The following is a 72,089-nucleotide window of genomic DNA, read 5'->3' on the forward strand; positions in this document are numbered from 1 at the left end:
TCTGTTACGGGACCTCTCTCCTCTGTCTGGGTGCCAGGGCCTAAATGTGTGACAGTGGCCTGTTCCAGTGGTGGGTGACGTGAAGCCTGATTCTCTGCTATGACATGAAGACTGATTCTGGCTGACATGAAGGCAGATTCTCTGTTACGGGACCTCTCTCCTCTGTCTGGGTGCCATGGCCTAAATATGTGACAGTGGCCTGTTCCAGTGGTGGGTGACGTGAAGCCTGATTCTCTGCTATGACATGAAGACTGATTCTGTGCTGACATGAAGCCAGATTCTCTGTTACGGGACCTCTCTCCTCTGTCTGGGTGCCAGGGCCTAAATGTGTGACAGTGGCCTCTTCCAGTGGAGGGTGACGTAAAGCCTGATTCTCTGCTATGACATGAAGACTGATTCTGTGCTGACATGAAGCCAGATTCTCTGTTACGGGACCTCTCTCCTCTGTCTGGTCGCCAGGGCCTAAATGTGTGACAGTGGCGTCTTCCAGTGGTGGGTGACGTGAAGCCTGATTCTCTGCTATGACATGAAGACTGATTCTGTGCTGACATGAAGCCAGATTCTCTGTTACGGGACCTCTCTCCTCTGTCTGGGTGCCAGGGCCTAAATGTGTGACAGTGGCCTCTTCCAGTGGTGGGTGACGTGAAGCCTGATTCTCTGCTATAACATGAAGTCTGATTCTGTGCTGACATAAAGCCAGATTCTCTGTTACGGGACCTCTCTCTTCTGCCTGGGTGCCTGGGCCTAAATATGTGACAGTGGCCTGTTCCAGTGGTGGGTGACGTGAAGCCTGATTCTCTGCTATGACATGAAGACTGATTCTCTGCTGACATGAAGCCAGATTCTCTGCTATGGCATGAAGAGACTGATTCTCTGCTATGGGACCTCTGTCCAATTGATATTGGTTAATTTTTATTTTTATTTTAATTCATTTCCCTATCCACATTTGTTTGCAGGGGATTTACCTACATGTTGCTGCCTTTTGCAGCCCTCTAGCCCTTTCCTGGGCTGTTTTACAGCCTTTTTAGTGCCGAAAAATTCAATGGGGTTCGGGACGAAGTTCGGGTCGGGTTCGGATCCCGAACCCGAACATTTCCGGGAAGTTCGACCGAACTTCTCGAACCCGAACATCCAGGTGTTCGCTCAACTCTACTAGGGATATTTTCTCAATTCCCCAGAATCGTAGGACGGAACTCTTATTGTCATGGAAATATTTTATATGCTTGGCAATTGGTGTATCTTTACCTGTTTCGATGGTACTCAGGTGCCCTGAGATGCGGCGTTGTAATTCTTGTATGGTTTTACCCACATATAGTTTGGGGCATGGGCAGGAGGCCAGGTATATCACCCCCTGTGTCATCCTAGCAGAACCTATTCTGAAATACAGGCTAAATTAGAGCAGTGTAACAGAGAACAGAACTTCCACAATTAATTTTCCTGTTAGATCACCACTGAACTAGATGCTGTGCCAAGAAGTCATCTGCAATGTTGTACAACGGTTCCTTTGAGCTACCTGACAAAATGAGTTTAAGACCTCCTGTAGGATAAATCAGGTTAACTTGATTTAAAAAAAATAAACTTTAGCGATAAATTATTAGCTCGAAAGTTAGCTTCATATGGATTTGTCTTCTGCTGGACCTTTGGGACCTATCGTTGTGCCAGACCTGGGGCCACCAAAGGATTCTCTGGTCAGTGTGACACTGGTTGTCCTCATCTTTAAGGACACTGTGTCACCAAACATGGGAAACTAATACATCAGACTCTGGAATAATTTATTCACCAGACACTACAGTCTAGCACCCTGAACCCCTAAGTACTACAACAAGGTTACATGCTTCCACACAATACGCTGCATCACTAAAATACTGAAACATGATTGATAAAAAAATGGCTGCACAACATTTCACATACATTTTTGAGGGTAGCGTCTCTTTTAGACTAAGCAACGCCCATCTGCCTGTGGCTTCTGAGCAGAGCATAATTGTAGCTGTTTCCTACACTGCCCTGAAAATTGTAGGCTTAGGTAAGTCCAAGAGAGACGGAATATTAGTGTTAGGTACCAATCTGTGGAAGCCACCTAGACGCCTGGTAGATGGGCCCGACACACCTTTAATCAAAAATGTGCACAAAGAGCTTCTATTTTTCCATTTATAGTAGGCATAATACCACTTTAAATTTAGAATGATCCCCATTTCTCATTTCTATTGTTTGTATGTGAAATGTTGTGCAGCCATTTTTTTTATCAACCATGTTTGCTTGACGGATATCACCTGCGACTATGAATATGAATGTGCTAGTCTAAATTTCTTGTAGTATATATTGAGGGTAGCGCCTGTTTTATACTGAGAAACGCCCATCTACCTGGGGCTTGTGAGCAGAGTATAAATGTAGCTGGTTCCCACTGCCCTGAAATTTGTAGGCTTACGTTAGTCCAAGAGAGGCAGCATATTAGTGTTAGATACCCATCTGCGGAAGCCACCTTGACGCCTGGTAGATGGGCCCGACACACGTTTGATCAAAAATGTGCGCAAATAGCTTCTATTTTTCCATTTGTAGTAGGTATAATGCCACTTTTAATTTAGAATGATCCCCATTTCTCAGCTCTATTGTTTGTATGTGAAATATTGTGCAGCCATTTTTTTTATCAACCATGTTTGCTTGATGGTTATGCACCTGTGACTATGAATATGAATGTGGTAGTCTAAATTTTCTTGTAGTGAAATACTGAAACACCAGTAACTGGAGATCCACTGCTTGATCATTTAGAATAAATCAAATGCATTTCTGAAAATATATTTGAATACGCAGCCCATGCCATCCATTGAATAGACTAGATTTATTTCACTTTTTGGTACCTCAGCATATAATTATCCTTTCTATTGCTCTAGAGAACAATTTGAACAAATTAGAAAGATCAAAACTGCCAGTTGCCTACATTTACTCCCGTGGGGGCATTTAGTAACATGTTGCAAAAGGTCAATTGTTCAGTCACAACTAGAAATCAAGTAGATTTTTTTCTAATTAGGTTCACTGGCACTGCTTGGGTGGTGTAAATGAATATGCCATATATATATATATATATATATATATATATATAACCACTTTCTTTAAGAAAATGATAAAATATATGATGACATATTATAAAATACAAATCTGAAAATAATTTGTATGAAAAGTTATATTATAAGCTATAATATTATTGTATTATAGTGTATATTAGTGTTGGGCTCAAATATTCGAATAACGAATATTATTCGCGAATATCAGCACTTCAAGAAATCGCAAATATTTACAATATAGTGATATATATTCGTAATTTTGAATATTCTACTTTTTTTTTTCATCAGTAACCTCCCTTCTTGCTTATGGGACAATGAGAAGGCTGCAACATCTTTGTCACAGCTTAGCAACATCCCTAGCAGCCAATAGGAACGTTGCCTACCCCTTACTATATAAGAACTACCCAGCAGCCATTTTCTGTAGTTTTATAGAGTTCTGAGGGAGACAGCAATGTCATTGCTGTGCTCTGTGCTTTTCTGTGTAATTACATTAGATAGTTAGTTAATATATATATATATATATATATATAATACAGATAGTTAGTGGGAGATAGTCAGTGTAGGTTAGATAGTGATATAGTGTAGCTGGTAGGTTCTGCTGTCCTTACATACATGCTACATACATAGTGCTGTGATGTCACAAGTTCACAACAATACTTAGTGCACCAATCACTGTTAAAATGTGAAGTTGCATGTATTGTGCCAAAATATTTGTATCATTGGTGCCGCTTTCGCAATCGCGAATATACTGGAGCACTCTATCTGCATATAAAGCTATTGTGATGTTCTTCCATGCCAACCATTTTCTCCAGTCTCAGGAAACTTCAAGCAGCTTGAAAAATGTAGCTATAGTGACCCACTCCTGTATTTCGAGCGCATTACACGATTATTATATTGCCGATTTTTCGCAATCAAGAAAATTATCTCGAATATATATGCCGAATATTCTACCAAATATTCACAAAATATCGCAAATTCCAATATTGCACATGCCGCTCATCACTACACTGCGTGCAGAATTAATAGGCAAATGAGTATTTTCACCACATCATCCTCTTTATGCATGTTGTCTTACTCCAAGCTGTATAGGCTCGAAAGCCTACTACCAATTAAGCATATTAGGTGATGTGCATCTCTGTAATGAGAAGGGGTGTGGTCTAATGACATCAACACCCTATATTAGGTGTGCATAATTATTAGGCAACTTCCTTTCCTTTGGCAAAATGGGTCAAAATAAGGACTTGACAGTAGAAAAGTAAAAAATAGTGAGATATCTTGCAGAGGGATGCAGCACTCTTAAAATTGCAAAGCTTCTGAAGCGTGATCATCGAACAATCAAGCGTTTCATTCAAAATAGTCAACAGGGTCGCAAGAAGCGTGTGGAAAAACCAAGGCGCAAAATAACTGCCCATGAACTGAGAAAAGTCAAGCGTGCAGCTGCCAAGATGCCACTTGCCACCAGTTTGGCCATATTTCAGAGCTGCAACATCACTGGAGTGCCCAAAAGCACAAGGTGTGCAATACTCAGAGACATGGCCAAGGTAAGAAAGGCTGAAAGACGACCACCACTGAACAAGACACACAAGCTGAAACGTCAAGACTGGGCCAATAAATATCTTAAGACTGATTTTTCTAAGGTTTTATGGACTGATGAAATGAGAGTGAGTCTTGATGGGCCAGATGGATGGGCCCGTGGCTGGATTGGTAAAGGGAAGAGAGCTCCAGTCCGACTCAGACGCCAGCAAGGTGGAGGTGGAGTACTGGTTTGGGCTGGTATCATCAAAGATGAGCTTGTGGGGCCTTTTCGGGTTGAGGATGGAGTCAAGCTCAACTCCCAGTCCTACTGCCAGTTTCTGGAAGACACCTTCTTCAAGCAGTGGTACAGGAAGAAGTCTGCATCCTTTAAGAAAAACATGATTTTCATGCAGGACAATGCTCCATCACAAGCGTCCAAGTACTCCACAGCGTGGCTGGCAAGAAAGGGTATAAAAGAAGAAAATCTAATGACATGGCCTCCTTGTTCACCTGATCTGAACCCCATTGAGAACCTGTGGTCCATCATCAAATGTGAGATTTACAAGGAGGGAAAACAGTACACCTCTCTGAACAGTGTCTGGGAGGCTGTGGTTGCTGCTGCACGCAATGTTGATGGTGAACAGATCAAAACACTGACAGAATCCATGGATGGCAGGCTTTTGAGTGTCCTTGCAAAGAAAGGTGGCTATATTGGTCACTGATTTGTTTTTGTTTTGTTTTTGAATGTCAGAAATGTATATTTGTGAATGTTGAGATGTTATATTGGTTTCACTGGTAAAAATAAATAATTGAAATGGGTATATATTCGTTTTTTGTTAAGTTGCCTAATAATTATGCACAGTAATAGTCACCTGCACACACAGATATCCCCCTAAAATAGCTAAAACTAAAAACAAACTAAAAACTACTTCCAAAAATATTCAGCTTTGATATTAATGAGTTTTTTGGGTTCATTGAGAACATGGTTGTTGTTCAATAATAAAATTAATCCTCAAAAATACAACTTGCCTAATAATTCTGCACTCCCTGTAGTGTATATCCTAATAAATACAAAACTATATATTTGAAAGAATGTTTTCTTAGATTAGTGAGACGCATGAGATCAGATGTGGTGAAAAAAATATTTAAAGGCTGTGGATACGTTTGCCATGATTTTTTTTGTACTGTTCATTTGCTTCCTAAATGCAAAATTAAGCAACTTTCTAGATTGTTTTTATTTGAAATATTTCCCATCTTTTGACATCTGCAGAGTGTTTGAAAGTCCTTCACCTAACTGCTGATGCTGCTGAATCTAACATGAACCTGGTAAAGAACTGCTCCTGTTCTGACACCCTGCTGCTGAATCTAACATGAACCTGGTAAAGAACTGCTCCTGTTCTGACACCCTCCCTTTTCTCCACCTCCCTTCTCTTAGGGATAGAGATAACAGCAGAAGGTTGCATACAGTGGTGGTGGAGGTGGGGAGAATGAATCCGAGGAGGGCAGCTAACACAAGCTGTAGATAGGAAGGATAACATAAACAAGGCAGTTTGCATGTGAAAGAGAGCAGTATTCTGAACACACAGATCAAGCATGTATTACAAGCAGTGGTGTAACTACCGGGGAAGCAGGGGATGCTCTGCTTCGGGGCCCGGGCTGACAAGGGCCCGGCACCCGGCAGCGTGTCAGTCAAGTTTTCAGTGCAGCGCCATCAATATTGGGGGCCCGGCCTGTCCATCATCCTTCTCAGCCCCTGCCATCAAGTGCATCTTACAGCCAGAGCCAGACAGTGCAGGAATCAAGCTGGTACAAGCCAGAAGTGCGCTGTTTAAATTAGGACCGCCCACCGAGTTCCCCCGGTCAGTGTGAGGCTCTGAAGCAGAGCTCGGGCCGGGAGGCCTCCCCGAGACCCTCCGTCACCCAGCGGCCCAGACCCTGCCAGGCCGGACAGGTATATCCTCCCTGCAATCCTCCTCCCCCTGCCCCCAGTAAAGAGGCTTTGCAACATCCTCTCCTGAATGCAGTGGCGCTGCAGTCAGGTGTGATGCTCTGCAGCCTGTGGGGACCTGGGGTGATTCATCCTTTCTCCATGCAGAGGCGGCTGCTGTGCAGCAATGATGAGGATGCGGCCCGGGCTCAGTCTGTCCTGCCTGCAGAGCATCAGAAGGGATGGATCCTTTCTACCTCTGCAGAGCATCTCTTTTCTATGTAGTTTTGCTGCACTGCAGAGCATGTGCGGTGACTGCACCTTACTGCATATACACCTGCAGAGCAGAACACCTGGAGCCATGCCCTGTGCTCCCAGCAGAGCCTGTTGGTCTCACTGCAGAACATGTGGAGTGTTGGCCACTGTTTCCAGCCATGCTGAGGGTCCCAAATTACTGATCACAAGGTGTTACTGTCTGCAGGTGGATCTCAGTAGGGGGCACCAAGGAAACTCCCCTGATGCCACTGCTGGGGGAGGCCAGTTTACCCTGATGTTTCTGCTGGGGGGGGGGGGGGGGGTTGTTTAAGTTATTTCTGTGTTTATGTATTTCTTTTGGTTACCTCTGTTACAATGTATAATTAAGGTCTGGTCATTTCATTGTATAACCCTCAGGTCACCCTCACAGGAGTCCAGGAGGCTGAGCTATGGGGAGATGTTTGATGGGGCCCTCATACAGTGCAGCTGCTTTACCCAGTGACATGGGTGGGGGGGGCACTGTGGTCAAGAAGTATAAATTTACAAGGAATAGGGACAGAGAAAGTCTATAGACCGACTAGTGGAGGCCATTGGTGATGGAGCTGGGACAGATCTGTGCTGATCTATGTGATGTTTTATGATGTTGCTCCTGTGGTTTGGAGCGGTTGGGGGGGGGGGGGGCCCATACAAAAATTTGCTGTTGGGCCCAGTCACTTCTAGTTACGCCCCTGATTACAAGAGAGGTTATGTCCTCATGATAATAGTATGATACTAGGGGCAGGTTGTATACTGTATATCATTGGTTCTGAAAATGAAAAAAATGGAAGCAATATTCCCGCCTGAAACTTGACTTAACTCAAGGTAACTATCAAGGCTAGTTTCACATTTTCAGCAGAGCTCTCCGTTAGCCTGCCAGAGTTCTCTGGATCCGGCATTGTCAGACGTGACAGGAATGCCTACTGGCCTCAGGTTAACTATAAGGGGGTCCAGCACAGACCAGGCTGCTGCCCAGAAAATATACCAGGATTCGGCTGGGAAAAAATGCTGCACGCGACAGTGTTTGGCTGATTCCCAGCATTCTATGCTGGAACAGCCTGCCAGCGGGCTGTTCTGCAAATGTGAAAGAAGCCTAACATATGTAAAAATCTTTTTTATATATCAATGGTCGCGAAGACTTTTAACATTTCAACCATTTGGAAGTATAGTAAAGTGTTTGAGTATTTCCATTTCCCTTATTATACTTACTTAGAAAGATTTGTCACCCATGACAATGGGATTTGGTTTAATCCTTCAAAGATATACAACACATTATAGTTTTTGTGCACATAAAAAGTAGTTCCCATTGTATAACCTTTGGAAGATTGGATATGATTGTATATGACAGTAAAATTCAACTGTCTAGGTAGTCTTTGCATGTTAATAGGCTTTAAAATGGTGTAGACTAGAGATGGCCTTGTGGTTCGCACGGTGGTCGTTTTGCGGTGAACTTTGCTCGTTCGCGATTCGCCTAACAGGCGAACATATGTCGATGTCCGCCGGCGCCATATTCTTTTGCATTGTGCATAACTTTGACCCATGACACATACATCAGGTGGGACAGGACAGCCAACTGAGACGTTTCAGCACATGGACACACCCCTACCCTATAAATAAACCCGATCTGGCTGCCATTTTACATTCAGCCTTTTGCCAGTGTAGGGAGAGGTTGCTGTGTGGAGCAGGGACAGACTGTTTGGGACACCAAATGCAAGCTAATAGGGCCACAAAAGTCCTTTTAAGGACTGGTATAGGTGTGCTATCAATAGGTGTGACATACAGAGGGGTGTGATATACACTGCGTGCAGAATTATTAGGCAAATGAGTATTTTGACCACATCATCCTCTTTATGCATGTTGTCTTACTCCAAGCTGTATAGGCTCGAAAGCCTACTACCAATTAAGCATATTAGGTGATGTGCATCTCTGTAATGAGAAGGGGTGTGGTCTAATGACATCAACACCCTATATTAGGTGTGCATAATTATTAGGCAACTTCCTTTCCTTTGGCAAAATGGGTCAAAAGAAGGACTTGACAGGCTCAGAAAAGTCAAAAATAGTGAGATATCTTGCAGAGGGATGCAGCACTCTTAAAATTGCAAAGCTTCTGAAGCGTGATCATCGAACAATCAAGCGTTTCATTCAAAATAGTCAACAGGGTCGCAAGAAGCGTGTGGAAAAACCAAGGCGCAAAATAACTGCCCATGAACTGAGAAAAGTCAAGCGTGCAGCTGCCAAGATGCCACTTGCCACCAGTTTGGCCATATTTCAGAGCTGCAACATCACTGGAGTGCCCAAAAGCACAAGGTGTGCAATACTCAGAGACATGGCCAAGGTAAGAAAGGCTGAAAGACGACCACCACTGAACAAGACACACAAGCTGAAACGTCAAGACTGGGCCAAGAAATATCTCAAGACTGATTTTTCTAAGGTTTTATGGACTGATGAAATGAGAGTGAGTCTTGATGGGCCAGATGGATGGGCCCGTGGCTGGATTGGTAAAGGGCAGAGAGCTCCAGTCCGACTCAGACGCCAGCAAGGTGGAGGTGGAGTACTGGTTTGGGCTGGTATCATCAAAGATGAGCTTGTGGGGCCTTTTCGGGTTGAGGATAGAGTCAAGCTCAACTCCCAGTCCTACTGCCAGTTTCTGGAAGACACCTTCTTCAAGCAGTGGTACAGGAAGAAGTCTGCATCCTTCAAGAAAAACATGATTTTCATGCAGGACAATGCTCCATCACACGCGTCCAAGTACTCCACAGCGTGGCTGGCAAGAAAGGGTATAAAAAAAGAAAATCTAATGACATGGCCTCCTTGTTCACCTGATCTGAACCCCATTGAGAACCTGTGGTCCATCATCAAATGTGAGATTTACAAGGAGGGAAAACAGTACACCTCTCTGAACAGTGTCTGGGAGGCTGTGGTTGCTGCTGCACGCAATGTTGATGGTGAACAGATCAAAACACTGACAGAATCCATGGATGGCAGGCTTTTGAGTGTCCTTGCAAAGAAAGGTGGCTATATTGGTCACTGATTTGTTTTTGTTTTGTTTTTGAATGTCAGAAATGTTTATTTGTGAATGTTGAGATGTTATATTGGTTTCACTGGTAAAAATAAATAATTGAAATGGGTATATATTTGTTTTTTGTTAAGTTGCCTAATAATTATGCACAGTAATAGTCACCTGCACACACAGATATCCCCCTAAAATAGCTAAAACTAAAAACAAACTAAAAACTACTTCCAATAATATTCAGCTTTGATATTAATGAGTTTTTTGGGTTCATTGAGAACATGGTTGTTGTTCAATAATAAAATTAATCCTCAAAAATACAACTTGCCTAATAATTCTGCACTCCCTGTACTTATAATATACTTTCTAACATAGAAAGTATATTATAATGCATTTGTATTGTGCAGCAGTTGTGTGCGGTTCTGCTGCGATACTGCAGCTATACAGAGGGACAAACGCTATTGGAATAACTAATTGCAACTGGTGTGATATACCTGTTGCCCCCCAAAAAAGCTGATTGAGGCAGGGGTGTGATATACCTATAATATACTTTCTATATAATGCATTTGTATTGTGTAGCAGTTGTGTGCGGTTCTGCTGAGATACCGCAGCTATACAGAGGGACAAATGCTATTGGAACAACTAATTGCAACTGGTGTGATATACCAGTTGCACCCCAAAAAATCTGATTGAGGCAGAGGTGTGATATATCTATAATATAATTTCTATACAGTGTATTTGTATTGTGCAGCAGTTGTGTGTGGTTCTGCTGAGATACCACAGCTATAAAGATGGACAAACGCTATTGGAACAACTAATTGCAACTAGTGTGATATACCAGTTGCCCCCCAAAAAAACTAATTGCGGCAGGGGTGTGATATACCTATAATATAATTTCTATATAGTGCATTTGTATTGTGCAGCAGTTGTGTGCAGTTCTGCTGAGTTACCGCAGCTATACAGGGGGACAAACGCTATTGGAACAACTAATTGCGGCAGGGGTGTGATATACCTATAATATAATTTCTATATAGTGCATTTGTATTGTGCAGCAGTTGTGTGCAGTTCTGCTGAGTTACCGCAGCTATACAGGGGGACAAACGCTATTGGAACAACTAATTGCAACTGGTGTGATATAAAATTGATATCCAATGACCGTCTAATATACCTCCAGCCACATAATCACTTGATGTTTTCTGTCCGGCGAATGCCTAATGTTTGGGGCCTGTACTCCACTGGCCTGCAGTAAAATTGATATGCAAAGACCGTCTAATATACCTCCAGCCACATAATGACTTGATCTTTTCTGTACGTTGAATGCATAATTTTTGGGGCCTTTAATGTAACTGGCCAACAGTACAATTGTTATACGATGACCGCCTAATGTACCTCCAGCCACATTATCAGTTGTTCTTTTCTGTCCGGTGAATGCCTAATGTTTGGGGCCTGTACTCCACTGGCCTGCAGTAAAATTGATATCCAATGACCGTCTAATATACATCCAGCCACATAATCACTTGATCTTTTCTGTACGGTGAATGCATAATTTTTGGAGCCTGTTATCTAACTGGCCAACACTAAAATTGTTATACTGTGACCGCCTAATTTACCTCCAGCCATATAATCACTTGATCTTTTCTGTACGGTGAATGCCTAATTGTTTGGGCCTCGGAGGAATTCAACACCTGTGACGACCAAGTGTTATCGAATTTCACCTATTATTATTTGGGGTTATTGAAAAGCGGGGATTTTGTTAGCCATGTTTTTGATCCAATATTTTTTTTTCAGTTCTTTTAAACATATGTATTTGACATGTATTTGTAATGGCCTGCAGTAAAATTGATATCCAATGACCTTCTAATATACCTCCAGCCAAATAATAACTTGATCTTTTTTGTACGTTGAATGCATACTTTTTGGGGCCTTTAATGTAACTGGCCAACAATCAAATTGTTATACAATGACCGCCTAATATACCTCCAGCCAAATTATTAATTGTTCTTTTCTGTCCGGTGAATGCCTAATGTTTGGGGCCTGTACTCCACTGGCCTGCAATAAAATAGATTTTTAATGACCGTCTAATATACATCCAGCCACATAATCATATGATCTTTTTTGTACGGTGAATGTATAATTTTTGGAGCCTGTAATCTAACTGGCCAACAGTAAAATTGTTATACGGTGACCGCCTCATGTACCTCCAGCCACATTATCAATTATTCTTTTCTGTACGGTGAATGAATAATTTTTAGGGCCTGTAGTCCACTGGCCTGCAATAAAATTGATATCCAATAACCGTCTAATATACCTTCAGCCACATAATCACTTGATGTTTTCTGTCCGGTGAATGCCTAATGTTTGGGGCCTGTACTCCCGTGGCCTAAAATAAAAAATTTCTAGGCTCCAGCAGGGCACATTTTTGAGAGTTTCCCTTTAAGACGCATAAAAATGGCCCCTGATTATAATACATATTTTTTGTGGGAATTTTTGCCATTGATCCCCCTCTGGTATGTCACTGTCTATGTTGTGGGATGATTTGTGCACTTGTACTAAGTTGTGGCAGGAGAGATAAAAACATAAAAGAAGGGGCGGCACTCACCACTGCTGAATAAAAACAGTCCTTTATTCTTCACAATGAAAGCAATCCTGATGGATTTGCTTTCATAGTGAAGAATAATGGACTGTTTTTATTCAGTAGTGGTGAATGCCACCCCTTCTTTTATGTTTTCATCTCTCTTGCCACAATTTATTGAGACTTTTTGTTTTTGGGCTGAGCAACACGATCACTGGCTGTCACATTGACAGGGTGTTCCAGTACCTGGTGCATTTCCACGAGATACGCAGCAGTGCCACCCTACTCTTTTCACTTCTATGCTACACTTCTAGTAAGTATTTGGTGGCTGCAAATATGACCTGAAGGTTTTTCAGGTTCACCTGCCATTAAAGTGAATAGGGCCTGCCGCGAACTTGTGGTTTGTGAACATTTGATCGCATTCGCGCTATCGTGTTCGCGAATCATCCCGGCCGATGTTCGTCCATCACTATTATAGACATTCTAAAGGTTTAATTTAATCATTTTATCTAACAGTTCAGATCAGGGGCTCTTTTTTAATAAACTGGCTATAATATATATATATATATATATATATATATATCATATACACAATATATATTGTATATGTAAAATAAATATATTGTATATGGAGCGATCTCAGTAAATGCCCATTTTAAAAAAGATGTAAAAAAAAGTTAAATGTGATTTTGGAAAGACAATGATAAATAACTAAAGATTTGCATGACTATTTTACATTATATGAAATTATTCCATATAGAAGATACATTAAGAAAGTTTGGTTGCCAAACCAAGTAGTTAAAAAAAGTTGAACCCTCCCAAAAAAAATAATAACATGTGATTGGTTCCAGTGTACATTAAGTTTAACTTGCAGCTAATGTGTGAAGCTTTTTCCATGGAATAACAAGTGATCACTGCCAGGGAGCAAATTGCTACATATCACCTTCCGAATTAAATCTCCAATTATTTACTTTCCGGTCCGTACAGATGTCCTGAGTTTACCTAACACTGAATAAGTATCACAGACTATGTTTCTAATGCCTCATTTATACCGTATTTATACCTTATACTTTATTACTATTTGTGGTGTGTGTGATTAGTTTGTTTTTTTGTTATTTCTTGACATTCTAGACAAGCTCTGATCTTAATGAGACCCAATTAGTAACAGTTTCCAGTCTACTATGCTTATTAAATACAGTAAAACTCATTTAAGAAGCTACTACAATGTGTGCTTTGGGAGCAAAAGCAATTTTAGTGGAATCAAAGACTCTTGTTTCTTCAGCATGAAATCACCCCAATTCTGGTTTGTGTATTTAATGACGAACAAATAATCCAGCAGTGTATGCAAGTAGAAGTAGAGTCTAAGCAACTCCTCTTATGATCTTACCCATGACGGAAAAGAACTCTGTGTATGTATACCTAAAGCAGCATATAAAGCAGAAAATACCTTAATGTTCTTTCACAGCGTACCCCTAGAATATAGGATCATTACCTTAAGATAGTATATATTTAATGACTAATTCCACAGAGCCCATAGTGGTCTATGCCAAAGTAATGTGGCATAAAATCAGCTTCAGACTTCCTTCTTGTCCCTTAGACCTCCTTCCTACAATGCTCTCTGGCATTTTAAAACACATAAGAAAAACATCTAAGTTTTTATGTAATATGTTTTTTTTTCTGTTATTTTTAAATTCTAAAAGAGATGCCAACTGTAATGGGAAAAATTCCACAAAAAACTCCATATCCAGGGAATAAAAAAAAATTCCACAAACCCGAAGAATTTCATGAACCAAAACTTTTTTGTATGTAATACAGTTAATATTTCCTATAAGCATTAAAGGGGTCCTATGGGCTACAGATTTTGATGAGGTATTTTCTAGAGAGGTCATCAATATCAGATTGGTGAGGGTCCGACACCCAGCTGTTTTGGGCTGCTACAGCAGCAGAATCGAGCATTGTATGGAGCGCAAGCAGAAGGCTGTGTACACTATGTCATTTCCGTTGCTGGCACACTGCAGCTCAGCTTCCTGAATGGGAGAGGAGTCACAGAACAGTGTATGGAGCTGTCTGCCCCCTCCTCAGTACACTTTATAGATTCCAGCACCATGCAGCCTAAAAGAGCTGATGAGTGGGGATGCTGCACCAATCTAATTTGATGACCTATCTGGAGGATACCTGTCACATCTGTGACAGGTCTCAGAAGGTCTGAAAGATTATCTGCACATTAGTGATCTGACAGCCTCTTTTGGCTTCACTTTGTGTGTTGCTGGTATGTCCACACCTCCTGTTCAGGTGTGGATCACGTGACCTTTACCTCGCCCTATTTTAGTCTGACTTTTCCCATCACTCCTTGCTTGGGATAGCTTCATTTGGTCTTGGAAGAGCTGGAGTGTGGTTCGTGTTGAAGTCCTGTTCATCCTTCATCCTCTGAAGTTCCGCTTTTCGTGTTTTGTATCCCCCCCATGGTTGTTTACTAGGCCTCAGTGAGACGCTAGTTCCTTCACCAGGGAAGGAACAGGTGGTATCTGCCCTGTCATTATCTTTAGGGCATCTGAGGGTCACCAGGGTTTTCTAGGTTCCCGTGTATGGGTATCTCTACCATCGAGAGGTGCCCATACGGATAGGAGTTAGGGCCAGCAGCAGGGTTTTACAGGTGGTGACCCTTTTCCTTCTCTAGCGGTGAGGCCTAGTGTCTTTCCCCTTCCTTCTTGATTGTCTTTTGGTGTTCTCCCCTATTACATCCGTGACAATACCTGGAGCCCAAAGAATTCCTTTGAGATATCAACTGGTTGCATCATTTTTGACCAATAAAATAAAAATTTTCAGTAAAACTCTATGTCTGAAACCAACCTTAACTTTGCATGTTTTACCATGAATATAGTATATATGTCAAATGGAGGTGTTGTCAGCCACTGTTAAAATTACAGAAGCTATGGAAGATGTGGGTTTAAAGAGGACCTGTCACCTCTCATGACATGCCTGTTTTAATAGCTTCATGTATTCCCCATGTAATAACAGTTCTGGAACATCTATTCTTATGACTATGTTGTGCCATTCCTTTATTATTTCTACTAGAAGTTATGAATGAATTGCTAGCAGTCTGCAGTAAGGGTACAGAGGGGTGGTAACCAGTTGGAGGGGGGTGTACCTGCACAGTCTGAAAATGGCAGCACTGATTGGATAAAGCAAGTCTGTGCATGTACACACCCCCAGCTGGTTACCTCCCCTCTGTACCCTTACTGCAGACTGCTAGCAATTTATTCATAACTTCTAGTAAAAATAATAAAGGAAAGGTACAACATAGAGCCATAAGAATAGATGCTCCTTAACTGGTATTACATGAGGAATGCATGAAGCTATTAAAAAATGCATGTCAAGAGTGGTGAAAGGTCCTCTTTAAGCATCATACAGCTTCATTATGTAAGCTTATTTTCAGTAGAAATTTACACAATGCTTTCAAAATGTGTTGAAAAACAAAGTAACACAAGAAGTAAATGTAAATACCTAGAACTTATATGAGTCACATCAAAAACCTATTGGAAAAAAAAGACTAATAAAAGCATTTAAAACCAGTTACAAGCTAATACGTAAGATGCTTTCACTGCACTGCTAGCCCATGATAAGGCATAGCAATGAGGGACAATATAAGGAAAAAGTATATACTGTAAATACCCCAGTAGATAATGAAAATAAACCAGGGTATAGATAATCAAGGATGCTGTACATGATAAGGCCTCTTTCACACGGCCGTTTTTTTTTTTCCGTTTTGCGGGCCGTTTTTTGCGGTCCGTATACGGTCCGTATACGGTCCGTATACGGAACCATTGATTTCAATGGTTCCGCCAAAAAAACGGAATGTACTCCGTTTGCATTCCGTTTCCGTATTTCCGTTTTTCCGTTCCGTTTTAACATAGAACATGTCCTATATTTGGCCGCAAATCACGTTCCGTGGCTCCATTAAAGTCTATGGGTCCGCAAAAAAACGGAATGCATACGGAAGTGCATCCGTATGTCTTCCGTATCCGTTCCGTTTTTTGCGGATCCATCTATTGAAAATGTTATGCCCAGCCCAATTTTTTCTATGAAATTACTGTATACTGTATTTGCCATACGGAAAAACGGAACGGAAAAACGGAACGGAAACGGAAACACAACGGAAACAAAAAACGGAACAACGGATCCGTTTAAAATGGACCGCAAAACACTGAAAAAGCCATACTGTCGTCTTAAAGAGGCCTAACATTGATATGTATGGGGATTTATGCTGTAGTACTTCTCTAAGGCCTCATGCACACAACCATTGTTGTCGTCCGCATCCGAGCCGCATTTTTTGCGGCTCGGGTGTGGACCCATTCACTTCAATGGGGCCGCAAAAGATGCGGACAGCACTCCGTGTGCTGTCCGCATCCGTTGCTCCGTTGCATGGCCCCACAAAAAAAATATAGCATGTCCTATTCTTGTCCATTTTGCGGACAAGAATAGGCATTACTACAATGGGCTGCCCGTTCCGCAAATTGCGGAAGGCACACAGGCGGCTTCCATTTTTTGCAGATCCGCAGTTTGCGGACCGCAAAAAACGGAACGGTCGTGTGCACGCAAAGGTTTTTTATCTGCTTACGTTCCGTTTTTTGCGTTTCGTATACGGTCTGTATACGGACCCATTCATTTCAATGGATCCGCAAAAAAATACGTTTCCGTATTTCCGTTCAAAGATAGAACATGTCCTATTATTGTCCGCATAACGGACAAGGATAGTAATGTTCTATCAAGGCCAGTCTGTATTTTTTGAGGATTAATTTTTTGTGGACCGTAAAATACTGGAAAAGCCATACTGTCGTGTGCAAAAGGCCATACTGGACGGACATACTGATACGGACAGTACACTGTGTGCTGTCCGCATTCCGCATTTTTTGCGGACCCAGTTAAATAAATGGGCCAGCATCCTATCCGCAAAAAAAATGGAACGGACACGGAAACAAACAACGTTCGTGTGCATGTAGCCTAAGTTTGTTGTTTTTATAGCATTTTTTGCAATTATCTACACTGACAATCTGCTAGGGTATGTATGTACTTTCTATAAATTTATACTTTTGTGGGTTTGTACCATAGTATAGGGGAAAAATAGACTTTCTTCACTTTAGTGGAAAAGCATATATAACAAGCCTACAGGGTTTAAAGCAGTATACAATGGTGGATATTGATGGTCAGCTGTCTGTCCAGCAACTCAAGGCATAGCTTCTGTTAATCATTTCCCATAATAATATTTGTAGTGTTCGGAAACCAGAACTTCACTTTAGAAAACATTGTTCAGCTCTGTTCACACTAGCATCATTCAACTTTTGTGGAGGCCTTGCTGTACCTACATATGGTTTAATATGGAGTTATATGGAGGATTAATTGGATTCCATATGCATTTGGCAGGACAAAAGTGCCATATTGCCTCCGATGCTTTGTTGCAGAGATATTCTTCCTTACAAGCATTACTTCTATGGAAGATTAACCCCATAATATGGCACAGCCCAATATGTACATTGCTTTGTAGAATGAGGTCGCTGTAGAGCCTCTCTCATAGAACGCCTGATGATGAGGAGGAATCCAGTCATCCCTCCATATCTTGATGGCTTTGATTTTGAAATGACCTGTCATAGGGCTGCAACTAAGCACATCAAAAATAATGATGGCAGGATATACCATGCACATAAAGGTAATTAAGCTTAATTCATTTTAATGGGTGTTGTCCCTTTTTAAACCTTTGCGCTAAGCTGATCTTGTTTTCAGTAATTGTATTTGACTCAATAGTTTTTTTCCACAGATGCAATGACTGGTGAGGAACTCAGAAGCTGGTCCTTCAGAGCGCTATCCATACAATGCTCCTGGATGAAGCTACTCCTGTTCCAAAGTGTAATGGTCGTCCACTGTGTCACTTTTTCTTTTCTTGGGCAGACAGCAGAGGTAACCAGAAAGAAGGCAATCTGTGTGTTGGAAAACATGAAATGGTGTTAGGCTCTTAGCCTGCCAAGTGTGTACTTAGCAATTATGGGATTACTGCCTTCATTAGTCAGCAAAACTGGAGCATCTTTACAAAGAAAAAATAAAATGCAAACATTTTTATGGAATCAAAACCATTGTGGAGCTTTCCTGCACAAAAATCTACAGTGACAAATCCAACACATTTCAATGGTGTGTAGACATAGTCTAAATCCTAGATGTGCATCGAAAAGGGGCACAGCAGCAGATGGCTATGATTTCCTTCTGATAAATTTATGGTAAATATCAGGGGTGTAGCTACTGTAGAAGCAGGGGATGCGGCTGATACGGGGCCTGAACTTATGAAGGGGCTCAAGAGGAGGACAAATAGATTTATTTTCAGGACCAAGGGAGTGGTAAGTATGGTGATCCTAGTCTTAGCACTGGTATTACTCACCACACCTTGTTCTATTTCTCAGGGCGCCTGCACTGCGCTAAGTCCTGACAGCGCACAGTTTTAAGAGGGGATGTAGTATGTGTAGCAGTGCACTATTACCCGACGCTGTGCGACATCAGGTCACAGCATATTGCGTGCCTAGACACAGTGCTGCATGAAGAGAAGAGAGGTATATATGTTTTTTTGAGGGTCCAGTCTGAGATCTGCATTAAGGGGACAGAGGTAGGGGATCCATTCAAAAACTTGCTGTCGGGCCCAGTCAGTTCTAGTTACGCCACTAGTACATACGGGTATGTTCAGCCCAGAATTTAACTGACTGAAACACACTTGTGATGTCGCAGTAACTTTCCTGATTGAAACACAGTCATGATGATGTCATAGCAAAATACTTGACAGAAACACACTTGTGATGTCACAATAGTTTACTTGACTAAAATTTTTTTAGGGGAAAGCAGGTAACATCACTGCAACTCACCTAAAACAATTGTGATGTCACAGCTGCTTACCTGACAGAGATTTGTGATGTCACAGCTGTTTACATAACTGAAACATGTTTATATAACAATAGTTTACCTAATCAAAACTAGTTGTGATGTTATATTAGCTTACCCACTTTGACACACCTGTAATGTCACAGAAGCTAATAGCTGTTTTCCCGATTGAAGCCCACTTATGATGTCATAGCACTTACCTAAAGGAAAACACACTTGTCAAATCGTAGCATCTTTCTCAAAGAAAATATATTTGTGATGTCACAGCAGCTGTTGATGAAAATACATTTGTGATGTCATATCTGTCTTCCAGCTGCTTATTTGATGACAGCAGGCTGCTACCCATAGACCCACCCCATGGCACCCTACAAAATCAATATATCAATTCACCAATTATTGTGAGACATAGATGAGGAGCAGCATAGCCCTTAATATGTAATCTGTAAGATAGCAAGGATCATTATACAGTTTCTCACAAAAGTGAGTACACCCCTCACATTTTTGTAAATATTTTATTATATAATTTCATGGGACAACACAGAAAATATGACACTTTGATACAATGTAAAATAGTCAGTGTACAGCTTGTATAAAAGTGTAAATTTGGTGTGCCCTCAAAATAACTCAACACATAGCCATTAATGTCTAAACCACTGGCAACAAAAGTGAGTACACCCCATAAGCGAAAATGGCCAAATTGTGCCCGAAGTGTCAATATTTTGTGTGGCCACATTTTTTTTTCCAGCACTGCCTTAACTCTTTGGGCATGGAGTTGCCTAGAGCTTCACAGATTGCCACTGAAATCCTCTTCCACTACCTCCATGTAATGACCGGCGTCACGCAAAGGGAGGGAAATGGGAAGGCCCTGTCCAAGGGAGAGGGAAAGATGGTGACCCATGACTCACCTTGCGGCTGGCACCTGACTGCCCTGACGTCCCTAGACGGGTTCCTTACCCGTACGCCGATCACGTGCCTAAACCCTGTCTTTCCCTAAGATGAGCCCTATGTAGTGAACGGGGCGGTGGGATCACTAGTTCGCACCACTGACACTAAGAGGAAAACACCAAGGAGAAGACAGACAATACAGACAAACATATAATCCCAGGTGGGCGACCACAGCAGACCACCAAGGCCCAACAGGGATCCGGAGGGTAACGTTCTGGAACAACAACCAGGGAACACAGCTCCAGTGGGTCAGTATAGAAGTCCAGGAAGGAAGCTCTATATCTGGCAACCAGAGAAGTGAGAGATAGGAATATAAGGAGGTTGGGATTGCTGGACAAGAGACAGCTGAGGAGGAGAAGCTACGGATCCCTGAGTGAGCCAAAAAGGATTGCAAGGCAAACCCAGAAAGCTACCATTAATAAACAGCACTGTCTTTAGACATAGAGCACGCAGCCACCCGCTGCGACTTCCTGACCCCGGGTATAACAGAGTCAGGCGTGGCTCTTGACACCCTCGTGACAGTACCCCCCTCTCTACGAGGGGCCTCCGGACACTCAGGACTAGGTCTCTCAGGATGAGAGGCATGAAAAGCCCGAACTAACCTGTCGGCGTTTACCTCAGACGCTGGAACCCACATTCTTTCCTCGGGACCGTAACCCCTCCAATGCACCAGATATTGAAGAGAGCGGCGGACCCGACGAGAATCAACAATTTTGGATATTTGAAACTCTAGATTACCATCCACAACAACAGGAGGAGGTGGTAGCGGTGATGGTTCTAGAGGTGGAACATACTTCTTGAGTAACGACTTATGGAAGACATTATGGATTTTAAAAGTCTGAGGTAGCTCCAGGCGAAAAGCCACGGGGTTAATGATGGCCACTATTTTGTAAGGGCCAATAAACCTAGGACCCAGTTTCCAAGAGGGAACCTTTAATTTAATATTCCTAGTAGACAACCACACATAGTCATTCACTCCTAGGTCCGGACCTGGCGACCGTCTCTTATCAGCCATGCATTTATATTTACCTCCCATATTTTTCAAATTAGCTTGCACTTTCTGCCATACAGAAGAAAGAGATGACGAAAACCGTTCCTCTTCGGGAACCCCAGAAGACCCCCCCTCTTTGAAAGTACAGAATTGGGGATGAAAACCATATGCACCAAGAAATGGTGACTTGCCAGTAGATTCCTGACGGCGATTATTTATGGCAAACTCGGCTAACGGTAAATATGATGACCACACCTCTTAGTTTTCAGACACAAGACATCTTAGATATGTCTCAAGGTTTTGGTTGGTACGCTACGTCTGTCCATTCGACTGAGGATGGAAAGCTGAGGAAAAGGACAAGTGTACCCCCAAACGGGAACAAAAAGCTTTCCAAAATTTAGAAATAAACTGGGTTCCCCGATCCGAAACAACATCGGAAGGGACCCCGTGAAGCTTCACGATTTCACTGATGAATACCTGAGCAAGAGTCTTAGCATTAGGTAGTGCGGGTAACCCAATGAAGTGTACCATTTTGCTAAACCTGTCCACTACTACCAAGATAACTGTTTTACCCGCAGACAAAGGTAAGTCAGTGATAAAATCCATTGACAGATGTGTCCATGGCCTATTGGGAATGACAAGTGGCAATAAAGACCCTGCAGGACGTGTATGAGAGACTTTTGCGCGCGCACAAGTAGAACAGGAAGAAACAAAATCCATTACATCCTGACGCAACCTTGGCCACCAAAAACGACGAGACAATAGCTCCAAGGTTGCTTTACTACCCGGGTGCCCAGCAAGTGCCGAATTATGATGTTCCTTTAATAATTTGAGACGCAGGTTTAACGGTACAAACAATTTCTCTGAGGGGCAAGAGACCGGGGCGTCCCCCTGGGCCTCTAACACCTTCCCCTCCAGAACAGAGTGTACCGCAGAGACAACCACTCCTCTTTGTAGAATGGGTACCGGATCACTCACATTACCCCCTCCAGGGAAACAACGAGATAGTGCATCTGCCTTGGTATTTTTTGCCCCAGGACGATAAGTAATAACAAAGTTAAACCTGGTAAAAAATAGCGACCACCTAGCTTGTCTAGGGGTGAGACGCTTAGCTGATTCGAGGTACAGAAGTTTTTTGTGGTCCGTAATCACAGTGACGGGTTGGATTGCCCCCTCTAAAAAGTGACGCCATTCTTCAAACGCTAGTTTAATAGCTAATAGTTCCCTATTGCCAATATCATAGTTCTTCTCTGCTGCAGATAGTTTTTTAGAAAAGAACGCACAAGGACGCCATTTGCCAGGAGACGGACCCTGAGACAGCACAGCCCCCACTCCCACCTCTGACGCATCAACTTCAACAATAAAAGGCTGGGAGACATCAGGTTGGATTAGTACAGGTGCCGAGGTAAACCTCTCTTTTAGAGAGGAAAAAGCAATTTTAGCGGCGTCAGACCATTTAGAAAAATCTGTCCCCTTCCTAGTCATGTCAGTTAGGGGTTTGACAATCACCGAATAATTTTTAATGAACTTTCTATAGAAATTTGCGAAGTCCAAGAACCGTTGCAGTGCTTTGAGGTTCTCAGGAAGATCCCAATCTAAAATTGCCTGGACCTTCCTAGGATCCATACGGAAACCTGAAGCAGATAATAAATAACCTAGGAACTGTATTTCCTGAACGGCGAAGACACACTTTTCAATTTTAGCATATAATTTATTCATCCGTAGGACCTGCAGTACCTGTCTGACATGCACCTCATGTGTTTTCAGATCAGACGAATAAATTAAAATATCATCTAGGTATATCACCACAAACCTGCCGATAAGATGACTAAAAATGTCATTAACGAAATGTTGGAAGACAGCAGGAGCATTGGTCAGACCGAAAGGCATGACTAGATTTTCATAATGCCCCTCAGGGGTGTTAAAAGCTGTCTTCCACTCATCCCCTTCCTTGATACGAATCAGATTGTAGGCCCCCCTAAGATCAAGTTTGGAGAACCACCTAGCACCCGCAATCTGATTAAACAGGTCAGGAATGAGAGGAAGAGGGTATGGGTCTTGGATGGTTATCCGGTTTAATTCGCGAAAATCTAGGCAAGGACGCAGGCCCCCATCTTTCTTTTTAATGAAGAAAAACCCTGCAGCCACGGGTGAAGAAGAGGGTCTGATGTGTCCCTTAGCCAAGCTCTCAGAGATATAATCTTTCATGGCTTGTCTCTCCGGACCCGAAAGATTATATAACCTGGTCTTGGGTAATTTTGCACCGGGAATCAGGTTAACCGGGCAGCCCCAAACCATGACACTCCCACCACCATGCTTGACTGTAGGCAAGACACACTTGTCTTTGTTTCTCACCTGGTTGCCACCACACACGCTTGACACCATCTGAACCAAATAAGTTTATCTTGGTCTCATCAGACCACAGGACATGGTTCCAGTAATCTATGTCCTCAGTCTGCTTGTCTTCAGCAAACTGTTTGCAAGCTTTCTTGTGCATCATCTTTAGAAGAGGCTTCCTTCTGGGACAACAGGCAAGCAGACCAATTTGATGCAGTGTGCTGCGTATGGTCTGAGTACTGATGGGCTGACCCATCACCCGTTCAACCTATGCAGCAATGCAGGCAGCAGTCATACGACTATTTTGAAAAGACAACTTCTGGATATGACGGTGCACTCACCTTCTTTGGTCGACCATAGCGAGGCCTGTTCTGAGTAGAATCTGTCATGTTAAACCGCTGTATGATCTTGGCCACCAATCTGCAGCTCAGTTTTAGGGTGTTGGCAATCTTCTTACAGCCTAGGAGGCCATCTTTATGTAGAGCAACAATTCTTTTTTTTTCAAATCCTCAGACAGTTATTTGCCATGAGGTGCCATGTTGAACCTCCAGTGACCAGTATGAGCAATAACACCAAATTTAACACACCTGCTCCTGATTCACATCTGAGACCTTGTATCACTAATGAGTCACAAGACACAGGGGAGGGAAAATGGCTAATTGGGTACATATCTTCATATCTTCAGTGTTGTCCCATGAAAAGATATAGTAAAATATTTACAAAAATGTGAGGGGTGTACTCACTTTTGTGAGATACTGTATATACATGGGCTTTTGTGTGCCTTTTCTTTTGGCTGACATTATTGCAGTATTTATTATGCAAAAAATTCCAAGCTCCAGATGCTACTGTACATGGAAGTCTGTGGCAAATATAAAATGCAGGACAAAAAGGTGTTTTTATAGTGGTATTTTTTCACCCTTAGGGTCATTTCATGTGGCAGAATTTGTTGCTGGATTTTTGGTGTGGATTTCACTCCAAAATTCCGTTGGGTGCCACATTTCGTCCATCTGCCATTGTTTGCAATGGGAGGTAGCGCTGTCATTTGCGCGGCCAGCGGTTTAAAGCCAAGACTGCACCTTTTTGGATCAGTGTACGGGCACACCGCTGGAAGCCATGGTTGTCTGTCTGCTTATGTTTTAGCACCATTCAATGGTGCTAAACTGCAAGCAGGTACATGGCACTCAAAGTGAAAAACTGCGCCAGAAACCGTGGCAGCATCTGCTTTTGAATATACAGCAGATTTTGACAGCGTCAAAATCCTCTGTGTGAACATACCCTTGAGTTGCGTTTTTTTGGTCAATATTTTTTGGTCTAGTATGTCTCATATACGTGCATTGTTCTTTTCTGTCTTCCTTGAAAAAAAAGGGTCAGGTCTTTTTTTTGTATGTCATTTTTGTGCCAGTGTTTTTTCTCACAGAGTAAGTAACATAACAGGGGACACACACTTTCCTATAGAATAATGCAATGTATACAAAAAAAGTCCATGAAAAATTACAGGTGCTAAAACATACTATATCGCCAAAAAGGCCTCAAAAACACTCTACCAAAAACGGTGACCAAGTCAGGCTGTTCTTGAGGCTTTTATACACCAAAAAATGCACAATTCAAAACAATGTGTTATAATTTAAGGTATCAGTGTGCAACCTTGTATGCAGGGCTCCGTTTTCACAGCAAGATGTGACTAAAGTCTGTATTACACCAACAGATTATCTAACAAATATCTGTCCAATAGTTGGTGTGTATAACAAAAGATCTGTGTGTGTAATTGGCCATCTGACCAATGATTGGTCAGAAAATCTGTCAGATATGGCATTTCCTTATTATTTCGATATTCAATCGCATCTATCCATTTACAAATGTGGCCAATATTATCTTGACTCCAGTCAGGACAGGATGGTCACTTTAACAGGATATGTTCTATTACTGCAACATGATTTTGTTATGTTAATGAGTTAAGCCAGTCAAGATCACTGCGGGCGGTCGCAACGTCGTCATTGCAGGATAGCAACAAAAATAAGTGGAAACAGTGGTGGGGCTTTTCCAAGTGAATAGTTCTTATTTATTTATTTATTTATTTTATGCACTTATATAGCGCTACTATATTCCACAGAGCTTTACAGACATTAGCATCCAACTGTCCCCAATGGGGCTCACAATCTATGTTCCCTATTAATATGTCTTCGGAGTGTGGGAGGAGACCGGAGTACCCAGAGGAAACTCATGCAAACACGGGGAGAACATACAGACTCCATGCAGATGTTATCCTTGGTTGGATTCCAACCTAGGACCCCAGCGCTGCAAGGCACCAGTGCTGACCGCTAGTTCTTATTTTATGGCATCTTCTTTCTTCTCTCATGTTTTTAAAATGTCCTAGGCAACCTCTTAAACACTATATAGCTCTGTGCTGTCCGACAAACCAACTTTAGAGGGGATCTTCCTTTTTTTGTTTTCCATTAGGGGCATTGACTTTTTTCCGTACCACAGGACAAATTGCGTTAAATATAATAATACAATTTTTCATCAGACATGTCTTAGAAGAGTAGAGTAGGGGTCATGCTCCTAGACAGGACTACACCTGAAAATGTCTGCTTCTCTACATTTTGTACTCCACAAATTATCTTCTGCAAGCCAGAGTATTTCTGTTCCTGCAGAAGCCTATAACAGATCTCCGTCTCCTAACAAAGAAACAATATTGAGCAGACACAGCTTTTGTTAATGTTAAACAATGCAGCTCTGGCTTATGTGTTATCTCGACTACTTGGCAAGAAAAGTACTACGGGATGAAAAACTAAGAAAGAACAGTTGTCTGAGATATAAATAAGGTTGACTTTCGTCTTGTTAATTGTATGTTAGAGAGCACTCGGGGTGCTCCGTGTGTGCACATCTAAGGGCATTCTGGAAATCATGACACGCCGATCAAAACACTTCAACATGTCATTATCCTGAAAGCCTAAGAGATTCTTGTTAACAGTGACCAGCAGCCTTCACGTCTATAAATCACCATTGAGGAGACCTCTTGCAGTTTTCATATCTGCGTGCCTATTGACTATTTGACTTGGGAGCCTTTGTTGTGAGTGCTCTTTCCTCACTAGATGCTGCAAAACCCCAGCAGCTTGGCAGGGTTGTCAGGTTGATTTCATTAGCACGATAAGACTCACAGTCTTTCTTTTCATCTCCTGTATTCTCTTCTTTTTTTCCCCTCTACCTCGTTCAGTAATTTGGGCTTTAAAGTCTCTGCTGTCTGCTGATCTACAGATAATTGGTTACTGTAATACTAGCCAGGAGAAGAGCTGATATATTCCAGATGTGATTAGGTCTTCAGATTTACTTTCTCTACTCACAGCCCAAGGCTAAGGAGCTTAGCAAACATTTAGCCACTGTCTGACAGGCCGAAACAGTAATGAAAAAGCAGAGACCCCTCCTATGGTGTCACTCTGTTATGGAATCTGCTTTAATATCAGCCTTGGAAGGCATAATTTTAGTGGTTATGTTTCAGCCTCTTCCAAAATGACAGCATAAGAACAAACCTCTGTTACCCAAAGAAAATAAAAAGAAGGTACTTGGTTGATTTTAAGACATGAAAAGTATGGCCTAGTAAGGAATAAATTCATAACAGTTATGACATAATTTTAATACTAAATGGGGCAATTACTAATGGGAGAGGTGGTATAGTTATGAGATATAGCACAAGCTATTAAAAACGCTTTGACATATATTAGAGATTAGATACACCAGCACCATTTTTTTTAGTCTCCCCTCTAGAAACTAAGCCATTTCAAAGTCAGTTTTACAGGGGATCTGTGTTGCCGTAATTTTTGCAGGATGTTTGATAAATTTGGTGCATCATTAAGTCTAACACTTCTGATTTGAGATGTTACTCCATGTTACTTTGGCGGTCCATTGCTATTCAGAACATTATTCATTGAGCTACTACTACTCCCATTTCTGCTACTACCACTGCCCCTCTCCTCTACTTGCTGTGTGCACTTTCACGGCTGCTTCTAATTGTAATCAGCTTCTGCTATAAATGCTGCTCTGCCCTCTCACTTCTTGCATGTGCTTAGGTTCCTAGTTTGCTACTTTAACCAGTAAAGGTGTGCTATTTTTTCTCTCTGACCTGCACCCTACCTGTTTACCAACTCTGATACTCTGCTGCCTGCCCTGACTTTGGATTTGTTTCTTGGATATACACATGCTCTTCTTGCCCTGACGTAGACCTGTTTCCTGACTTTGAGAGTCGCCTTATCCTTTCATGCTTCGCACTGGTGTAGATCTGACCCCCATAGGTCAGCTGGCAACTACACATGACTACTCCAGGAGGTAGCTGCCTGCTTTGTTCCCTGCAATGAAGTCAACATCCCTGTACAGAGGTTAAATACCAGGGGGCCACCATGACAACACCCTTAGGTTTAGCCTAAAGCCAAACTGGTTAGTTGGCACAGTGGGTCCACACAGAGTGTCTGTTACACTCCAGATTCTATACCACCTCTTTACTTGACAGGATTGAGAAAATTTCTGGGGACTTTTTAAAAAGTGAGATTTGATAAATCTGGCTTGAATCAGCTTGACAGGCTAACCACACACACATTCCCAAAATGTGTGTAAGTAAGTAAGTCTTATAGCCCTTTTCTGAGAGTTTTTTTTTTTAAGAATTGTGTAGTGCAAGGATTCATAAATGCCCTCTAAGACATCAGTAATATACATGCCTTGTAGATTGGGGCCCAGCAATAGATTTTGCACTGGGACCCTGGAGCTTCAAGTTACACTCTCTCTGGGGTTGTCAAACAATATTCCTGATGTATATGTTCTAATATACAAAGATATAGGGGCAGATTTTTGATGATTTTTTTCATTTACAGGAGAGCTGTAAAAAGCAGTCTATTGCACGACATTAGTGAGCCAACTTCCTAACTTAAAGGAAGCAATTTTGAATAGCATTATATTCTTTATTCATTTTATATGCAATTAATATAATCTTTATTATATTAGTATATATATATATTTTCCACACAATAAGAAACACAGGACCATAAGATACATCCCAAGTTTAGACAACAGAAAATTAGAAAAACATTTTCTACTTATTAGAGTTTCCCTGATGGTTTAATAAACACTATAAATGGTGCTACATATACACAGATATACACTATACTAGGGATGGCCAACCTGCGGCTCTCTAGCTGTTGTAAAACTACAATTCCCACCATGCCCTGCTGAAGGCTGATAGCTGTAGGCGGTCTTTGCATGCTGGGAGTTGTAGTTTTGCAACAGCTGGAGAGTCGCAGGTTGGCCATCCCTGCACTATACATTGCACTACTTACAAAAACGTATATGCTATATGGCTCCGTATATACAAAAGTGTACACTATATATTGCATGACACATACACAGGTAAAGTATACACTGTACATGGCGCTGCATATACAGAGGTATACATTATATACTGCACTACATATGCACATACTTGCTATGACATGCCTTGAGATAGTCAATATGCCACTGCTGCTATAGGTGGTGAGAGGAGGAACAGGTCTGCTGTCCTTAGAGAAGAAGGGCCAGCTCATGACACCAGTGATCCCAGAGAAAGATGAGGATAGGGCTGCTACTGTGGAGATCCAGAATGATGAGTATTACCCGCTGTGGACAGTCCACCTTCTCCTCAGTGTTCTGGGCTTAGCAATAGCAGTCAATGATAAGGGTCAGGTCACAAGGGCAGCACTGCTAGTGTTCCTGGGCATATACACAGGGAGTGATGCTGGACATGTATGTATGTGCTCACAGAAGGTAAAGGCTTCTGCTGTGTGCATTATTGTACAAGCTCTGCCTTTCACTGAGTTAGAACTGCTTGCAGTAAGCAAGACAGAGGAGGCGCTGCACACACAGAACAGCTCTGTCCTTCCAGCACTCCCCCTTGGCTCTTATCCCCGCTGCACCATATCCTTCTCTGCTCCCTGCAGCAAGCAAGAGTGAAGGCGCTGTACACATGGGACAGCTCTGTCCTTCCGGGTGCTCTCCCTGAGCTCTCACCCCCGCTGTCCTGTATCCTCTCCCCTGGCTCCACTGCCACATGTGACCACTAATGAGAACATGGCATGCACCGGGAGATGCCCCCCGCCTTGTTTTCTAATAGGTGTGGACTAGAAGATACAGTTTGAGACATTGGTGTACATTTTGGCCAAAGCGTAATAAGCCACTCACCACGTCAAGGTCGCCTCATTTGAGTGGTCCCCAACACTAGCTCCCACCTGTTTATGGGCCATGACAGCCACACAAAGTCCAGGGAATGCAGGTCAGCATTATTACGCTTTGGACAAAATGTACACCAATGTCTCATCCAGCATGGAGGCAGGGCAGAGTGCTGGATGTAGAGTGCGATCACATTTGCATTTTCCATTTGTATATGTATTTCGCCATAGTGATGTGCACCTACATACGGGTTGTGCTGACTCAACCCCCCACATTTTTTCTTTGTAGTATATATTGGAGGCGTGGCGATCTCCTTTGAGTCATGCACACCTGACCAGTCAATCTGTCCTGGAGGCTGGTTTTAAAGTCAGTATAAAACTGAGTCTGCTTATATAGAACCTACCAGTAGCCATTTGGCTCCAGGAGAAGTATATGGTGGGCTCAGTATGCATGTTGGTACTTGCATCCCTGGATCCGATGAAAGCTGTAATGGCACCGGACGGGGTTAAAAGCAGAGTGTGCTTGGCTTGCATGCTGACCTGCATTCCCTGGACTTTGTGTGGCTGTCATGGCCCATAAACAGGTGGGAGCTAGTGTTGGGGACCACTCAAATGAGGCGACCTTGACGTGGTGAGTGGCTTATTACGCTTTGGCCAAAATGTACACCAATGTCTTATCCAGCATGGAGGCAGGGCAGAGTGCTGGATGTAGAGTGCGATCACATTTGCATTTTCCGTTTGTATATGTATTTCGCCATAGTGATGTGCACCTACATACGGGTTGTGCTGACTCAACCCCCCACATTTTTTCGGCGCTATAATAAGGCAGACCAAGCGGCTGCCTTAGGGCGCAGAGACGGCGAGTCAATTTTTTTTTTTTATGTATCTGTATATGTAGCACGGCGCCCAGGGATATCACTGCACTTACTATTATCCCTGGGCACCGCTCCGTTCGCCCGCTCTGGCTCCCGTTACTGTCTCCTGTGCTGTATGCTAATTAATACTAACTTCGCAACAGGGAGGGGACATCAGTTTCTCTCCCTGGGCGTTACCATCTCCTGCGCTGTATGGGAGGAGGGGACTGCACTTTTTCTCAATGGGCGCTCCTTTTTCCTGGCTGTAGCGCTGTCCAATCGCAGCGCAGAGCGTCACAGCCAGGGAGAATAAAAAAAATCACCTTCATCCAGGAGAGAAGCTGATGTCTACTCCCCATTGCTCCGATAGTAGTAATTATCATACAGCGCCGGAGACGGTCACTGGGCCACAGTGGGTGAACGGACCAGCGCCCAGGAATAATAGTAAGTGCAGGGAGATCCATGGGCTGCGCACTACATATACAGATAGTTATCTTACAATGTTTGGACCCATGAAATGTCCTCTTTAAATAAATCACGATGGAGGGGGAAAAATGTGACATGGGGGGGATGATGTGCCATGGGGGTGAAGAAATGTGACACAAAGGAGGTGATGTGATGCGACATGAAGGGGGTGATGTAAAAAGGAGGGGGTGATGTGACATGGAGGGGGATAAATGTGACATGGAGTGGAGGGGGAGAAATGTGACATTGAGTGGAGGGGGAGAAATGTGACATTGAGGGGGGTGAAATTGCACCGGCCCTGGTTGGACCCCCCGGATCAGATATTGCTGACCTATCCTGAGGATAGATTATCAATATGTGAATCAAAGAAAACTCCTTTAAAGTAAATTTAAAGCTGCCTATAGACATTAGATTTTTGTAGGTGGAACAAGTAAATTTGGATGTAATATCATGGGGGCATCACTCAAGAGTTCCCATTAAGAAAATATTTGCTTGTACATGATAAACCCTTCACCAGAGCTGTTTAACTTGTTTGGCTAACAGCTAACAAATGTGTATGGCTAATTGAACTGGCACAATATATGAGTTAGTAAAAATGATGTTCACAAATGCATAGTTTATATGGTATAAAGCACACATAAAATATGAAAGCTGGTTTTCATTAATGGTAAATTACAAAATAGGAGGACATAGTTTAAAACACTTAAAAATCCATAGATATACATAATAGAGCAGATTTCAAATCAAGACAAGGATCCTTAAATGGTTGCCCAAAAATGTGGCCCCTAATCCCACCTATATAAATCAATAGGTATATGAAATTGTCTGTAGAGAAACACCAACTCGATTAAAATATATGAAAATAAATGGTACAACCAATATCTAGGCATTCTGAGAAAATAATGCAAAAAATAATATAATAAAAGCTTGTCACGTGTGAATAAACTGACCCTCACCAAATAATGCAGACTCAAATAAATATAAATTTTAATGGAAAGAGAGCCATTCAAAATTGGCCAAGAATACAAATTACCAAGATAGTGATTGGGGTTACCTATTTGGAATCCAGTGTGGGTATAGAAGACCCCATGCACACTAAATGGCTTTGTTGGGGATCCAATACATAGTTGTCCTTTTTTAAGCTGTGTTCTGAGACTGATGAACTCCAGCCAGGGCAAATACCACTGGGAATGCCCAGAAAACTCTTATAAACCACCCACTTTGGGGTAAATTTGCACAAGCCCCTTTGCAGTCAGCCCCCAGCCCTTTGTTGGGACAGATGGCAACTATTTTCTGAAAATATATTATTTTCTTTACTGGCTTTCAGTGACTTTTACTAAATAAAGTATTTTACTTTTAGTCCTATTTTCCAGCCATAAATTTATGTAATCAGGCAGAGTTATATATTTATCTCATCCTGGACAATCACAAAATGGTTCTTGTAACTTCAACTGTATCCAGTGACAGCACAGTAGACCTCATCTCCATAATAGAGACAATCAGTCAGATGCTGTAAATCTACAGTTAAAAGAATGTCGGGAAGAAGAACCAAATGAAGGTATTTAGTGAAAACAGCAGGGTCACAGTTAGCCAGTAGGCTAAAGTTGTACAGTATGAAGAGGGATAACCTATAATTTCCTCAAGGATGTGTAAATATTTGTTCTTGCTTTGACCTGTTATAGCTTTCACACGAAGAAATCATTATCTATTTCCTAGTATTTTAAAGGTCTAATAACTTATTCTTCATAAGAAGAAAGTCACGTTTTTTAAGATGGTTTCTGTTGACCAACTGTGGTTATTAGATCTTTCCCACAGATGATGATTCCAATAATACAAAGATATTAGCTGAAATTTATTGGACAGGCTGATATGTTTGGAAATTATAGACTTGCTTTTATTTCCTGCACATGGCTGTGTGCTAATGCCTTCTGTGTGCACTCCACATATTTCTCAGCCACAATATGGAAAATAATAGGTCATGTTCTACCATTTGTGGAATGGCCACACGTTATCCACAAAAAAACATGGATGTGTGTATGACCCCACAGAAATGAATCCGTAGGCTAGCCACAAAAAACAAACAAACCCTCCTTGGGTCATAGATACATATCCAGGGTACAGTAGGTTGGTGCACAGAATTGTATTTTTGGTAAATGTAAAAAAAAAAAAAAACACAAAAAAGAAGAGAAAAGAAAAAGTAATCATAAATGCACAGGTTTTTGGTCTACTAAGCCTAGCGGCTCATCAACTCCCTAGATTTTTCTAGGGTTCCCACAGTTTACTAAAGCTAGAGTAAGTCCTATAAGCTCAACTAGCCAATTCCTTAAAGGTGTTTTGTCATTTTAGCAAATAACATTTATCATATTGAGAAAGTTAATACAAGGCACTTACTAATGTATTGTGATTGTCCATATTGCCTCCATTGCTGGATGGATTCATTTTTCCATCACATTATACACGGCTCCTTTACATTATTACAACCATCCTGTAATCCAGCAGTGGTGGTCATGCTTGTACACTATAGGAAAAAGCACTGGACTATGAGCACTCCTGTGGTCCCAGCCACCAGAGAGGCCGGCACTTTTTCCCATAATGTGCAAGCACGGCCACCGCTTATGGATTGCAGGGTGGTCGTGACTCGTAACCATGGAAACGAGCAGTGTATAATGTAATGGAAAAATTTATCTAGCCAGCGAAGGAAGCAATATGGAGAACCACAATACATTAGTAAGTGCTTTGTATTAACTTTATCTACATGATAAATGCCATTTCCTGAAGTGACGCAACCACTTTAATCAAAGGGAATAATTTTATACTAAAGAGGAGAAGTTACAGGGGAATCTAGTCACTGTATCCATGTAAGGTCCACCAGCAGGATACAGTGATTTGTGACAGCATAAGTTTTTTTATCATGCACTTTGATACATTGATCCAATATTTGCACTTTTTAATGTGAACAATTTTGTTTGAAGTCTAAGTTTTTTTACAACGTCATAACTGGAGTCAATTATCTGAAAGTTCCTACCGCAACTCCTGCTATTTCTTCAGAAAAGACACATGAATATAAACAGCTAGTGTTATTTTTTCAAATATTGTTGTAATACTAGCAGTAGCTGCATAAATATGAGATGGTGTGCTGTGATGAAAGAGAAGCTGCTTTGGCCTTTTCCATAATAACAAGTGGAAATTAAATGTGAAAAAATGATAAAAGTCAAATATACCCAGTTTTTCATTTTCCAGAACTAATGGCCTGAAAGCATCTCTTCAGTAATAACAGACAACTTTAATTTAATGCAAAAAATAGTAGATGTGGCGCACAGGAATAACTGCTAACCCAAGAGGTGCACTCAGTCAAGTGGACTCACCCAGTCCACTCCAAAATAAAACCGAGTAAACAAAGATAACTGGGCACTCTCAGGATATCTGAACCACTTGAAACTTTATTCGCATATAGTATCAATAGATATAGTAGGTGGCAATAACACAACGGTGGTAAATAATTTCACAAATAGCTAAAAAACATACCCATAGTCCCCAACATGCAGAAACTATAATAGGTCATAAAACAAATGGGATACAATAATCTAAAATATCTAAAATTCGAGGAATAAAATGGAATGATCGATTCAACTTCTAAACATGAATGGAATCAAATCGTATAAATGTTCGTAAACTATTCGTATGGGAAAAAGTCTTGATTCTATTGGTAGCGATAAACCACTGACTAATAATCGCGTCAAATTCGATGTGTTGGCAGTGGTATACGAAAGCTCTAATGTCCCAATGCGCAATCAGTGAATAGAGCGAAGCGGCGTCCCGCTAATTGCATGAACCAGCGGCGTCCCACTGGAATATTAGCAGCAAAAGTTTTTAAATGTAGCCGGATACAAATCGAACGGTCTTACCGTTTCACTTGATAAGTCGACAATGTTGCTTTGTACTGTGGTTCTCTGGATATGTAGACCATTAATATACGAGCAAAATTCGTCCTAAATTCGCACACTGGCAAAACTGTTTGACACGTGTAGTCAGACCTTCACCTTGGAATCAGGTCTCACAGGTTGCCTCTCGAATATACCATTCATGTGGCGGACGATTTCTCTTTACGACAATCCGGTAGCTTTCCAAGTGGTCCAGAATTTGGGGTCCTGTCTAAGCTAGACGCGTTTCGGGGTATCGCATTACCCCTTCCTCAGGAGATGTTATTGTGTAAAAGTTACATAAATAAATAAAAAGTATACATATTAGGTATTGCCGGGTCCGTATCAACCGGATCTATAAAAATATCACATGACCTAACCCCTCAGATAAACACTGTAAAAAAACAAACAAAAAAAAACTGCTAAATAAACCATTTTTTGTCACCTTACATCACAAAAAGTGTAATAGCAAGCGATCAAAAAGTCATATGCACCCCAAAATAGTGAGAATCAAACCGTCGTGTCATCCCACAAAAATCATACCCTACCCAAGATAAAGGCCCAAAAACTGAAAAAACTATGGCTCTCAGAATATGGGGACACTAAAACATGATTATTTTTTTGTTTCAAAAATGAAATCATTGTGTAAAACTTACATAAATAAAAAAAAGTATACATATTAGGTATCTCCGCGTCCGTAATAAGTTGCTCTATATAAATTATCACATGACCTAACCCCTCAGGTGAGCATCGTAAAAAAATAAAAATAAAAACCGTGTAAAAAATGAATTTTTTTGTCATCTTACATCACAAAAAGTGTAAAAGCAAGCGATCAAAAAGTCATATGCACCCCAAAATAGTGGCAATCAAACCGTCATCTCATCCCGCAAAAAATGAGACCCTACCTAGGATAATAGCCCAAAAACTGAAAAAAATATGGCTCTCAGACAATGGAGACACTAAAACATGATTTTTTTTTGTTTCAAAAATGAAATCATTGTGTAAAACTTACATAAATAAGAAAATTGCATACATATTAGGCTACTTTCACACTTGCGTTCGGGGTTCCGCTTGTAAGTTCCATTTGAAGGCTCTCACAAGTGGCCCCGAATGGATCCGTACAGCCCCAATGCATTCTGAGTGGATGCGGATCCGCTCAGATTGCATCAGTTTGGAACCGTTTGGCCTCCGTTCCGCTCAGCAGGCGGACACCTGAACGCAGCTTGCAGCGTTTTGGTGTCCACCTGGCCATGCGGAGCCAAACGGATCCGTCCAGACTTACAATGCAAGTCAATGTGGACGGATCCGTTTGACGTTGACACAATATGGTGCAATTGCAAACGGATCCGTCCCCCATTGACTTTCTATGTAAAGTCTGGAGTCCCTATTAATATACCATCAGATCTGAGTTTTCTCCAATCCGATGGTATATTTTAACTTGAAGCGTCCCCATCACCATGGGAACGCCTCTATGTTAGAATATACCATCGGATTTGAGTTAGATCGTGAAACTCAGATCCGACAGTATATTCTAACACAGAGGCGTTCCCATGGTGATGGGGACGCTTCAAGTTAGAATATACTAAAAGAACTGTGTACATGACTGCCCCCTGCTTCCCCCCCTCCCTCCCCTGTATTTAACTCATTGGTGGCCAGTGCGGCCCCCCTCCCTCCCCTGTATTTAACTCATTGGTGGCCAGTGCGGCCGGCCCGCCCTCCCTCCCCTTCCCTGTATTTAACTCATTGGTGGCCAGTGCGGCCGGCCCCCCCTCCCTCCCCCCCAAATTAAAATCCCCCCCCATCATTGATGGCAGCAGAGAGTTCCGATCAGAGTCCCAGTTTAAGCAATGCGCCGCACAGACCTTTCACTTACCAGTAGGAGGAGCGCCCGGCCGGTCACAGACATCGCAGGTAAGTATAATGCTTCTAAAATTGCTAAGTAACCATGGCAGCCAGGACTGCAGTAGCATTCTGGTTGCCATGGTTAGCGATCGGAGTCCCAGCGATTAAACTGGGACTTCGATCGGAACTCTCCACTGCCACCAATGTTGGGGAGGTCGGTCATTTTAATTAGGGGGGGCCGGCCGCACTGGCCACCAATGAGTTAAATACAGGGGGGGCGGCCGCACTGGCCACCAATGAGTTAAATACAAGGGAGGGAGGGGGGCGGTCGCACTGGCCACCAATGAGTTAAATACAAGGGAGCGAGGGAGGGGGGGCGGCCGCACTGGCCACCAATGAGTTAAATACAGGGGAGGGAGGGGGGCCGCACTGGCCACCAATGAGTTAAATACAGGGGAGGGAGGCGGGGATCTGCCCCCTGCTGCCTGGCAGCACCTGCCAGGCAGCAGGGGGCAGTCATGTACACAGTTCTTTTAGTATATTCTAACTTGAAGCGTCCCCATCACCATGGGAACGCCTCTGTGTTAGAATATACCATCGGATCTGAGTTTCACGATCTAACTCAAATCCGATGGTATATTCTAACATAGAGTCGTTCCCATGGTGATGGGGATGCTTCAAGTTAAAATATACCATCGGATTGGAGAAAACTCAGATCTGATGGTATATTAATAGGGACTCCAGACTTTACATTGAAAGTCAATGGGGGACGGATCCGTTTGCAATTGCACCATATTGTGTCAACGTCAAACGGATCCGTCCCCATTGACTTGCATTGTAAGTCTGGACGGATCCGTTTGGCTCCGCACGGCCAGGCGGATACCAAAACGCTGCAAGCTGCGTTCAGGTGTCCGACTGCTGAGCGGAACGGAGGCCAAACGGTGCCAAACTGATGCATTCTGAGTGGATCCGCATCCACTCAGAATGCATTGGGGCTGTACGGATCCTTTCGGGGCCGCTTGTGAGAGCCTTCAAACGGAACTTACAAGCAGAACCCCGAACGCAAGTGTGAAAGTAGCCTTAGGTATCGCAGCGTCCATGACAACCTGCTCTATAAAAATAGCACATGATCTAACCTGTCAGATGAATGTTGTAAATAACAAAAAAAAAAACGGTGCCAAAACAGCTATTTCTTGTTACCTTGCCTCACAAAAACTGTAATATAGAGCAACCAAAAATCATATGTACCCTAAACTAATACCAACAAAACTTCCACCCTATTCCGTAGTTTCTAAAATGGGGACACTTTTTGGAGTTTCTACTCTAGGGGTGCATCAGGGGGGCTTCAAATGGGACATGGTGTCAAAAAACCAGTCCAGCAAAATCTGCCTTCCAAAAACCGCATGGCATTCCTTTCCTTCTGCGCCCTGCCGTGTGCCTGTACAGCAGTTTACGACCACATATTGGGTGTTTCTGTAAACTACAGAATCAGGGCCATAAATATTGAGTTTTGTTTGGCTGTTAACCCTTGCTTTGTAACTGGAAAAAAAATATTAAATTGAAAAATCTGCCAAAAAAGTGAAATTTTGAAATTGTATCTCTATTTTCCATTAATTCTTGTGGAAAACCTAAAGGGTTAACGATGTTTGTAAAATCAGTTTTGAATACATTGAGGGGTGTAGTTTATTAGATGGGGTCACTTTTATGGAGTTTCTACTCTAGGGGTGCATCAGGGGGGCTTCAAATGGGACATGGTGTAAAAAAAAACAGTCCAGCAAAATCTGCCTTCCAAAAACCGTTTCTAGAATGGGGTCATTTTTGGGTGGTTTCTATTATGTAAGCCTCACAAAGTGACTTCAGACCTGAACTGGTCCTTAAAAAGTTGTTTTTTGAAAATTTCGGATAAATTTCAAGATTTACTTCTAAACTTCTAAGCCTTGTAACGTCCCCCAAAAATAAAATGTCATTCCCAAAATGATCCTAACATGAAGTAGACATATGGGGAATGTAAAGTAATTTCTTTTTTTGTAGGTATTTCTATGTATTATAGAAGCAGACAAATTGAAACTTGGAAATTTGCAAATTTTGTATTTTTTTTTACCAGTGTCATGAAGTACAATATGTGACGAAAAAACAATCTCAGAATGGCCTGGATAAGTCAAAGCGTTTTAAAGTTATCAGCACTTAAAGTGACACTGGTCAGATTTGCAAAAAATGGCCAAGTCCTTAAGGTGAAATAAGGCCTTAAGGAGTTAAGTGAAGAAGAACAAAGCTGTAATTATGCTGCACTGCCTCCATAATCTAGATGGCATGCAAGTGAACACTAAAGTGGACACAACACTGCCATGAGCAAAACAGCCTTATTAAAGAGCTGATCAGTCAGTGGAATGACGGGAGACGGATCCCTGCTAACCTGATATTAATGACCCATCCTGAGGATGTCATGAATACCATGGCATTACACAACCCCTTTTAAAGATTGGGAATATAATAGTTGGACAAGCCCCCCATTTTTTATTTCAACCCTATGCTGCTGCATCTGGGAAAAAACATACTAACCTACTCCCCACTGCTCTGTTCTGCTCCCTGGCTCCTTTCACTGTTCTTCCTGTCCCCATCTCTAAATGTGCGGATGTATGGGGTCATGTGCACCAATGCAGCCAATGAATGTCCTTAGCGGTGATGTTTCCACAAGCGGCACATCACTTCTGGGTTACATGCTGCTTGGGTACACATCATTTCTGAGGTCAGTCATTGGCTGCAATGGTACATGTGACACCTTCCTTCCAGAAGTTGCAGATGGGGACCGGAAGACCAATAAAGGGTGCCAGGGAGTTGAGACAGAGTAGCAAGGAGCAGGTGAGTATAGTTTTTAACACAGGTGCAGCAGACTGGAATTGAGATTTAAAAAGTGAAAAAAAAAAAAACAATACTTTTAAGTTTCCTATACACATTACAGTTTTGTTTTGAGATCTCATTGTGGGTGTTAATTTTCTAATCAAAAAGGATAGATTGTGTTAGGATTTCTTTCCACTCTTCCTAATGTCCAGTGGTACACAAAGACTATTGGTAGGGTTACCAATTGACAACTGCTATACCTAGCCTGATTACAGGGGATCTGACAACTGGTACCCCCAGCAATAACAAAAATTGAGGTCTCCGAGTCCTTTTACATACACTGACGAGCAAAAGGGTAACAACGTTCTCAACTTTTGACTTTCTTGCTTTCGTGCTTGAATCTGATCGAGAGCATGCCCAGAAGGATTCAGGCAGTGTTGAAAGGCAGAGGTGGATTTACAAAATACTAACAAAATAATAGAAATGTAAATTTAGAATTTTAGGAACAAAACATTAACAATGCAGTTACATGACAACAATCTGGATAACTAATTATATGCTAAATAGTTGCAAATTTATGTATGAGATAGCCAAGATGATTGTCTATAAAATGATGGTAGTCTCACGTTGGAAGCTGTAGTGGATGTGAAATATGGAGCCTGAAAGTCAAAATTTCAAAACATTGTTACCCTCTTGCTTGTCAGTGTAAGTCTAAGGGGGGCGCAGACCTTACGTTAAGATTTTTTTATGCCCATGACTGCACAATGTTATAGATCTCACTTAATGCAACAAACTTGGTGGTTACAAATGTGTTAACAGAGGCTATTTACTCTGGTGTTACTTGTGGCTCATCTTTACTTGTGCTGCTTTCAGGTGCTGGAGCTAGGGCGTGCAAGTTGGTTACATCAGTGGTTTTGTGCCGTATACCGTATAGGACAGTGATTGCCTACAGAGGTCTTGTATTGTATACCTCTACGTCACTGCTGCTGCCTTATATGCAAACACCGGGAGGAGGACCAGAGCAGTGGAGAGATATGATGTAGCATGTAATATATGGTAATTATCATATTTAGGTGCATACTGGTATATATTGATTGCAGCATTCAGTCACCTAACAGTTCCGCAGTACAACTTGAGTGGTAATGCCACCATAACCCATGGCAGCAGAACAGTAAATTGGCAAAGCTGCAAAAGGATACCTATTTTCTTGTAAGAGGGTTATATTACTGTTCATAGCAAGTGGCAATATAACAAGTCAATCAATGCTCTTGTAAGGACCTTTACCCAAAGGAATTGAGTTTACTACTTATGATTGTTCATGTGGTCATTGGTATTTTTGGCAGAATATCACGTCTGACAAATAATAATTCTTATATGCATGTAGAAGAGTCAGTCAGCTAACAAAAGAGCTAATCGGCTGATCGCTGGGCACCTTCACACAGGGCAATGATCGAGAAGACCTGATCATCTACCCATATAAAAGAAACGATGCATCGGCTACAAAAGTCTTTTGTGTGAGAAAGATCTTAGAAACAAACAAGATGTACAATAAGCTGAATAACTTTATTGTAGGTGATGTCCCGCAAATGAAAAAAAATAATCTGTGTGAATCAAGCCTCAGGGAAACGTTTCCCTTTCAAAAGAATACATTTGACAGTTTCATACAAGAAACATGTCCTGACACAGTTCTAATTAAACTCTGGAAAACCAACATTATAACGTATTAATATTTTTCTGTAATAATTAGCTGTGGTGAAAAGTTACAAGAGGTCATTTAACACTATGCTGTTTCTTTCATTGGCAATCAATAACTACCAAAATCTGAAGAGTTCTTCTGCTAACCCTCCATGGTCGACAACACAAAGTAGACAGAGATCCTGTTAAAGGGCTTGTCTGGGCTTTAGTAAGTCATGGCCTATCCTCAGTTAATTGCGGGAGTCAATGGGAGCAGCATTGCAGTGAGGAGCATTGTCCACTGATGGAGCTGTTTAGTTCCAGCCCCGACTTCTAGCGACAAAGCTACTCCTGAACAGCTGATCAACAAGGGTGTAACGTGTTGGACCCCCACCCAGCCCAGACAACCCCTTTAAGGTTGCCATTTTTAATTCTGGTATTCTGTTCTGTCATAGGAACAGAATACTAGAATTGCTGGATCCAACATATTACTGATTATAATAGGGTTTGCTGGGTATCCGGCATAAATGCCAGCATGATAGCTGACAGGCCATCATGCATTTTATTGTTCCCTGTGTACTCTTTTTTCACCAATCCTTATGTTTATGGTTGGACAGGCCCATCACAGTACCAGAACATACTCCAGTGGGACAGGCATTGACACAATAATGAACAAAAGGGCCAGCAGAGGGCAACCCCATTTTCAGCTGACTTATAGACAAATCATTAGGGCTTTCTACTTTTAATTAAGTCATACATAATTCCTCCCTAATTTAAGATCTTCCTGAATAGGATCTATTCCACCTATTCATTACCTCAGCCGTGTCTTCAGGAATTCCATTTACAATAATTGCCTAATAGAAATTCTCTATTAGCATTCCATTTGAAATTAAATTGCCCTGCATGTCTGTCTGCAGAATACAGTCACTGGTTTATGGCAGTCTGTATTATACTCAGAGCACAGCAAGCCCAAGCTGTTATAAAACAGATTTATTTATCCATTCTATCTCTTGGAGTGATTGGAGTCTCAGTAATTTCAATATTAGTGGCTGTCCATGTGGGTTCACTTTAAAATATCTATCTATCTATCTATCTATCTATCTATCTATCTATCTATCTATCTATCTATCCATCTACCTATACAACTACAAGTAAGGAATGTGCTGTTTAAAAATGTGCATAAAAAATATCACTTTTTAGGAACAAACTGTATGTACTTTTCTTTTGCAGCCAGTAAAGCAGTTTTCCTCTGTACACTAGAAGGTCTTCTTCCTCCATGCTATATCCACTTCTGAACAGGTTGAACAGCAGCATTTGAAGCAACAACCCCTCTAATCCTCTTTTAATGGGATTTGTTTCTTAGTAACTGTGTGTAAAACATAATTTACCCTGCCTTCTAGCCAGCATAGCTAGTGAGAGCAAGTGCTCACAAAGTGTAAATTAGTCAGTGACAATAAATAGTCAGATTGCCTGTAAGGCAGAAACAAATGAATACTTCACTTTATTAATTACATGCCACCGCTGCCTTTGATGTCTTGATGTTCCAGTTCTGGGACTCCATTAAAGTGTGACATAATGAATGGTCCACTGGCCCCAATTTAGAAGATAGGATATTGGCAGAACATTCCGCATGAAAAATTAAGTGTCCACCCATTTTTAGCACATGGAAAGATCTGCACCCAGTGTAAGAAGGAGCATGGAACATCTGTAACCAGAGTGTAGGACCAATACATGTCATCAATACCCATCAACTAAGTGTCCCTGGAAAAAGTACTAAAAGTAGCCTGTTTTGTGGCTGGGTACAAATTGATAGAAGGTAGGGCCAGCAATACTATATTGTGGCACATTAAACCACCCCAACAAAGCCCAAAACCACAGTCTATCACAAAATACTGCCAGAAGCACATAATTCAACCCCAAAACCTTTCACTGGTAGACTGGGAGGAGGACCCAGGCGGACCACTGGGCATCGGCCCACCGGGAAATTTTCCTGTAAGGTCTATGGCTAGAGTTGATTGGACACCTGGATGTTTGGGTTCGACGGGTTCAGCCGAACTTTACAAAAAAGTTCGAGTTCGGGACCCGAACTTGACCCCGAACCCCATTGAAGTCAATGGGGACCCGAACTTTTGAGCGCTAAAATGGCTGTAAAAATGTCATGGAAAGGGCTAGAGGGCTGCAAATGGCATCAAAATGTGGTTAAGAGCATGGCAAGTGCTCTGAAAGCAAATATGGATATTTGAAATGACTTTAAATAACATAAAATACGTAAAAAAAAATATATATATCTTTATCTAGGAGGACGAGCTACATATGGAGGTTGAGGAGGCAGTGGATGTGGCGGTGTAGGTGGAAGCGGCGGTGGAGGAGGAGGAGGTAGCCTACACTGCTTTTTGGTTTTAAATAGATTTTTATTTTTTTAAATTAGGGTACACCCCAAAACATTGGGAAATATAACCTGTGATAACCCCCTCCAGTCGTTCTAAACACACGTTCAGACAATACACTGGCTGCAGGGCAGGCCACCACCTCCAAGGCGTAAAGGGCAAGCTCAGGCCATGTGCCCAATTTGGAGACCCAGAAGTTGCAGGAGGCAGACCCATCAGTCAGTTCGTGTAGGCGTGTGCAAACATACTGCCCCACCATGTCGCACGTCCCTGTGATGTTCACGATCCAATTGGATATCTGCTCTATCAACTTTCGATGTTCTTTTCTGCGCCTACAATGTTGATCACGGTTAGTGGGGAATCAGGGTTCCACCCCGGAGAGGGAGCGTGAGAAAGAGATACCACATTCAAGGGTGGTCAATGCATAAAATTTTATTGTGATCAAGCGGAAATGTGGGAGAAGCTATTAAAACGGAAGAATTGAAGGAAAGGAGGGGGCGATTACCCACTCCCGACTCGGGGAGGTAGTGACGATAAATAACAATACAGGACTCTTAAGATGCCCTGTTATTTGAATGATTAATAAAAAATTACAGGGATTGTCACTGCAGTATTTTGTATTAGGAAATGTTAAACAGGAGAGGCCCTGCTGTCGCTCTGTTGTCTCTAGATAACTTCTGCCTGATCGCACGTCCCTGTGACGTCCACCATCCATTTGGATATCTTCTCTACCAACTTTCGATGTTCTTTTCTGAGCCTACCATGTTGATCTCGGTTATCGGCGAATCATGGTACCACGTCGGAGAGGGAGCGTGAGAAAGAGAGACCACATCCAAGGGAGGTTAATTGTTTTAAATTAAATATGATAGAGCGGAAATGTGGGACAAACTATTAAAGCGCAAATGTGGGACAACTTGTTAAAGTTTAAGCATTGAATGAAACATCAAGTAAAGAAGAATTTCTGAAATTTAGTCACCTATGCAGAGCAGGGGTTTCTATCCGTCAAAATTGGTAAAATGTCACCTGACAATGTAACGATTTTTTTTAATTTATGTTCCTGTCACCTATGCAGATGTGCCCCCGTGACGTCCACCATCCATTTGGATATCTTCTCTATCAACTTTCGATGTTCTTTTCTGAGCCTACCATGCCAGAGAGGGAGCGTGAGAAAGGGAGACCTCATCCAAGGGAGGTCAATGGCTGCAATGGGATGAAGCGGAAATGTGGGACAAATTTTTAAAGCAGATGGATTGAAGGAAAGGGCCAATTAAAGACGAATTTTTGAAATTTAAGTCCCTGTCACATATGCAGAGCAGGGGTTTCTTTCTGGCAAAATTGGTAAAATGTCACCTGACAATGTAACAGATGATTTTTTGAAATTTGAAAATTATGCCTCGCTTCAGGCTCTGATTGCACAGCGTGCAAACCACTCGTGTCTTGTCGTCAGCACATTGTCTGAAGAACAGTCCCTTGCTGCGGTGGGCAGTAGCAGGCATACTGCCGCTCCGCTTTTGCACCCTGATCCCTCTTCTGCTGTGCTGGTGGCTCTGTGCGACCACCGCCTCTTCCTCCGAACTACACAGGTCACTTGCATGACCTTGATTCCATGTGGGGTCGAGGACCTCATCGTCCTCCACATCACCTTACACCCAGTCTTCACCCTTGCTCTCCTTGTCAGTCTGCACACTTTCGAAAGCCCCAGCAGTTGGCACCTGTGTTTCGTCATCATCCGAGACGTGCTGCGATGGTCCTCCCATGTACTCATCTTGAAACATAAGTGGTTGGGCATCGGTGAACTAAATCTCTTCCACTTCTGGGGCAGGGATAGGTGGATGGCCCTGGCAAAACCTGCTAACAGAGTCATCAAAAAGCAGAAGAGACTGCTGCATGACTTGGGGCTCAGACTGCTTGGCTGATTTACAAGGGGGTGAGGTGAAAAACTGATGGACATCGGCTGCAGGTGTCAACTCTGATCTTTCAGCAGGAGACTGGGTGGGAGACAATGTGAAGGAACTGGAGGCACTGTCAGCAACCCAATCTACTATCGCCTGTACTTGTTCTGGCCTCACCATTCGTAGAGCCGCATTAGGCCCGACCAAATACCGCTGCAGGTTCTGTCGCCTACTTGCACCTGAGGAAGGGAATTCACTTGTGTGTGTAGCTGGCACAGATCGACCACGTCCTCTCCCTGGAACAGGAGCTCCACCAGCAGCACCACGACCTGGGCTACGTCCCTTATTTGACGCTTTCCTCATATTTCTCAATTTTAGGATCTTGCCCTAAATGGGTGTTTTATTAATAGCAGAATAGAACCACAGTATGTAAAGTGTGTATCTCACACGTACAGAGATAGACTAGGCCGCAATTAAGGATTTTTGCCCAAAATGGGTGTATTATTAATAGCAGAATAGAACCACAGTATGTAAAGGGTGTATCTCACATGTACAGATCCAGACTAGGCCGCAATTAAAGATTTTTGCCCAAAAGGGGTGTTTTATTAATAGCAGAATAGAACCATAGTATCTAAAGGATGTATCTCACAATGACATATGCAGCAAAGGCTGCAAAATTTAGTTTTTTGCCCAAAATGGGTATTTTTTTTTATAACAGAACATGACAGCAGTATATAACCCTTGAATTTCACATGTGCAGATGCAGCAAGGGCTGTAAAATTGTGTATTTTGCCCAAAAAGGGTGTTTTATTAATAGCAGAATATAACCACAGTATGTAAAGGGTGTATCTCACACGTACTGATCCAGACTAGGCCTCAATTAAAGATTTTAGCCCAAAATGGGTGTTTTGCTAATAGCAGAATAGAACCACAGTATCTAAAGGGTGTATCTCACACGTACAGATGTAGACTAGGCCGCAATTAAGGATTTTTGCCCAAAATGGGTGTTTTATTAATAGCAGAATAGAACCACAGTATGTAAATGGTGTATCTCACACGTACAGATCCAGACTAGGCCGAAATTAAAGATTTTAGCCAAAAATGGGTGTTTTGCTAATAGCAGAATAGAACCACAGTATCTAAAGGGTGTATCTCACAATGACATATGCAGCAAAGGCTGCAAAGTCAAGTTTTTTGCCCAAAATGTTTTTTTTTTTTTTTTTTTTTATTACAGAATATGACAGCAGTATATAACCCTTGAATTACACACATGCAGATGCAGCAAGGGCTGTAAAATTGTGTATTTTGCCCAAAAAGGGTGTTTCATTAATAGCAGAATAGAACCACAGTATCTAATGTGTGTATCTCACACGTACAGATGCAGTCTAGTCCGCAATTAAAGATATTTGCCCAAAATGGGTGTTTTATTAATAGCAGAATTGAACCACTGTATATAAAGGGTGTATCTCACACGTACAGATCCAGACTAGGCCAAAATTAAAGATTTTTGCCCAAAAGGGGCGTTTTAATAATAGCAGAATAGAACCACAGTATCTAAAGGGTGTATCTCACAATGACATATGCAGCAAAGTCTGCAAAATTAAGTTTTTTGCCAAAAATGGGTGTTTTTTTTAATAACAGAATATGACAGCAGTATATAACCCTTGAATTTAACACTTGCAGATGCAGCAAGGGCTGTAAAATTGTTTATTTTGCCCAAAAAGGGTGTTTTTTAAAACCAGAAAATTATTGAAGTATTTAAAACTTGTTTTTAACAATCATAGATGCAGCAAGGGCTGCAAAATTACGTTTTATGCCCAAATGGGTGTTTTTTAAGACCCAGAAAATTAAAGCTGTTTTCTAACTTAAATTGCACAATGACTAATGCGGCAGAGGCCCAAAATGAAGGTTATAGACAAAAATGGGTGCTTTTCAAAGCCAGAAAATTATTGAAGAATTTAAAACTTGTTTTTAACAATAACAGATGCAGCAAGGGCTGCAATATGAAGTATTTTGTCCAAAAAGGGTGTTTTTTTAATAACAGAATATGACAGCTGTATATAACGCTTGAATTTCACACGTTCAGATGCAGCAAGGGCTGTAAAATTGCGTATTTTGCCCAAAAAGGGTGTTTTTTAAAACCCAGAAAATTATAGCTGTATTTCTAGCTTAAATTGCACACTGACTAATGCTGCAAAGGCACCAGATAAAGGATATTGCCAAAAAAGGGTGTTTTTTTTTAAAACCAGATTATTATTGCAGTATTTCAAGCTTGCATTTGAATGTCACAAAAGCACAAATGCAGTGCTGGTGCACTGAGCTTGCATAAATTGCCCGCCGCCGCCCACCTAACTAACAGATGGATAAAAGTTATTTTTCTCTGTCACTGGGCTCAGGGCAGGGTAAAAAGATTGTGCACTGCACCCACACAACCAAATTTATGTAGATCGCTGAGTTCAATTGGAGTTCTGATAACAGATTCTATCCTATTCTCTCCCTCACAGCAGCAGCATCCTCTCCCTACACAAAGCACAGCAGAGTGACGTGCAGCGCTACATAACTCCAGATTATATAGAGGCAGTGTAAGCATGGCTGTGATGGCTTCTAAGGTCACACAGTTAAACTCTTGTTGATTGGCTGCTCTGCAGCCTTTCAGAAAGCGCAAAGAAAGCGCCGAACACCGGACCCGAACTTTTACTGAAATGTTCGGGTCCGGGGTCCAAAAATCCAAAAGTTTTGTACGAACCCAAACTTTACAATACGCCACTGTACATTCAGATTTGTCACAGATTTTGCTGTGTATTTGCAGTGCAGTTGAATTCACACTACGCAAGATGAAATCTGTCATGAAAATTAGCAGCATAAATCGACAGTATGTGAATAAGATTTGGTAAAAACTTTGCTGCCACTGATTATGCTACATATTTTCTTCCTGCAATTCCATCCACAGATAAGGAGAGGAGTTCACCAGTGGGTGTTTGAGGGGAAACTGGGGTGACTACTTAGTCATCTCCTTAAAGGTATGTGCCTACAGTGCTGCTTTTTAATGTGCGGTTAGTGTCAGGAGCAATTCCAGAGGGTGGAGGGGGTGTTGGGGGAGGCGGGGAAGCCAAAAGCCAGCAGCTAATGTGGCGACTAGGAGTGAGTCTGTGGCTAAATCAATGGAGTAGGATTCCACCAAAGGCAAAGTTTATGTGTACTTTGAGGGTACATTGGGCACACACTTGAAGGCCAAAGTTAGAGGAAATATTGGAAAGACAAATAAGTAAAAATATTTTTTCTGTTAATTTTAGAGGCTTCGGATCAGCCATGGGTTTGTCATCTGCATCCAGTAAGTATGTTGCTGGCAGATTAGTGAAGGTTACTGCAAGTTTGAAAATTATTGCCAATACAAGCATAAATGTTCTGGGTGTGGTGAGGAGCAGTTGGTCTCTCAAGATATTTCAGGAAAAGAAAGAGAAAAAAAAACTGAGTCTAAGCCAGGGATAGCCAACCTGTGGCTCTCCAGCTGCTGTAAAACTACAATTCCCACCATGCCCAGCTGTAGGCTGATAGCTGTAGGCAGTCTGGGCATGCTGGGAGTTGTAGTTTTGCAACAGCTGAAGAGCCGCAGGTTGGCCATCTCTGGTCTAAGCAAATGTAAGTTGATGATGAGAGGTTGGAAAGGATGCTCCCATTTGTTGAAGAGTATCTAGAAATGTGTGCTTCCTCTATGTTAGGTCTTTCCAAGGCTTTTCACATTCCTTGCTCTTCCCCATTTTGCCCCAGAGAATCTGTCCCCAGCTTTGGCCAAACCTGTGGTTTTTATAGAAAAACTTTTAAAATAAATTTCCCTAGGGTGTGTGGCAGGTCTGTTTTTCAGCATTGGATTGTGTGTTTCCCTATTATCCCTAATTCCCTAAAAGAGCCCAACAAATTTCAACTAATTCTTAGCATATCTGATGTCATGTTCGTAAATGATAGACTTTACCCTTAAATCTGTACTGAGTCTTATTTGTCCTAGGATTATTCTCTTACTTGGATCAGGAAGTATGGAAAATGGTCTTTGGTGGCCAAAACACTGCTTTCTGATTACTTACAGTACACTCTGACAATTTTTGCCTGTTAAGGGTGTTGCCTGCAGTGACACATTGGGGATTGCTGTCTCCCAATAAACTGCTTGATTTCTTGTCCCTGTTTCAAGACAATCAGCATCCTCTTGGAATGGATAGTGTGGGTTGAGATTCAAGTTACATCCATCCCGGATAATTTTCTGTTTGCAATGTCTCAGAGGAGGTTGATTTGTGCATAGTTTTGGTATCCCATTAGCTCTGGACAAGATACAAAGTCCAACAATGATAGTTACCATGTATAGTAATTCACACAGACTTGACTGAACTTTTAGTTGAAAAGTACAGTGTCAAGTACAATTCTGGCCAAAAGTTCAAAATAATGGAGTTGCAATCATAGTTTGGATTGCTCAATTTCAGTTGCAGGATCAAGCCCCTAAGGGCTATATTACACAGCCCGATTCTGCAGGCAATTGTTGGGAAGGAAACATTCCTTCCCGTTAATCACATAATCGGCGGCAGTATTACACTGCCAGACGAACGCTCGTTAGCGATCATCTGGCAGAAAATCTGCCAGTGTGATACTGGCTTAAGGCACATTTTCTACAGATTTTGTAAGAGTAACACTTTACCTATAGTGGTGACCTCAGAGATGGATGTAAATGTTAAATGAAATCAGTTTCTATGATGAGGTAAGTTCTAGACTGGACTGGGTGAGTGTATGTCTTGATTGCTGTACTGTCACGGCTGAGGATGGGGAAAACCCTCAGCCGTGCGATGCCAGAAGGTGGAAGGTCGCTACTTGGCCAGAACCACAGAAATAGGGAGCAGGTCACCTCCTAAAGCTTCCCTAATCTGACCCTGACTCCTAGCTACATGAGCCACCCTTGAAGGTAGGAGGGCTCATGCTCAGGAACCTCGGATCCCTACTGACCCTCCGCCGATCCCTGCGCTAGGAGCTGGGTAGACAGCCCGTTCCTCCTGGACACGGAGAAACAGGAGTCTAAAGTGGCCAAGCTACAAGTAATGGGGAACAGAAACAGCTAATGGCAATGGCAGGTAAATGTAACTAGTAACACCACCTACCTGCCACAGACAGACAGTCTGGAACCCATGTACAAGTGCTGCTGTCCACAACAACACTAACGGAGACAGCACACACCACACATCACATAGGAACCCAGGAAACCATAGCTGCAATAAACAGAAAGACCATATCCACATCATCTAACATCAGACATAAGGTTTATGACCACAAGGGTGGCCCTCACTGGCAGATGGTATAAACCAGGAGGATGACATCAGCTAACCATGGCTGAAGTACCCCTCAGAGTCTGGCATCCAGCAGGAGCTAAATAGCCCCAAGTGGCCACACCCACACACACACACACCCAGTGTTCACACACTTTAACCTCTTAAGGACATAGGGCGTACAGGTACGCCCTTGTGCCCTGGTACTTAAGGACACAGGGCGTACATGTACGCCCTGTGTATTTTCGATCACTGCCGTGCGGCTGGCAGTGATCGGAACCCGGTGCCTGCTCAAATCATTGAGCAGGCACCTAGGCTAAATGCGCGGGGGGGTCCCGTGACCCCCCCATGTCGGCGATCGCGGCAAACCGCAGGTCAATTCAGACCTGCGGTTTGCTGCGATTTCTGAAGTTTCTGGTCCCCGCAGTCCCTGACCGCGGGGATCAGAAACTTTATATGCCTAAAAAAAAAGTTTTATTCACCCCCCCCTGCACCCCCGAATGATTTTTATGGTGGCGGGAGGTGCAGGGGGAGGGATGCGGGCGGTGTGGGCGGTGCGGGAGGCGGGCGGTGCGGCAGGCGGGATCGCGATCCCCCGCCCGCCTCCCCTTATATAATCGTTGGTGTCTAGTGAGATACCAGGGTGCCAGCACATTGCTGGCACCCTGGTATAAACGGCTGACATCTGCGATGCGATGTCAGCCGTTTAACCCTTTCCATACAGCGGTCCGTACGGACCGCTGTATGGAAAAGGTTAACAGCGCAGGGAGCTCCCTCCCTCTCCCATCGGGGGGCTGCTGTGCCTTTGCAGCCCCCCGATGGGGAGGGAGAGAGCCCCCAGAGAGCCCCCCGAGAGATCCCCTCCTTACCCTTCCCCGTCTGCGAAGTTCTGAGCAGACGGGGAAGGTTCCCATGGCAACAGGACGCCTCTCAGGCGTCCTGCTGTCCATGGTGCTGAACAGATCTGTGCTGAAAGGCATAGATCTGTTCAGTGTAAGTAAAATACAGTACAGAACAATATATATTGTACTGTACTGTATTATTCAGACATCAGACCCACTGGATCTTCAAGAACCAAGTGGGTCTGGGTCAAAAAAAAGTGAATAAAAGTGAAAAAAAAGTAAAAATCAAAAAACACATTTATCACTGATAAAAAATGAAAAAAATAAAATTCCCTACACATGTTTGGTATCGCCGCGTCCGTAACGACCTGATCTATAAAACGGTCATGTTACTTTACCCGAACGGTGAACACCATAAAAATAAAAAATAAAAAACTATGATGAAATTGAAATTTTGCCCACCTTACTTCCCAAAAAAGGTAATAAAAGTGATCAAAAAAGTCGCATGTACGCCAAAATTGTAACAATCAAACCGTCATCTCATCCCGCAAAAATCATACCCTACCCAAGATAATCGCCCAAAAACTGAAAAAACTATGGCTCTTAGACTATGGAAACACTAAAACATGATTTTTTTTGTTTCAAAAATGAAATCATTGTGTAAAACTTACATAAATAAAAAAAAAGTATACATATTAGGTATCGCCGCGTCCGTATCGCCCGGCTCTATAAAAATATCACATGATCTAACCCGTCAGATGACCACCGTAAAAAAATAAAAATAAAAACGGTGTAAAAAAAGCCATTTTTTGTCATCTTACGTCACAAAAAGTGTAATAGCAAGCAATCAAAAAGTCATATGCACCCCAAAATAGATGCCAATCAAACCGTCATCTCATCCCGCAAAAAATGAGACCCTACTTAAGATAATCGCCCAAAAACTGAAAAAACTATGGCTCTTAGACTATGGAGACACTAAAACATTTTTTTGGTTTTAAAAATGAAATCATTGTGTAAAACTTACATAAATAAAAAAAATTGTATACATATTAGGTATCTCCGCGTCCGTGACAACCTGCTCTATAAAATTACCACATGATCTAACCTGTCAGATGAATGTTGTAAATAACAAAAAAAAAAACTGTGCCAAAAAAGCTATTTCTTGTTACCTTGCCGCACAAAAAGTGTAATATAGAGCAACCAAAAATCATATGTACCCTAAACTAGTACCAACAAAACTGCCACCCTATCCCGTAGTTTCTAAAATGGGGTCACTTTTTTGGAGTTTCTACTCTAGGGGTGCATCAGGGGGGCTTCAAATGGGACATGGTGTCAAAAAAACCAGTCCAGCAAAATATGCCTTCCAAAAACCATATGGTGTTCCTTTCCTTCTGCGCCCTGCCGTGTGCCCGTACAGCTGTTTACGACCACATATGGGGTGTTTCTGTAAACTACAGAATTAGGGCCATAAATAATGAGTTTTGTTTGGCTGTTAACCCTTGCTTTGTAACTGGAAAAAAAATATTAAAATGGAAAATCTGCCAAAAAAGTGAAATTTTGAAATTGTATCTCTATTTTCCATTAAATCTTGTGCAACACCTAAAGGGTTAACAAAGTTTGTAAAATCAGTTTTGAATACCTTGAGGGGTGTAGTTTCTTAGATGGGGTCACTTTTATGGAGTTTATAATCTAGGGGTGCATCAGGGGGGCTTCAAATGGGACATGGTGCCAAAAAAACAGTCCAGCAAAATCAGCCCTCCAAAAACCAAACGGCGCACCTTTCACTCTACGCCCCGCTGTGTGCCCGTACAGTAGTTTACGGCCACATATGCGGTGTTTCTGCAAACAGCAGAGTCAGGGCAATAAAGATACAGTCATGTTTGGCTGTTAACCCTTGCTTTGTTAGTTGAAAAAATGGGTTAAAATGGAAAATTAGGCAAAAAAATGAAATTCTCAAATTTCATCGCCATTTGCCAATAACTCTTGTGCAACACCTAAAGGGTTAACGACGTATGTAAAATCAGTTTTGAATACCTTGAGGGGTGTAGTTTCTTAGATGGGGTCAATTTAGGGAGTTTCTCCTCTAGGGGTGCATCAGGGGGCTTCAAATGGGACATGGTGTAAATAAACCAGTCCATAAAAATCAGCCTTCCAAAAACCAAACGGCGCACCTTTCACTCTACGCCCCGCTGTGTGGCCGTACAGTAGTTTACGGCCACATATTGGGTGTTTCTGTAAATGGCAGAGTCAGGGCAATAAAGATACAGTCTTGTTTGGCTGTTAACCCTTGGTTTGTTAGTGGAAAAAATGGGTTAAAATGAAAAATTAGACAAAAAAATGAAATTCTCAAATTTCCTCCCTATTTGCCAATAACTCTTGTGCAACACCTAAAGGGTTAACAACGTATGCAAAATCAGTTTTGAATACCTTGAGGGGTGTAGTTTCTTAGATGGGGTCATTTTTGGGTGGTTTCTATAATGTAAGCCTCGCAAAGTGACTTGAGACCTGAACTGGTCCCTAGAAATTGAGTTTTTGTAAATTTCGGAAAAATTTCAAGATTTGCTTCTAAACTTCTAAGCCTTATAACATCCCCAAAAAATAAAATATCATCCCCAAAACAATTCAAACATGAAGTAGACATATGGGGAATGTAAAGTCATCACAATTTTTGGGGGTATTACTATGTATTACAGAAGTAGAGAAACTGAAACTTTGAAATTTGCAAATTTTTTTCAAATTTTTGTTAAATTAGGTATTTTTTGGTGCAAAAAAAAAATTTTTTTTGACTCCATTTTACCAGTGTCATGAAGTACAATATGTGACGAAAAAACAATCTCAGAACGGCCTGGATAAGTCAAACCGTTTTAAAGTTATCAGCACTTAAAGGGACTCTGGTCAGATTTTCAAAAAATGGCCTGGTCCTAAGGTGTAAAAAGGCTGTGTCCTTAAGGGGTTAAGAAGGGAGTTAACCCTTCCAACACCAGGCAAGGGAAAAGCCACATAAAGGGGAGTGTACAATAAACAATTACACTGCAGCTGTTACCGCCGGCAATGACATGCGTGGCAACCATGTCCTAGGAGTCAGCCAGAAGGCCGAGAGACTGCCACCACATGTACACAATACAACACGTTGCCACGGGCAGCCACAGTGAAGGGAAGTGTCACAGTGCACACCTACATAAACCTCGTGCACACCAGACATACAAAGTGCATACATACACACACACCCAACCAGGTGTAACCGCATGCACTTGACAGCAAGCTGCCTAGCAACAGCTCAGGCTGCTATACTGCCAAGTACCAAATCATGTTGCCACCGGCAACCACACATGAGGCAACATACCAGCAGCCCTCACCATGTGGTTGATAATAAAAGGTTGTAAGGCCCAAAATTCCCGGATCGCCTTTCTCTGGAACTCCTCAAAAACCCACAAAATATATGACCCAAAAGGGATTGCAAATAGTTTCATGTCCTTTTACTCACAATTATATAACTTAGCTGACAACAAGGAGGTGGTTCAACCTTCTGACCAGGACATAGATATCTTCCTTGACTCCCTCTCATTGCCTTCCATGTCTGAAGAGCAAAAAACTAAAATCTGTCTGCCCATCACACTAGAGGAAATATTGCGTATTATCAAGCAACTACCCCATCATAAGAGTCCTGGCCCGGATGGCCTGTCTAACTCCTACTATAAACTCTTCTCAGAGATCCTAGGTCCGCACCTACACTCATCCCTATTGAGAACTATGTCGGATGGTCATATGCCCAGAGAGATGCTAGAGGCCACTATTGTCACTCTGCCAAAGCCTGGCAAGGAACCAACTGCCCCCCAAAATTTTCAGCCTATTTCCCTCTTCAATACTGACCTGAAAATCTATGCCAAGTTACTAGCGAACAGGTTGGCGGAGATTATCCCGTCCCTGATTGCCCCTGACCAAGTGGGTTTCGTTGTGGGTAGGCAAATCACTGATAACTCTAGAAGAGTATTAAACCTCCTTGACAGAGTCAACAAACTGCGAATACCCTCGGTGTTCCTTACGCTGGATGCCGAGAAGGCGTTCGACCGAGTTAACTGGTCGTTTGCCTTCTCGGTGCTCCATAAGATGGGATTCCCTGTTGCCGTCATCAAAGCTATAGGAGCATTATATAGGGGCCCTGCTGCCCGAGTTTTAACCAACGGGGAACTGTCAGACCCTTTTAACCTTTCAAACGGAACAAGGCAGGGGTGCCCCCTCTCCCCCCTTATCTTTATCTTATCCCTAGAGCCGTTAGCGCAGGCTATCAGACAAAATGAGAATATCTCAGGAATCCGGATAGGTGATAGGCAACACACCCTTTCATTATATGCGGATGACATAATCCTTTCCCTAACCAACCCGGCCGTGTCCCTTCATGAGTTAAGAAAGTTCATAAACACATATGGCACTTTGTCATTTTATAAACTGAACGAGAGCAAATCCCAAGCCCTCCCCCTTTTTATATCCAACCATACCCTGAACCAGTTAAAACAGACCTACTCTTGGGATTGGCAGACATCAGGAATTCAATACCTTGGGGTCCAACTTACCCCCACTATTCCAAAATTGTATGAAGCAAATTTTCCCAGTTTCCTCCTAGATCTCCAGAAAGAACTGGATAACATAATGAAAATGGAACTTTCATGGTTGGGCAGAGTGGCAGCCTTCAAGCAGCATGTGCTCCCTAAGCTTCTTTATTTATTCAGAATTCTCCCATTGGACCTTCCTAGCTCCTTCTTTAACACTGTTAACAAACTACTGAACAAGTTTATTTGGAAGAAAGGTCCACCTCGCATTGCTAAATCAATAATGTCCAAGTTTAGGAAAGTGGGAGGCCTAAATCTCCCAAATATTTATGATTACTATCTTGCCACTAGAGTGCACCAACTCAAGGAATGGTGGGCCGCTGATAACCCCAAACACTGGGTCCATATTGAACAGACACTTGCCCCAACCCATAACTTAAAGGCTATACTGTTAGCCTCTCTCTTCAAGGAAATAACACCACAATCCCTCCCGTATTTACTTTCCACCTCCTTGAAAGCCTGGAAAAGATACCATGGCGGCGATCGTGGAACGACCGTTTCCATAGCAAAAATCACTCCAATAGAGGCGCTGCAATACATCATTCCTAATCTCTCTCTAGAGGGATGGAAAAAGGAAGGAGTGGTAACGGTTGCTGATTTGCTCAACCTGAAGGATCTTGACTCCTTTGAGAATTTGCAAAAAAGGTTCAAAATACATAAAAACGACTTTTATAAGTATTTGAGAATTCGCCACCTTTTAGCTACTAATCCTACGCTCATGGTTCATTCACATGCGGAACTCCTGAGCCAATGGAACTTGACAAAATCCAAGTGGAAGGGAATCCGCCCTCTATATACATTCTTAGGCAACAAAAACTCCTTTGTAAAAACCACTCCCATTATCTCATGGGAACAGGATCTGGGCCGCGATATCCCCCCAGTGCAGTGGTCCATAGCTATCACATATGCAACTAAGCGACTGAAATGTGTATCTCACCTTGAAGCCAACTCGAAAACTCTACTCAGATCGTATTTTACCCCTCTGAAATTGAGCCGCATTTATCCTGGCTTGGAGCCGCTGTGCTGGAGGGGATGTGGGGGTAGGGGGTCCCTTATACACATACTATGGAGCTGTCCTTTGCTAAAAGATTTATGGTCTAGCATTTTTCAACTAGTGGCAAAGGTAACAGGCCGTGAGCTAAATAGTGACCCGGCTTTGGCCTTACTCTTTGTTAATATTACGGAGATCCCGTATAATTTTAGGACCATTGCTATGCATTTATTCCTAGCCACAAAGTTGGCTATAACTAGGAACTGGAAAAGTTCAACAATTCCGACCATACAGGAAATCATCAACTCAGTAGACACTACTAGGTCTTTTGAAAAAATGTTAGCACACAAAAGCTTTGCGTTATGCAAATTTGAAAGGGAATGGGCACAATGGAACGGTACTTCCAATGTTCAATAGATTGTCACTAACAACCTCTAAACACAAATGGTGTTTACATAGTCAATAATTTGCTTGCATTAATTAATGCTTATGATTTACACTCGGAAGCCTTGGTCTTTTACACAAAGTCTGCCTCTTTGCTTTTCCTTTATTTCTTTTCTCGCTTTTCTGTTAATTTTTCCATGTTTATTTTGCAAGACATGGTTATTGGATTGTACTGACTTTATACCAACCTGTTGTATAGATGTAATCTCTGGAGTACATGATACCATCTGGTACATGCGAACAACGCATACTAATGTAATATAACCCGTTGCACGGGTGATATGTACGATTCCTTTGATCACTGTATTCTTTGGATTTATGAAAAAATTCTCAATAAAGATATATTGAAAGATAATAAAAGGTTGGTACATAAAATGAGAATGGTTTGACTTGGGGAAAATGTCTGTATGTGGGTAAATAAACAGCGGGTGGTCAGTATTGAACCATATTCTCTTCAATATATTAATAAATGATTTTGTACAGGGATTGCACAGTAAAATAATTTTTTTTGTAGAGGATGCTAAATTGTGTAAAGTAATGAATGCAAAAAAAAATAAAAAATAAAATGGGGCTAAACACTGATAAATGTTTTACAAATAGGAAGGGAAATTACTTGTCACCAGAACATATTAAATGAGAAAACATTAGGTAAAACTATATGCAAATTAGCTCTCTTTCAAGGTGCCACCAGAGGTAAATCTTTCTTTTCTTTTCTGGAAAGAGAGCTAATCTGAATACTTTTTTGTCAGAGAAATATTGCATGTTCTGTAAGGCCCCTTTCACACGAGCGAGAATTCCACGCGGGTGCAATGCATGATGCAAACGCATTGCGCCCGCACGGAATCAGGACCCATTCATTTAAATGGGTCTGTGTACATGAGCGTTGGTTTTCACGCATCACTTTTGCGTTGCGTGAAAATCGTAGCATGTTGTATATTCTGCGATTTTCACGCAAAGCTGGCCCCATAGAAGTGAATTGGGCTGCATGAAAATCACATTGCATCTGCAAGCAAGTGCGGATGCAATGCGATTTTCACGGATGGTTGCTAGGAGATGTTGTTTGTAAACATTCAGTTTTTTATCACCTGCGTGCAAAGCACAGTAAATGGCATTGCAAAACTGGATGGCTTTGTTTGAGAAATCGTGCAGTTTTCACTAAACTCATCCGGACATAATCCGGACACGCTCGTCTGCAAGGGGCCTAAGAGTCCTTATGCCTGCAAGACACCCTCCACATGGAAAAACAGTACCCCCAAGACTAGGTAAAACTGCCATGGACAAGGACTTCAGTTGAAGTGCCTCTGGTGCCACCAGTTGGAAGGTAGCTACCTTTCAATTGCTAGCACCAGAGGTACATCTTTCTTTTCCTTTCTGGGACAAAGAGCTAATCTGAATACTTTTTTTTTTTCAGAGAAACATCACATATTCTATAAAACCCCTTATGCCTACTAGACACAATCGACATGAAAAAATAATACCCCCAAGACTACATAGGTAAAACTGACATGGACAAGGACTTCAGTTGACAGCAAACCTAACTGTAGCAACCAGTTTCAGGAAACTGCAGCCTAGGCTTAGACCAGGAGGTGCATCAAAAATGGTATAAATGCACATGAGAACATAACTCTACCACTTTACAGTCACTAGTTAGACCACAAATAGAGTATTGTGTACAATTCTGGGCATCTCTGCACAAGACAGACTTAGTAGAGTCAGAGATCAAATGCAGGCAACTAAAGCAGTATATGTTATGGGTGGATCACAGTACCGAGAAAGATTATCAAAATTAGGATTATTTAGTTTAGAAAAAAGATAGCTGAGGGTTGACCTAGTAACTATACATCAAAGGACAATATGGAGATCTCTTCCATAATCCATTTATACACAGAACTGTTACCATGACGAGGGGACATTCTTTGTTTCTAGAGGAAAGAAGGTTTCTACACAAACATAGAAGAGATTCTTAACTGTAAGAGCAGTGAGACTATGGAACTCTCTGTCAAAGGAGGTGTTGATGGGGAACTCACTAACAGTTTTTAGATTTCGAGATAATGGATGGATGTTAGTCTTTTTTTCAGCCTTGCTAACTATGTTACTATGAATGGATAGCAATTTTTCAGGTGGTAGTACAAGCAATAAATGCTCAAGCAACAAGCTCCCCACAAGTGATAAGGTTGCTCCACTGCTTGGTGTCGAGATCTTGTTTTTAATGCTCATTATGTGACGGTATATGTTCCGGGTACATTATTCTATAGCTGACACTAGATGTAGACATCAGGGAGATTTTATATCCAGAGCAGTTTTTCTGTAGTTCAGTGGTCTGTGAGTAGTAGATTATGGCAGTAAGAAAAAAAGTCAGTTAAAGAGTTGCACAGTTGTGTTGAATAGGTCATTAGTAGAGATGAGCGAATCGAAGTTGACGTAGTCTAATTCGTTCCGAATTTCAGGAAAAATTCGATTCTGAACGAATGCAAATTTCCTCACGCTTCGTGGTAACGAATCGCATTGTTTCCTACAATGGCGGGCGGCTAAAATGGCAGCTACACGTGTGAGGACATGAGTCAAGGAACTCTGGGAAGGCGGGATGACCCATAATGCCATGCATGCAGCCAGCCCGGTGATGTCACAGCCCTATAAATACGGCGGCCATCTTAGATGCTGCTATTCACCATCATACATTGGTCAGGGACAAACGTGTATGCAGGCGCTAGGGAGAGTGGAAAAAAAACTAATTGTAAAAAAAAAAAGGAAAGAAGCGATTTACTAGTGCAGTGAAAGGATAGTGAGAGAAATCAATTCACAGTCATGGAGAGACATGATCCTAATGATGCAGATGCTAATACAAGAAAAATATATACCCATTGCACTGTTGCAGAAATTTCTGGTGAAAGAGTATAAGGCTGTATTTCAGTAATACAAAAAAATATATACCCACTGCACTGTTGCAGTTATTTCTGATGAAAGCGTATAGGGCAGAATTTCTGTAAAAAAAGAAAAATATATACCCACTGCACTGTTGCAGTTATTTCTGGTGAAAGTGTATAGTGGCCTTATTTCAGTAATATAAGAAAAATATATACCCACTCCACTGTTGCAGTTATTTCTGATGAAAGCGTATAGGGCTGTATTTCAGTAATACAAGAAATATATATACGCACTGCACTGTTGCAGTAATTTCTGGGAAAAGCGTATAGTGGCCTATTTCAGTTCAGCAAGAAATATACACTGCCTGTCCAAAAAAAAGTCGCCACCCGGATTTAACTAAGCAAATAGTTATGAGCCTCCTATTGGATAATTTCAGCTGGCAATAAGTTATTTAAGCCCAACTGGTGCAATTAGTTGCTTCTCATTTCTTAAAAAACCATGTCGAAAGACACATCTCGTGGTCGTGGGAAGATGTTAGTCTGTTTGAGAAGGGTCAAATCATTGGCATGCATCAAGCAGAGAAAACATCTAAGGAGATTGCAGAAACTACTAAAATTGGGTTAAGAACTGTCCAACAAATTATTATAAACTGGAAGGATAGTGGGGACCCATCGTATTCGAGGAAAAAATGTGGCTGGAAAAAAATCCTCATTGATCTTGATCGGCAATCACTTAAACGTTTGGTGAAATCAAATCGAAGAAAAACAATAGTAGAACTCAGGTCCATGTTTAATAGTGAAAGTAAGAGGATTTCCACATGCACAATGCGAAGGGAACTCAAGGGATTGGGACTGAACCGCTGTGTAGCCATAGGAAAACCACGAATCAGTGAGGCAAACCAGAAAAAAAGGCTTCAATTTGCTAGGGAACATAAAGATAGGACTCTGGAGCAATGGAAGAAGATCATGTGGTCTGATGAGTCCAGATTTACCCTGTTCCAGTGTGATGGGCGCATCAGGGTAAGAAGAGAGGCAGATGAAGTAATGCACCCATCATGCCTAGTGCCTAATGTACAAGCCTGTGGGGGCAGTGCTATGATCTGGGGTTGTTGCAGTTGGTCAGGTCTAGGTTCAGCAACAGTATGTGCTCCAAGAATGAGGTCAGCTGACTACTTGAACATACTGAATGACCAGGTTATTCCATCAATGGATTTTTTCTTCCCTGATGGCACGGGCATATTCCAAGATGACAATGCCAGGATTCATCTGGCTCAAATTGCAAAAGAGTGGTTCAGGTAGAATGAGACATCATTTTCACACATGGATTGGCCACCACAGTGTGCAGACCTTAACCCCATTGAGAATCTTTGGGATGTGCTGGAGAAGGCTTTGCGCAGCAGTCAGACTCTACCATCATCAATGCAAGATCTTGGTGAAAAATGAATGCAACACTGGATGGAAATAAATCTTGTGACATTGCAGAAGCTTATTGAAACAATGCCACAGCGAATGCGTGCCGTAATCAAAGCTAAAGGCGGTCCAACAAAATATTAGAGTGTGTGACCTTTTTTTTTTTGCTGGTGACTTTTTTTTTTGGGACAGGCAGTGTATTTACTCAGGCCACTTCTGCAGTTATTTCATACACACAGTTGACATTTGGTGTTATTTGCGTTCAAACCATTTATTGCCAGTTCAGTACAATAAGAGGAAAATATACGCAGTTCACATTTTGGTGTTATTTACGCTGAAATCATTTATTGGCCTTTTTCAGTCAAATACGAGAAATATATACTCAGGTCACGTTTGTTTTTGTTTCCGGTATAATAATTTAGTGGCCTATTTCAGTCCAAAACGAGAAATATATAGGCAGTTCACGTTTACTTGTATTTGTGCTAAAAGTGGTTAGTGGCCTATTTCTGTCCAAAAAGAGAAATATATTTTGGGCTTTTAGGGTTGTTTTAATTTGCTTTTAATTATTTTAGTTCAGCTAAAAGTATGTCAGACCGAGAAGTGCCAGGACATGCACAGAGGAGTGGCAGAGGCATAAATGTTTCTGGCAGAGGTTGCAGCAGATTAAGGGGCCGTGGCAACAGGAATCACAGCGACAGGCCTGAGCTCCCGGTGTCATCTACTGGTCGTGTTTTGACCAGCAACCCAGCGGTTATTGATTGGTTAACTCGGTCATCCAATTCATCCCAAGTGATATCAGACACCCCCAGCCAACAGTCGGTGGGTTCGTCAGACTCAACCCTTAGTTGGCATGGCCTGGGATCAGGCCCTGTGTCCTCACCTGTCCTCCAACTGCCTCTGTCCATTGCTGTTCCCTCAGCCACAGAAGCACTATCTGCTGTGGGCACAGCTCTACTATTCAGCGAGGACAAACTACTAGAGGACATTCAGCAGCAAATGCCCAGCCAATATTTGGAGGAGACATCCGCCGCTTCCTCCGCTAGGTGGGCATGTAGGGATGAGAAGAGTGGCGTGGGAGGTGGTGTTGCGAGCGGTCAGGCTCCTGACGCAGAGAGCGTTGAGGAGGACACCAGCGACTTGCAGACACTACTCGATGTTGATGAAGCCGATTGCACTTGTGAGCCGAGTGAAGAAGGGGCTTCATCATCATCGGGAGAAGAGTGTGGCAGCTTGCCCATGAGGCATCGGCTGAGCCAGCAACGTGGTAGCATGGCTGGGAGTCAGCAGGGTGGCAGCAGTAGGAGGCCCGCAGCTAAATGGGCCTTGGGTAAACCACCCACTTTGCAGCAGCCTAGCTGCCCAGAAAGGAGTGGTGCACGGGTTCACGCAAGCAGAGGCACTAGCAGTCAGTCAGTGCAGAGTTTTGGGGGGAAAATTAGCTACTCGGCGGTGTGGCAATTTTTTGTCAAGACTCCGGAGGAGGTGAACATGGCCATATGTGAAATCTGTGGGCAGAAGGTGAGGCGTGGCCAGGATGCCAATGTTGGCACCACTGCCCTGCAACAACATATGCAACAACACCATAAAGTGGCTTCGGACAATCGTGGCTCTGATGTGGTGGTCCAGCCTGCCGCAGCCACCACTGCATCATCTAGTAACACGCACTCCATTGCAGGCAGTCAAGACTCCACCAGCTCAGCAGAAGGGAGCTGTCTGTCTGTCCCATTGTCTGCTGGTCCTAAAGCTCCTGCTCCTCCTCCTTCTACTCCTTGTCAGTCATTCCGCCAGCAATCAATCACTGAAGCAATTGCCAACGGACAGCAGTATGCATGCACGCATCCAACCACGCAGAAGCTGAACGTGCTCCTGGCCAAGTTGCTGGTGCTGCAGTCCCTCCCTTTCCAAGTGGTGGACTCTGCACCTTTCAGAGAACTGATGCCTTGTGCCGAGCCGAGGTGGAGAGTCCCAAGCTGTCATTTATTTTCACAAAAGGCAGTACCAGCCCTCCACACGTATGTAGAATGGAAGGTGGGCCAGTCCTTGAGCCTGTCTGTGTCTGTCAAAGTGCACGGTAGCACCGACGTGTGGAGCTGTTACTGCGGTCAGGGACAATACATGTCCTTTACGGCCCACTGGGTGAATGTGGTTCCTGCACAGCCACACCAGCAACTTGGCCAGGTGACGCCGCTTCCACCTCCCCGTTGTCACACCATTTGTCCTGCGACAATATCCGCCTCTGCCTCCTCATCCTCCACCATGTCCTCAGCCTCCACTGCAGGGACAAGTGACAGTGCCCCTCCAGCATTTCACATGTGCAGAGCATGGCTGTGTCATGCGGTTCTGCACCTGGTTTGCCTGGGCGAATGTAGTCACACAGGGGAGGAACTGCTCCGTGTCCTTCAGAAAGAAATCGACTGCTGGCTTTCTCCGTGACAACTGAAAATCTGAACCATGGTGACTGACAACGGGAAGAACATGTTGTCGGCGCTGTGTCAAGGAAGGCTGAGCCATGCACCCTGCATGGCACACGTGTTCATTCTGGTTGTCAAGCGGTTCCTGAAGTCTTCCACCCATCTGCAAGACATCCTAAAAATGGACAGGAAACTTTGCATACACTTCAACCACTCATATACCGCAAAGCACACTGTCCTTGAGCTGCAGCGGCAGAACAGCATCCCCAAACATTGGCTGATATGCAACGTTTCCACTCGTTCGAATTCCACCCTCCATATGTAAGACCGACTGTATGAACAGAGAAATGCCATCAACGATTTATTGATGATCCAAGTGGATAAGAGTACTCCCCTTTGTAACTTCTCGATGTCAGCCAGTGGCAGCTCATGCGTGACACCTGCGTTTGCTCAGGCCCTTTGAGGAGGCCACGTTATTTGTAAGTTGCCAGGACTACGGGATGAACGCCGTCATTCCACTGCTTCATGTCCTGAAACAGATGCTGGTGAATTTGGCTTGTCAGGGGACTGGAAACATGGCAACTAGATCTCACAGCTACGTGAGCCCTGTGGGGGCTAAACTGGAAGAGGAGGGGGAGGAGGATATTGGAGTACAGGCAATATGTAGCCAATTGAGTGTTTTTTTTTTACTGCGGTGACAGGGGAGGAGGAACAGGAGCAGCCGGAGGAGCAAGAGGGCGATGAGGAAGACGAGACAGAGGACCCAGACACACCGTGGCAGTATGCAGTGGAGATGGATGCAGGGAATCCCTCATAGTCACTTGCACAAATGGCCTGCTGCATGCTCACTTGTTTGTGTAGCGACAGCAGAATTGTCACCATTCGGCAGAGGGACTTCTGGCTCTCCATTATGTTGGACCCTCACTACCGTTCCAAAATGGGGGCCTTTTTTAGACCCACTGAGAGGGAGGACAAACTGAAGTACTACAGAGACATCCAATGTAGTCAGTTGGCCTTTGCCTATCTGCGCCATCGTCCATCCTCTCGCAGGTGTGACTGGGGGGCCCTCTGAGCTTACATTCCACTGCCATGGCTGCTGGGGAGGGGTGTGGTGGCAGGAACAGTAGCAGCTCCATCAGCATCAGCCTGAGTCTAAAGTCCATGATGAGCAGCTTTCTTTACACGCGTAGTGAAGAAACTACTCACCAGCAGCAGCAGGTAGACCTGGAGCAGGACCTGAACCAGCAGGTGGTGGCATACTTGGACAGCACCCTGCCACCCCACATTGAAGATCCGCTGGACTACTGGGCAGCCAAACTGGATTTGTGTACCGCAACTGGCAGAGTTTGCCCTAGAAAAGCTGTCCTGCCCGCCCAGTAGTGTGGCATCAGAGTGGGTTTTTAGTGCGGCGGGGGCCATAGTTACCCCAAGAAGAACTCGCCTGTCCACCCAAAAGGTGGAGAGACTTATTTTTTTCAAGATGAATCAGGCGTGGATCGACAAGGATTTCCACCCAACGATGCCTGATGCAGCAGATTAGATCATCAATCTCCACACCATGTCACTATGCCACTCTTGTCCTCCTAATGCTTCAATCTCCACACTTTGTCACCATGCCACTCTGTGGTATCATGCTGCTGCTGTTGCTGCCATCTCCACACTATGCCACCTTGCCACTGTGTGGTATCATGCTGCTGCTGTTGCTGCCATCTCCACACTATGTCACCTTGCCACTCTGTGGTGTCATGCTGCTGCTGTTGCTGCCATCTCCACACTATGTCACCTTGCCACTCTGTGGTATAATGCTGCTGCTGTTGCTGCCATCTCTACGCTATGTCACTGTGCCACTCATTGGTATTATACTGCTGCTGTTGCTGCCATCTCAACACTATGTCACCATGCCACTATTTGGCCTCCTCATGCTGCCATCTCCACACTATGTCACCTTGCCACTTATTTTTGCCACCTTGCTGCTGCTTAAAAGACCTTAGATTGATCACCCGCCCCGCAATCTAATTTAGGTTTTGGAACCGACAAACCCAACTTGCTTTTGAGGGCTAGAATAATCTGCAGATAACTGTCGTACAGCTCTATAGATAACTTTCCATCTGCATCTGTCACGAATGATGTTGCAGATAGCTGGAACTTATGAATAAATGTCCGACTGGCTTGATCCCAAACTAAGGAGCATATAGGTGAGCCCTATAAAACCCTAAGAGCTCTCCCTGACTGCTATGCCCATGCAAGGGTCTCAATGGTAGACGGTTGCATGCCCACGTACCTATGACTGTGTGACACCTGAAAACCCTATAATAGTGAGGGGACACAACCACCGACTCCCTGCACTTAATACGGATAGAGTCAGGGTCACCTAGAATCAAGCCAGCAAGGAAACACAATATATAAAAGACTTATCTGAGCAAACAGCAGCAGCCTCCAGCAGTGAACACTTCATCCAGGAAGTAGTATAAACCGCAAAGTGAGGCAGTATGGGAGGGAATATAAAGGGAGACGATTAGTCTAAATAGGTGACACCTGGGAGAAGGAAAGGAGATGACAAAGTAAAACCAAAACAAAGAAAGTCATGCAAGAGGTAGAGAAGGATGTCTGCCAGACCTTCTCACAGAACTGGTGGTGACAGCATCTTTCTCAACAATCTGTGCCCTCAGTCTTTTATCCAGACTCTGTCATTGTGCCACTCTGTGCCCTCCTCATGCTGTCGCCAACTCCAGAATCTGTCATTGTGTCACTCTGTGGTGTCACGGGGCGCCGACGGCAGGTTCCCCCTATTCACCGCCGTCAGCGCACTGCGGTTCATACGGAACGGGGACGGGGAGGATCTAGCCGCACGTATTCCCTTGGCGCAGTCAGCGTCTTTCGCTTCCATGGCAACTGCGGTAAGCCTGTGCGCCGAGCTGATCACTCGGTGCTCGGCTGGATTCAGGAGAATGAGTCATGTGACGCTGGCCACGTCACATGACTCCTCTTCTCCACTATTTGACAGGCAGTCTGCTGGCCACAGGTTGCCTGTGAATTCAGTCTCTTCCTGAACTTGTTCAGCGTGACATGCGGCTAGATTCCCGGCTCCGTTTCCGACTTCATCCCCGGTTGCTCCCTGCATTTATTGGCTTCTCCTGGTTTGACCTTTGGCGTGGACTTGACTTCTCTTTGATTATCCTTTTGTACTTTAGCGACATCCTGGTTCTGACTCGGCTTGCTGACATATCTGTTGTTTGTCTTGCATGTCCCTCCGCACTTACCCAGGCTAGGGAACGTCGTCCAGTTGTACCTCATTGCCTAGGACGAGTGGTGCAAGTAGGCAGGGACAGGGGTGTGGATGGAGCCAGTGGTCACTACCCTCTATCCCTCTTTGTGACATGTGGCCTTCTCATACTGCTGCAAACCACACACGCTGTCATTGTGCCACTTTGTGGCCTCCTCATGCTGCTGCCACCTCTAGACTCTGTCATTTTTCCACTCTGTAGTCTTCTTGATGCTAACATGGACCTGTAAGACTGAGTTAATACTTGAGTTATTTGGTCAGTTTTTGGCCCCCGTGATTGCCCAAATAAGTGAAGTGTGCAGTGATTCTAATAGCGACGCCTGTCATCTGCATGTTATCCTCACTGACAGTATTATTTCACTAACCCAGTACACTCCCTATGCGCGTTACTGCAAGGCACAGTGTTCTACATCCATATAAAGGCTCTCTGCAGCCCGGAAATAGCAATTTTTTTACGAATAAATTCGGATCGAAGCAAATTTTTTCAGAGAATTCTGCAAACCAGCCGAATTGAATTTTTGGGAAATTCGCTCATCTCTAGTCATGTATGCAGCGAGAGGATTTTATTTTTTCAATTTTTCCACTGAAAATCTTTTTTTGTGAAAAGTGGTGTGTTAGAACTGAGAGAATTGATTCTAAACAAATCGGATTTGCTATTAATTTTACTTTAGAATCTAAAGTTTTGGCAATTTGTTTAGGATGGATTTTGCAAAAACCTCCACCAGCACCACTTTACAGCAAAAATTGGAGGGAGGTTGAAGATGTATAATCGTATAACATTGGGAGGGATGGGGAGGACTTTCCCTGATTGGCTCAGATGCTGACAGGTGGCCTGATCAGTCACTCAGGGGTGGGATTCAGGCAGATCATGCTGCTGAGAATGTCCTACAATGCCATTCTGTGTTCAACGTGTGACCTGAAAGGATGTGTCTTGGATGTGTCTGACAATAAGCTAATACAGACACAAGCCAGTAATTTAGCTGTACTATAGGGATTTAATTAGGTAGATAACGTAAGGTACTGGTGACTCTGAGATGTGAGTTTTTTTTCATAGTTCATACAGATTGCTGGCAAGTTCTGCATTACAAAATCCTGCAATATTCTACTTATTTTTATATAAGGACAGCCAACCAGCTTTTTTTGGTTTTGCATTTCTACAGTTCATAGGCTTATTGCCAACACCCCAATAGCATGCATTCTGTTGCAAATGATACGCTAAGCAATATATATATATATATATATATATATATATATATTATACAAACTTACACAAATAAGTCACTTATAGAACCTTCCCCATGTACATCTGAAGTCAGAAAAAGCAGGGTATTAAATGTATAAATTACAAGTTTTATTGAATCTTTTCCCATAAAACTATATATCAATCTGCTCAGCTTCTCCTTCTCTATAACATGCTGCCTGTAGATTGTATTAAATTTTGAGTGGACAAGCTCCTTTAAAGGGGGTTCTTTGGGCAGCAGATATTGATGACCTATCCTCTGCAATGCTGAAACGCACCAGTTTACCATAGATATCGTGTGGTTTCCTAATCTATACTGTGTATCCGGAGTTGGACAGTTTTGTACACCGTGTAGTGGCTGTGCTGGAACACTGCATCTCAGCTTCCATTCAAGTGAATAGACAGAGCGCAGGGATCTGGCCTTTGCTGCAGGGGAGCCACTAGGCTGCTACCTCTTGGAACAGTCCTGGTGTGGTTGCTTGCAGACTTGCTAAGGTCAGAGACACTGATGCCAAGCAAACTAATGCAAAGCACAGTCATAGAATTCTTGAGAATTCAATAAATAGTCTAGAGGTCATGGCAGGCGGCACAGGGATAGTTTGGTGAACTCACATGGTTCAGGTCAAACAGCAGTGAGTCAGGATCCAGGGAATCATTAGAAGTCACTACACAGACAGACAAATTGATTAAAGCTTTTTTGCAGGGCCTAGCAAGCAAGTGAAACCAAAAAGAAATGTATTTCTCAGGAAAGGGGTGGAACAAACAGCCCCGCATATATATATAGAATAGGTGATGATCTCATTAGTAAAACAGCTGAACACAGAGCAAAAAGGGGAATTAACCCTAAAAGTGCTGCACAGAGAGGTTTAATGAATACACACTAATACACACACAGAAAGAGACCTAGCAGCCAGACTGTAGCCTGCAGCATGGGACATTGGAGTTTGGCATCCAGCCCTGGGCAGAAGTTAGGTATGTGTTCTGGCAACTGAGTCTGCCATGCATAGCAGGATGGCTGCAGGTACGGAGTTTCACTATAACACCATAGCTATCAGCTGAATGATTGTTCAGCCCACAGCTATCTCTCCCAGCTTTTCCTCAACTCCTCCATACAGCTACATACTCGGCAGAGTGTATATGTGATTTCAATAGAGAGAGGAGAAACAAATTGCTCCCAGATGCCTATAGTGGTAGCTTATATCTCGGGATAACAAAAGAATCCAATGAAAAAATTCAGTTGGCACAATCCTTCTCTCCCCTGATATCATCCATCAGGGGACAGTTGGGAGCTCACAAACATTAGAGGATCAGCCGAACCAGCCATTGTTCGGAGGGTTTGGCTGACAATATGCTAGTATGAATGGAACGCTTCACTCATACAGGGTCCTTTTGCTGAAAAGCCTATTGACATACTTTTTAATGGGGAAGTAAAAGGTATTACATGTACTATTGGTAGGGGCAGGTCCAGAATCCAGATAAGACCAAATTATCACATGCGATCCTGAAGTATCAGCAAATGCCGTTTTCACAAAGCATATTCAGTAGTATGCTATACTATACCAAATTACTTCCACTGTTTCAATATAATATTAGCTTTGTGAGAAAATGAATGGTTTTATATATTTTATTCACAAACTAAAAGTATAGTAAAGACAAGCTAAATGACTTCCAGACTTCAAAATACATGTTATTATATTTAAGGGATCACTGGAAACAGCTGTACTGTGGGCTGGAAAGAATTTCATAGGAATGAAGCCGATAAATTCATTGTGAGATGTAAATGGAATTTATTAATGCAAATGAAAAATGGTAGAATTGACAATGGCATCCAATCAGAATTAAAGGGGTTGTGTCACTTCAGCAAATATCAATTATTATGTAGAAAAAGTTAACACAAGGCACTTACTAATGTATTGTGATTGTCCATATTGCTTCCTTCGCTGGCTGGATTCATTTTTCCATCACAATATACAATGCATGTTTCCATGGTTATGACCACCCTGCACTCCTATGACCCAGGCTTTACACTCTCCTATTGGACCCTGCTCTCTCCCTATACAGTAGTGTCGATAAGGCCTTCCTATTCTTTCCATACACTATGAAAAATTCTTCCCTGAACTGCTCAATCGTTTTTTCATTGTTTTTGTTTATTTTCTTTGAATAAAGTCTTTTCTACCACTGTCCCTAGCGCCTGCAACGTCTCTTCCTGCACTAAGTACACTGGAAAACGGCAGAGACTGGGCAGTGATTTTTATAGGACTGTGACATCACCGGGGCTGACTATCTGCTGATTGGCTGTCTGCATGGCATTATGGGGGCTCCCTCGTTCCTGGGCTCCTTACTTTTATTTTGTAACATGTGCAGCAGCCATTTTAGAAAAAATTTGATTTGTTACCACGAACCACAAGGAAATTCGACTTCGGGACAAATTGATTTTTTCCTGAAATTCGGAACAAATTCCATTTAGTCAACTTTGATTCGCTCATCTGTACTAACTACCATTTAACAAAAATGCATTCATTATTACTCAAAAGGGTGGACTGTGCTTTTCTATACAGTTGGGTCTCTCAGATCCCTACATTTACAGGTCAGACATGTGGCAAAGGGAAAACCTTTTAGCATTTGTCTGCCCAATACATTTTCATGGTGTATGCACCAATAGCAACATTTAATGTTGGTTATGTGTCAATTTTCTATTAATGGCATTTCTTATAGTATGGTGGTTCCAAACGGAAACGGATACAAAATCAATTTAAAAACATTTGGGACTGATGTGTTTTTTTTTTATTTTTCTGTGTGAGTTATTGAATTTTTTAAAATATTTAATTATAAAAGTACCCAGGTTTTTACGTGTAGTACATGACATGGCGCTGGCACTTGCAACCTTTTGATTTCAACCTCATTTGCTTTAAAAAAGACAAAGGATCTGGCAGTGTCCTCCCACAGAGGAATGGCGCAATAAGAAATTGGCAGGATACATTTCAGTAAAATGCAAAGCAGAAAACTTGACACACTGGAGGCTTATTGCTTGGAAGTTACACAATATATGCTTAAACTTGGTGGTTTCTCAATAAAATA

This window comes from Bufo bufo, chromosome 1 (genome assembly GCF_905171765.1).
Source record: "Bufo bufo chromosome 1, aBufBuf1.1, whole genome shotgun sequence".
Classification (NCBI taxonomy): domain Eukaryota; kingdom Metazoa; phylum Chordata; class Amphibia; order Anura; family Bufonidae; genus Bufo; species Bufo bufo.